Here is a 68,348-nt window from a genome sequence, read left to right as displayed (position 1 = left end):
GAAATCGATATTAAGAATCAAAACAATATCTTAAATCAATATAAAAAATCAACATAGAAATCAATATTAAGATTCAGAACAATATCTTAAATCAATTTGAAGATTTGTATTGATATCTTAAAAATTGATATTTAGAATCAAAACAATATCTTAAATCAATATAAAGAATCAAAACAATATCGTAAATCGATATTAAGAATCAACATAGAAATCGATACTATGATTCAGAATAATATCTTAAATCGATTTGAAAATTCATATTGATATCTTAAACATCGATATTTAGAATCAAAACAATATCTTAAATCGATATTAAGAATCAAAACATTATCTTAAATCGATATGACAATTCCTATTGATATCTTAAAAATCGTTGTAATGTTTAGTCAATTTGTCTTTGTTACGAAAATATTGTCATCGTATCACACAAATCGATGATCAAATATCATACAAATCAATATGAAAATTGTTGTTGGCAGCTTATAAATCGATATACAGAATCAACATATAAATCAAGGGTTTAGGGTTTAGGGTTTAGGTTTTAAGGTTTAGGGTTTAGTAATATATTAAGGGTTCAAGGTTTAGCGTTACAATTAGGGATGGCAGTGGGGCGGGGCGGGGCAGGGGACAAGGTTTCCACCCCCGCCCCGCCTCAAAATTTTATCCTCCACCCCCGCCTCCGCGGTGGGGATGGATTTTATCCTCCACCCCCGCCTCCATCCCCGTTTCATACCCTTCATCCCCGGTCCAAACGGGGATGAGGCGGGGCGGGGCGGGGATATTGCGGGGAAAAGTGGTCGGGGCAGGGTTGGGGCGGGGATGAGGCGGGGATCGTGGCTAGGACGGGGCGGGGTGGGGAAAAGTGCACGTCCACCCCCGCCTCGCCTCCGCGGCGGGGATAGATTTTATCCTCCACCCCGCCTCCATCCCCGTTTCATACCCTTCATCCCCGGTCCAAACGGGGCGAGGCGGGGCAGGGCCCCGCTTTCCCCCGGTCCACTGCCATCCCTAGTTACAATTTAGTAAGATATTAAGGGTTTAGGGTTTAGGTTTAGGTTTAGGGTTTAGGTTTTAGGGTTAGGGTTTAGGGTTAGGGTTTAGGGTTTAGGGTTTAAGGTTTAGGGTTCAGTAATATATTAAGGGTTTAAGGTTTAGGTTTAGGTTTAGGGTTTAGGTTTTAGGGTTAGGGTTTAGGGTTAGGGTTTAGGGTTTAGGGTTTAAGGTTTAGGGTTCAGTAATATATTAAGGGTTTAAGGTTTAGGGTTCAGTAATATATTAAGGGTTTAAGGTTTAGCGTTACAATTTAGTAAGATATTAAGGGTTTAGGGTTTAGGTTTAGGTTTAGGGTTTAGGTTTAGGGTTTAGGGTTTAGGGTTTAGGGTTTAGTAATATATTAAGGGTTTAGGTTTTAGGCTTTAGGTTTTAGGGCTTAGTAATATATTAAGGGTTTAGGGTTTAGGATTAGGGTTTACGGTTTAGGGTTTAGTAATATATTATGGGTTTAGGATTAGGGTTTAGTAAGATATTAAGGGTTTAGCGTTTAGGGTATAGAGTTAGGTATAGTAATATATTATGGGATATGCGTAACGATTTGTAAAATATTAAGTACTTTCTAGTGTCGATTTGTTACATATTGTAGTATGTAATTAAAAACTGTGCGTGAGGAATTAACATTCTAGCGACATGAGGTGGCCATTTGCGTATTCCAATCGTTGCTCATTTAGCGGTTTCTATGAAAATTGCTTTAAAGCTTTGTACCTGTAATGAAATAGCTGTTACGTGAACCGCTATTATCAACAAGTATAAATCGCTATTTCATCAAACATATAAATTGTTCATGCTTTAAATGTACAAATCACTGCTTCAAACATATAAATCGTTATTTCAAATCGATGTAGAAATCACACCCTTCATAAGTACATATCGTTGTAATGTTTGGGCTTCAACAGTAAACATCGTTCCACATCCCGCACATTGTCAAAAATCGATATGCATTATGAGACCTGGATTTCGGTTGACGATTTATACGATTTACACAATGACGTATATATTGGCCATAACAATTTGCCTTTATATAACACAAATTGTGGTTGTAGTATCATACTATCGATTTGAGAGATATTATTTTGTTTGTTAATTTCGATTTTAAGCTATTATGCTGAATTGTCGTATCAATTTGTAATATATTATGCGATATGTATATCTATTTGTAATATATTATGTGTTTGCTAGTGTTGATTTGTAAGATATTTGTATTATGATATTGAAATATGTGCACGTGGCATTTACATTATTGTGCGATTGCGGTGGCGATTTGTGTATTCAAATCACTTTTCATTTAGCGATTAAAATTGAAATCGCTTCACAGCGTCATAGCTGTCATCAAATCATTGTCACGTGAATCGCTAACGTAAATAACGATAAGTCATTTCTTTTATTAACAAAGTAAATAACAACTCAATGCATAGTATAGTGCGATGCAACTGACGATCATGACAGATAACATGAAGAATCATGTGCATGTAGATTTAATTTTGCATGGTCGGCAGGAAGAAATCATTTGCCTCATAAGTGCGCGTAGTTTTCATTCTCCTCCTTTTTCCTTTGCTTTTCCTTCTCTTCGGCATCCTTCTTCTTCTTCTTCATCATTAGTTCTTCCTTATCTTTCTTTGTTTGCTTTTTATCTTCAATATTTGATGGATCAGGCTCCACATAATAAATATCCAACAATTTGTTCATATCTTTTTCATTCTCAATGTTCATTATATTTTGGTACTTTACATAACCCTCATATATATCGGATTGGCGAATGATTTCTCTAAGAGTCATCCCCTCCAATGACAAAGGCTTTCTTGTCTTGCTAATTGTAGTAATTGCTAACCTGCACAACACATAAATTTAACTGCAAATCGTTATAGAAATTGAACCCTTCATAAGTATATATCATTGTAAATCATAAATCACTACTGCATTAAATGTATAAATCGTGGCTGCTTTAAATGTATATATCATGAATCATAAATCGGCTAAATCACTACTGCTTGAAACGTATAAATCGTTGCTGCATCAAATAAATCGCTATTGCATTAAATGTATAAGTCATTGTTAAATTAAAACTTACAAATCGTTGTAGAAATTTAGACCTAATAAGTACATATCATTGTAATGATTGGCCTTCATAAGAACAAATTATGCTAACTATTTTTCGATGCCCAGATGGTAGATAGGTACAAATCGATTTGTTTCAGTATGAAAATAGGTGTTATTTAGCATGAATAGTATAACCAGTTTTAAGATTTAGCATTCAGATTTACATAATGAAAATTGATTTGTTTACATAACGAAACCTTACACAAACTCACTGAAAGGACACAAGTTTTGCTAATCCGATAGTGGAGGAGAAACACCTAGAAGGTAGATGCAGCCGATGGTGGCAATGGTGCTCTTACTATGCTCCGACGACAGTAGACGATGAAAAGGAGTGCTCCGATGGCAGCAAACGATGTCAAAGGCTGCGTCATCAAAGAGAGCTCTTGTTACAAAAGATGGTGCATCGTCAAAGGATGAGCCAGAACGTTTAGGGTGACATATTACGAGCAGCTCCTGTTAAAGCAAAATCATTTACTTCTTAGGGGGGAAACGATGATGATTTTATCCCTTTCTCTCTTCTAGTGGGAGGACATTTTTGTCCTTTACTCGAAACATCATTTCATGGCGCTAATGGCGGGAAAGGGTAATTAAGTCTTTGTAAACAAAACACTCTGATGCTAAGTGATGACGACACACACAAGGAAACACACCCCACATGCTTATATACGTGGCACTCATTCAGACCCGAGAACACGCACCTACATGTTCTGGGGGGGAACATATAACCTGCTTCGGAGAAGCAGATTATATGTTCCCCCGAACACACAAGTGCATCTTCAGGGTCCGAACGAGCGTGACTTATGTAAGCACGTGGGGCTTGTATCCCCATGTGCTAGCATTAGTTAGCATTAAAGTTCAGTGTGGTTGCAAAGACTTAAATACTCTTTCTCGCCATTCTTGCCTTGAAACAATGATTCTAGAGAAAGACAAAAATGTTCAACATCAAGAAAAGAAAGGATGATCTTAACTCTTTAAAGTCCAAACGTTCTATTTTTGCCCTAAGCAGTAAACTCTTCTGCTGTAACAGGAGCTCCTCACAATATTTCACTCTAAACGTTCTGGATCACCCTTTGACAATGCACCATCTGCTTTAACATGAGCTCACTTTGAAGACACATCCTTTGCCATTGACTGTTACCGCCGAAGCACCCTTTGCCATCGTCTATCGCCACCGGAGCACCCTTTATCATCGTTTGCTTGTGAGAAATAGTTGAACTATCAAAAAAATCGACATTCTGTCTATTGATCATCATGATACTAGGGTGCAAGCGTAGAACTGAGTAGACAAAGAATAGAAATTTACAACAGAGATAATGGTGGCAGCGTCGAACTAAGTAGACAAAGAGCAACGATTTACAACATAGATCAGATCATAGAGTAACAATTTATAGTAGAAACCAGATCAGAGAGTAGTGATTTACAATAAGTTGCAATTTACATTAGAAATCAAATGAGGGAGTAGCGATTTACAGTAGAAATTGGATCAGAGTGTAACAATTTATAGTAAAAATCAGATTAGAGAGTTGCGATTTACAGTAGAAATAAGATCAGAGAGTAGCGATTTACAGTAGAAATCAAATAAGAGAGTAGAAATTTACAGTAGAAATCATATTAGAGAGTATCAATTTACAATAAGTAGCGATTTATAATTGAAATCAGATCAGAGAGTAGTGGTTTACAATAGAAATCAAATGAGAGAGTAGTGATTTACAATATAAATCAGATAGGAGAGTAGCGATTTACAGTACAAATCAGATCAGTGAGTAGTGATTTATAGTAAAAATCAAATTGATGTTGCCACCATTATCTCTGTTGTAAATCGTTATTCTCTATCTACTCAGTTCAACACTTACACCCTAGTATCATGATGAACAATAGACAGAATGTTGATTCTTCTAGTAGTTCAATTATTTCTCACGAGCAGACGATGATAAAGGGTGCTTCAGCGACAATAGACGACGACAAAGGGTGCTCTGACGACAATAGACGATGACAGAGTGTGCTCCGATGGCAAAGGGTGCATTGTCAAAAGGAGCTTCTGTTACAGCAGATGGTGTGTTGTCAAAGGGATCCATATTGTTCATCATCGAGTTCATTTCCTATTGCAAAGCGATTCTATGTGCAGTTGATGACATATCATCTCCAAGCAAATGAGCTCATTAGTAATGGCAGCCCACTGCACCATTTTCCTCGGACTGAGGCTGATTTTTAGAGACTCTAGCAATGATGCATTCTTGAGAATATGCTTCACAAACTTGAGCTCAGGAACTGTCCCCTTGAAGGAGTCAATGGGCTGCATGAGTCGCGGGAATGTGCAAAGCTATTTACGGGAGGACATTTCCATCAAACATATATCTTTTTTATAGGAGGACATTTTTGTCAAACACACATTTACCTTTTTTATATGTTATTTTATTATAAAATCATCATGGGTAACATTGGCATATGAATTATCATGAGTCCCAAGATATTTCTCTATACACACTGGAACATATGAATTGGTCTTGTTTTTAAAAAGTGAAAATACTCTTCACAAGAGATTTTCAAAATCTCATGAGACTTCAAATCTCATGAGAAATCTCCCATAAATGATATTCACTTTTTAAATCACTTTTGGGGTTTCATGAAGGTTTGTTTTTTGTCAAAAAAAAAACTTATGTTTGATTGTTTTTCAAGTATTATTCAAATGAGATCCACCTTCTAAATCTCATGTTATTTTAAATCACAAAATCACATGAGATGCAACCAAACATACCCTTGGTTTGTCAAGGTTTCGAGGGGTTTTTCTTATTTACAAACAATACCTTCATGCATATGGTTTCAATGTATTAGATCCTAAAGCCTAGAGAGAGATAGTTTCACCCTTCACAACATGGGTTGTATTAGTTTCAGTGTGAGGATCCAATTATCACATCCCAAATATCTCATGGAGATCAGGGTTTTGATGGTAGTCTTCTCATCAATATGCACCTATTTTGTACAACCCTTGTATACCTTTTGGTATAGTGAATTTTTTTTTTGCCCCATAAACGTATAAGTTGTTCAAAATGCCACATAAAAGATGTGACTTCTCTAATTTTTTTCTTTTGTGCTTTGCAATATCATGTACCTCAAAGAATCCCTAAATTCGTGTAACACCTTTCTTCTGTTAGCATATAAACCCTCTATCTCTCTCTTAAATACTTGAGCGGTCTTTTGGATGACGGGCCAAAATGTGGGTTTCACTAACATAGGTTTTTGGCAAACTTAGTCCTATTGGGCAGTTTGGGTGACAAAAAACCTAACTTTTAGGTTTTTAGTCACTAAAAAACAACAAGAAAAACAATAGGGGTCATTTTCCAACAAGCCACTACCCAGTGTTGCCATTATTGGGCGACACTGGACAAGCCATTTCTGAATCGGTGGCTGGCTAGAAAATGGTCATGCAACCATTAAAATGCGAAGAAAAAAAGAGAATGGTTGGCCAGCCATTTTCACCCAATCACCGATCAAAAAGTGGTCGGTTGGCCGACCACCACCAATGTTGAAAAAACAAAACAAATTTGTTTAAATAAAAAATTCTTACTTTTTTTCCTCACTAAAGGGCTGATAAAGTATGAGTCACGATACAACTCGCTGAGTTTGCCAAATATACTTTTTACCTATGTAACGCCACGAAAATTCAGAGACTAAAAATTTCACTATTTTTTTTGGCTTTTGAAACACAACGAAAAACATAAAATAGCTTTGAATCTTTAGACTTGTCACAGGTAAAAGAAATACCACAATAATTATTTCAAAAATATTTTATTTAATTGAACAAATATCATAGTACATACAAGCCAAAATCATGAAAACTCATACATTCTTCAAATTAACTTAATCTACAAGAAAATCATAGTTCAGTCCTAGTGTATTGTAGCTTGTTCATCTTTGTGAACCTGATTTTTTTTAATAAAAATAAGTGAAACAACTTAATGTCATCGTATATACTAGTAGACCTCTATCGAGTTTCTAATATGTATAAAATTATGTACATAAAATATATCACAGTACTCATATGTGATATTTCAAAATACATCCAAAAGATATATGTTTCAAGCATTTTTACACAATTACAATACATATTCATAGGGCAACTTCTTTAATTAAATAGAATCAATTTATAATTAAATAGTCATAAAGAATTGATTGCATCTCACAATCCTTTATGAATTACTTATATAAACAAAATAGTTTAATCTAAATAATCATAAAGAACTGTTTACATCTCACACTTATTTTATAAATATAAAAATTAATTTATAAAATTAATAAAAGAGATAATTATATATTTACACATATATCTTATATGCATGAACCATATTATTATCTTTCAAATTAGATTGCTTTTGTATTAAATGTCATGCCAGCAAACAAACAAAATTTAAGTGACTATCCTTATTCAACAACATCCCAAAGCACCACTCGCTCGGTCCATTGTGAGCATACATACTTCCAGGGGGTGTTCATTCATAAATTTTTAGTTCATATTTTACCCCTAGCAATAGAGAGGTCAGCACCAAAGTAATGGAACCTTCGTCAAGGCTTATCATGACTGTCTATGATCGCAGTCAACTACTACACATGTACATGGTTGGACTACCAACATCTTTCGGTTGAGTTTGTCCCTCTTTACACCAGTCATGGATCAAGGACATGATTACTCATCCTTTAAATTTCTTGATATTGAATTTCACCCTCACAACCCATCTCAGGAATAGATTATTTATCTGCTCTTGGGTTTTCACCCTCATAACTCTTCACAGGGATTCCACGGTGATAGGTGCAAAGCGTCAGTACTACTTGACTGACTCGCTAGTTGTTAAGTTTTCACCATCAAACTAGCTTCACAAATAATAGTGCAACTTCTCTTATCTTTTTAAGATAATCGTTTCAATGCATGCCATTAAAAATAAATGCAACATGATCAAAATTCACAATAGTTGCACTTTTGGTTCAATACTCATAAAATATTTCATGTTGTTAAAATGCATCATCATGTAGTTACGAAATTTATCATAATTATAATCAAACACAGATAGCATAAATCATAAACATGAAGCATGTATTCAATCATAAATGGATCTCTGGACAATTCCAGAATCCCTGATTAACACTCATTACTCAACCACAATCTTGTATACAATTTTTAGCATACATATCACATACAAGTCTCATAAATAATCCATTTAGATTTAGGGTTTTCAACCCATAATCTTTGTAAATAAATATGTCAAGTATTTTTTATTAATTTAGGAAAAATAGTGTCACATCAGAGCCTTATGATAATAATTTAAATTTCTTAAAATAATAGTAATTTTATTTGAGTATTTTAAATTCAAATCAAACAAAATTATTTATTCAACATTATTTACCCTATAACAGATTCCAATATAAACATTCAGACAATATCTGTATTATAAAAAACTAAAAAATTATTTTAAAAATTTTAGCAAAACCTGTTATAATTTAATATGAAAAGTCTCAAAATTTATTTAAGAACCTCCTATATATATGAAAGTAAATGGACTGAGATTTTGACATAATGACTGCATTTTAACTCGTAAAAGAATTTCTAAGGGTTTAGAAGAAAGCTTTAGAAAGTCTTATAATTTAATATAAGGGATCATAAGTATAACACCCCAAAATCTCGAACTTGTGAACTTTTTGGAAAAAAATTAAATAGCTTTAAAATAATAAGTCAACGGACCATAGGCGCATTACAGACAAACTTTCCTTTACACAATAGATTTGTATTTTCATATAAGCATTGAAACCACATAGATTCAAAACAAGGTTTTTATAATTAAAGTTTATACAAAAGAGGAATTTCAAACGAAACCCTTATGCAAAATTTCAAAACATGCTCAGGAACGAAACGTCAGATAAAGAGTAGGATCTTGATATCATCATGTCATCGCAACATCGCTTGTCGTACCGACCAAACCATCACCTGTACCCCATAAAATGGGCTAGACCTATAAAAATCTGGTAGGTGCATAGATATCAAAATTCAGAACAAAACTAACATATGTGTTGTTCTTTTCGTGATATAGAGAAAGAGTAGGATCTTGATATCATCACGTCATCACAACATCGCCTGTCGTACCGACCAAATCATCACATGTACCCCATAAAATGGGTCAGACTTATAAAAATTTGGTAGGTGCATAGATATCAAAATTCAGAACAAAACTAAGATATGCATTGTTCCTTTCGTGATACACAATTAATAATAAGTAAAATGATCATAATAATCTTGTTTCGATATTAACTGTCATGAGGGTACACACATGAAAAACATAGAAACAATTAAGACTGACCAGGGGTTTGTTATTTTATGTATTTTGATAACACGAACAACTAGCTGAGTTCGCTTATAAGGGGACTGTCAATGACCAAGAGAGAATTCTCTAGAGGCATACATGACAAGAAATGCATCCAAACTTCTATAGAAGCTAGTAGAATCTACCACCTAGGATAATTTTTGGTATCCCCATCCCCTAACTCTGATGATTGAGGACACTAAGTCATTGCTACTCGAGAAGCGTAATTGTTAACAACCTGTCCATTGACGTTTTTATATCATCCCATCCTCTCTCTTGATGAAACCAAAGTGACAAATGGCTATGTCAGGTTCCATTTTAACTGACGACCTATTTTACATGCTCTGATTTTTTAAACCAAGTCGAGCATCTTGCCTATGGAGGCGATCATCACAATTTATATAATTTTTTTTTAATTATCATGCATTTTCATGCTACTAGGTTACCCTAAACCTCTCGTCCAATTATCATAGTACTAACATGTCGTGCATGTCTAATAGTATAACTACGATGAGAGGAATATTGGTTCCTTAGAAAGAAACCCTAACCTTTATTTAGAAATTTCAATGTTTCAAGTTTTAGACTGAAGAATGTCTGAGTAATTTTGGATACCAAAAAGAAGGACTGGACGTACGTACCACCTAGAGCTACGTAGTCGATGCTCTTCTGTTATGCAAGTTTGAGAGAAAATCTCGGTTGTGAGTACGCAAATGCCAAATACTTTTTTTTTTAGACAACGAATAATGCAAGCTTGAAATCTCGCATGTGAAATCCTTTTAAAAATAGAGACTTGGCGTAGATACGCAAATCTGCATCTTTAAATACACGCATAATCTAAAGTAGATAGGAGTATGCAAAATTGTATACTTTATGCAGTTATATATGTATATAGAATACATATATATATTAAAGCATGTGCATATTATAGCATGACAGCAAAGCAAATGACTTAAAGCAAGGCTCGATGTGAGAAACCACACATCGAAATAAATAAATTACGTAAGCGATGCATAACGCACAAAACTGTATATTGGCTAAATAAATTGTGTAAGTAATGTCGATGTACGAAATTGTACATCGGTTAAATAAATTGCATAAGCAGAAGCCTCTGCACATTATAGTGCACTGGTAAAGTAAATGGCATAATTTAAATTGACAAGAATACACAAAACTTCATCCTTGAGTTAAAAGCACACACACACACACATACACATATATATTATGCATATTTTACTTGAATTATACATATTTTACTATCATTTATGCATATTTGGTTTTTCATATTTGTTTATGCATGATATTTGGTTAAATGCTTGAATGATAAGTTGATTGTGGTAAGTCAATTGCTCGTGATATTCCTCTGAAATTTATGCATGAATTTAGTTTATGCTATTTCCTTTATTGTTTGGATTTTTAGAGGAATTCGTATGAGGATTTCAGTTCTTACCCACTTTCTTAAAACTATTTTACAGGCATGGGTGATTAGTGATGTCTTAGACCGGCTAGCTGGAGACTGCGAGAGTTGTGACTGGTGTTCTGGGTTCTGTCTAGATGACTCAAATTGATATAGATGATTTTTGTGTCTTAGACTATTTGAAAGTTTGATTAAATTAATAAAGTTTGATTTAGTTGATTCAGTGCACCGTATGGTTTGTGGTTTGGTATATTAAATTTGTGATGCCCCGAATCCTTGGGTGAGTTTCCATAATTGTTTAAAAAAATGACTATTTTTACGAGAGTCAATTGGGGTTGTTACAGAATAGGTTTGACAATAATATCTCTTTTTTTTGTTCTAACTCAGGAGGAGAATTTTTATCAAACAAATTTAAAATTGGTGCTTGTAGCGGTTATTATGCGCATTTGATTGCTCTTGAAATTATTCTTAATTTGTATTACCTTTTTTGGTAAATTGGTGCTTGTGCACTCCTATTGTATTTGTGTGGATCCTCATTGGGATCCCTTTCTATATTTCCACCTATTTTTAAGCATGTACGCTTGAAAGATTATTGGTCCTTAAGTGACTCTTTTGTTGCATATCTAATGTTGCTTCAAAAAAATGTAATTGATCTTTGCCTATTTGACTTTTCTTAATTAAACAATGGAAATTATTTCTTTTACCTTCTGTTGTGTAAAAATGTATTGAGATTTGAAATCTTTTGTGCATTATTCCTTCATAGAATTAGTGATTGTTTGAAAAATTTATATTTCAGGATAAATATGATAAAATGATGCATGCTTTTTAGGAATATTTAAAGTCGTTAATGATTTATAAATCTATCTTTGAATTTTTTTTATATACTCTTGGGAATTAAGAACTTTTTAAAATCGAGCATCTTAATGACTATCATCTTTTACTTTAAATATTTTTGAAAAAGTTAAATTAACTTACATAATGTATGCTTGTGTGGTCAGCCATCCTCTCTCCATAGGTTATATAAGTATAATTGTTTCTTGTTAGACGACTTTTGTTTTATGTTCTTGCAAGTACTTTAAGCATTGATGTTATTAAGATCTTCTGGGATTATGGAGCATATGATTAGACACCCTTTAAAGAAGCACCAAGTGGAAGAACCTGATGAAGTCCATGAGTGACATTTTATGTAATGTGTTTCTTCTTTTGTAATTTTGAGCTTACGGTGAGACACCATTAAGTTTGGGGTGGGGGGTGTTAAATATGTATATATATATATATATATTATACCCAAGTCAACTATTGGTTGACTTAGGGATGGCTCGCTGTTGGACTGCTACTAGGTCCAACAACTAGTCAATCTAGCCATTGGACCTGGTCCAATGGCTAGATTGGTTCCCCTATCTGTCCTTTTAATTTTTCTCGTCTCCCTCTTATTTTCTATATAAAGAATGGGTGTGTGCCTTTGTATTGTGAGAAGGTGATGGGTAGATTTCTAGATTTTGAGTGTTGTAATGAGGCACTTTTGTAATTTTTTATTTTCTTTGCATTATTTGAATTTCATACTTAATGAAATTGTTTATGATTAAGTTTTGTGTTCTATGGGCATTCCCATTGTGAATGAGTGTTTAACTATATTATATTCTTGGCTCATGGAACGTATTCTGGAGTGCATTGGGATCTGTACCATTTTGTGACAAATAGATAGTGGAGAATCTCTTGAAGATCTGACTCCCTATAGACAACTTATAGGAGCACTCTATTATCTTTCCATTACTAGACCTAATATCGCACATGTTGTATACACAACTAGTCAATTTTAACATACTTTCACATTTGTTCATATGGAAGTTTTATGAATTATTAGATATATTAAAACTTTTATTTCTAGAGGCCTTTTCTTGTCTTCTTCATCAACATTAAATTTACTTACTATTAATGATGCTGCCTGAGAGGGTGATCCTAACAATTGGCACTCAACCATGAATTTTTCTATGTTTTTAGGTGACTCTGATCTCATGAAGATGTAAGCAACATGATTTTTGTCAACTACGGAAGCTAAGTACCAAGCCATAGCTACTACCACAATGAAAGTAGTTTGGCTAAGATAATGGATGTAAGATATGGGCATTTAAATAGCAGGAGCTTAAAAAATGTGTTGTGACAACAGAAGTGCGATTTACATTGCTAGCAATCATATGTTTCATGAGCGCACCAAACATATCGAGATGGATTGTCACTATATATGAGAGTTATACCTACAAGTCAATGTTGATTTGCCGTACGTTACATCAAATTATCAATTTAAGAACTTCACCAAGCCTCTCTCTGCTCTTAGATTTGAATTCCTTTTAGTCTAACTTTTGGTTGTTGTACCGTAAGTTTGAGGAAAAATGTTAAAATGTAATGTACATATAATGTATATATATATATATATATATATATATATATATATATATATATATATATATATACATGTCTCAACATGAATATATATGTTTATACATATATGTGTGTGTATATATTATATAATATTGTATATAGCTTTTATTTTTATTTTTATTTTTTATTTTATTTTTGCCTTTTTGAGCTTGGTCAACCAATGGTTGACCAAGCTCAAAAAGGAAAAAATAAAATAAGAAAAGAGAAATAAAAGTTATACAACGGCTACAACGGGCTCTCTTTTGATCCCATTCTGGCCCTCATGGTTATGTATATAAAGGGAATGAATCCCTTCATTCTTGTAATGCTTTTACAAGCATATTTGAGGTTGAATAAAATATTATTTTATATTTGAGAGTGTTGTTCTGTGTATCCCTATTGTGGGTATTGTGAGTGTGCTCTTTGTAGCTCACTTTGGTGTGTGTCCATTTGATATTTGTATTGGTGAACATTTATGACTCTGAAGAAGACTAATTTTGTGACAGATTCAACTAGTATTTTTTTAAGAGCGTTAATATTTTTGACATTTTTAAATATTTTTTAATGACAGTGTCATCCTATGTTTGAAAAGTACGATTCACAAACAATTTGAGTCGATTCAGAGGGTTTTTTGAGAAACCGATTCACCTACTGAACCAATTTTAACAACATTGACTACTACTACTACTAAATATTGGTACTTTAATCTTTAGCACATTGTGTCCTGGTCATGCCTAATTTAGGTATTTTGTCTCAGTTTGGATTTTTTCCTGATATTTGGTGATTAGTTAAATAAAGGTTGATACACATTTTTCTGTCAGTGTTTAACATGATGGTAATGGCAGTCGTATTACTGTGTAAAGGACAAGCAAAATGAAACTAACCAAGTTTTTTTTGTCAGCAAAATGAAACTAAAGTTTGATTTGTTTCATTCTATTTGTAGCAGCTTTCCATTCCTTTAATTTCTGTTGTTGTGTTTAATATGATGGTAATGGAACTCGTATTACTGTGTAAAGACAACAAAATTGTGCTTGTTTGCAAAACGAAATTAAACATTGATTTGTTTCCTTCTATTGTAGAGGCCTTCCTGTCCTTTAAACGTCACATACTCTATGTAGTTATGTACCTTATGTAAGCATTCTTCTGTAATGAACTTTATACGCTTTTAACATTGTTATTTTAAACAGTGTTGCATTTTACTCTTTTATTTGTTATATATCTATTTGTTCCATTTCTAAGATGATTGCAAGGTATGGTTTTTCAAAGTGGATCGTGTACTCTATCAAGTTTGGCCTACCTGGTGAAGCTCTATCACTTGTTATTTCATGGAAATATTCTTCAGGTCTTCTAAAAGGAAAGCATTTTTGTAATTTTGTTTTAACTGTTAAGAAACTCAGAACTAGACCGGCTAATAGAGTGTTTTGGTCAACAGGGAGTACCGCAATAAATTAGCTAGGAAGAAATATATTCCCTGGCCCAAAGAGGTAAGGTTTTGTGATCTTTCTGACTCTATAAAGCAGCATAAAACTCAACCAAGGTAATATTTTTTCCTTTTACATCAATTATATATAGAATATCCATATCTTCTGACTGAAGTATATTGAGAATAAACTTCGCTGCTGCATCCAATGCAATGTACTTCTTAGATGTTGCGCTGTTTTGTTGCAGTAACAAATACTGGTTCAGGGCAAGAGGAAAGGTCTCTGATGATCCTGCTTTGCACAGGTCTTTATAGAAAAAATATATATCTTTTTTCATCCTTCTCGTTCAGGAATGCACTTTTTCCTTATTTTTTGTACAAAATTTTCATGGTGCACATTTACCTCTTTTTATGGTATGGTCAATTGGGTACTTGTAGCAGATGCATTGTGGCATATGCATCAGACCTTATTTTCATCAGTACAAGCTTGATTCCACATCGAAAGCAGGATGTAAAAGAAACCTCTGTCAGTCTTGATCACTCGCAAGTTTGAAGTCCTCCGTGTGAGTGTATATCCACACGTTTGTGTGCGTGTTTTCCTTATTAACTTTCATATCCATGCTGTTTTTAACATTTCCATTTTCAATTATATAAGTGTAATGTTAGTTGAAACGATGATGTCATCTACACTTTGTTGAAAGATATTCTGATGATATAACAAAAACCATCACATTGTTTGGCTTCATTTAGAATGAAAATGTAACTCATGAAATTGTTCAAATTAAGCATGCAAGAATTTAGACACATTTATATAACAGATGCCACTAAGGCTCAGTTTGGATGACATTTTTGAAAAGAGAAAATCATATTCTTTGGTGACGGTAAATTTGGTGACAAAGATATTGTGCCTTTCACGTGCCCCACCTAGCTGAGAACCTAAATTGCCCTGACATGTTCTGAAGGAACACTGATCCTGCCTCCTATTATGCCATACAGTGGCAAATTTGCAATATTTTGCTGAAATGTGTTGCATATTTGTAATTTGTTAAATCAGGTTTAGATGCCTTCATTTAGTGACAGTTATATCATATATAATGTGAAGTGGTGGTGGCAATTATGTCATAACCCTAATTAGGATACTAATACAAATAGCATTACTATGTGATGCCCCAGAAAATTTTAGAGAAACCTTATATATGTAGCTGCATTAGATTTCTTTGTCCACCTTTCTTCTTCTCCTCCTTTCGAACTATTGTTTAAAGTGATTATGGTATCAAAGTCAAGGGGCTCAATGAAAGTGTGTCCTTTTAATCTAAACGTATAGTTTTTCTTCTAATCTTTTCTTGATTCCTCTTTAAATATATTTCTTCTTTTCTCCGTTGTTTGACTTCACCCTTTGCACTCTTTTCTTTCTTGAATTCGGTCATAGAATAGAAGCACCTATGATCGAATGCATCTTATCATAGTATTTGTCCTTGGATCTGATCATAGAGTGGAAATACCTTTGATCTAATTTATTTTCAGCCATAGAGTGGTTATAGTGCATAGGCATCTTTGATTCAATCACGTCTTTGTTCTTTTAACTTAAATTGAATTTGTTCTGCCTGAATGTAATGTGAGAATTGGCATCTTGAACTAACAAAAATTTGAATTTAATGTTCAATTCAAGTTAACGTCATCTTCATATTATTTTAATGTTATTTTCTACTACTATGACAAGTTCCTCTTAGTTGCCCTCTTTGTAACACCCCAAAATCTTGAACTTTTAAACTTGTAGGAAAAATTTGAAAATTGACAATCAATATTTTTTCAGAGTTTAAAATAATAGTTCAACGACAGTGTTTGAAAGAACAAGTCAACGAACCTTGGGTGCATTTCAGGCAAACTTTCCTTTACACAGTGGATTTATATCTCAATACAATCATTGAAACCATATAGATTCAAAAAACGTTTTTGATCATTAAAGTTTACACAAAAAAAAGAAATTTCAAAAGAAACTCTTATACAAAATTACAATACGTGCTCATGAACGAAACAACAGAGAAAGAATGTGATCTTGATATCATCACGTCATTGCCTGCCGCATCAACCTAATCATCACCTGTATCCCATAAAACGAGTCATACTTATGAAAGCCTAGTAGGTGCATAGATATAAAAAATCAGAACAAGACTAACATATGCGTTATTCTTTTCGCTATGTGCAGTTTCATAATAAGTAAAATGAGCATGATAATCTTGTTTCGATAATTAACTAACCTGAGTATGTACAGAATAAACGTAAAAACAACTGAGACTGTTCGGGGATTTGTTATTCTATGTATTTTGATACTCTAGACAATTAGCTGAGTCCGCTCGAGACGACCTATTGACTGAGAGAAAATTCCCCAAAGACATAAATGGCAATGGATGCATCCAAACTTCTGTTAAAACCAATGGGATCTACTACTTAGGATAATATTTGGTACCCTAGTCTCCTAACTCTGATGACTGGGGACGTCGAGTCATTGCTACTCAAGGAGCATAGTTGTTAACAACTTGTTCATCAGAGTTTTTGTATCATCTCATCCTCTCTCTTGACATAACCAAAGAGATGAATGAGTATGTCAGGTCTTATTTTAACTGACGACCCATTCTACATGCTTTGGTCTTTTAAACCAAATCGAGCATCTTGACTGTGAAGGCGATCATTTCTATTTATATGAATTTCTTTAAATCATGGTGCATTATCACACTATGAGGTTACCATAAACCTCCAGTCCACTCATCGTAGTACTAACATGCCATGCATGTCTGATAGTACCATTACAATGAGAAAGATATTGGTTTCTAAAAAAGAAACCCATACATTATTTGAAATTTTCAATATCTCGTGCTTTAGGCCAGAAAATATCTGAGTCATTTTCGATACAGAAAAGAAGGGCCTAACGTACGTACCACTGAAGGCTATGTAGTCGAGACCTTTGTATTATGTTGGTTCGAGGATAAACTCAGTTGCGGATATACAAACACAAAATACTTGTTTTGCTTTTCGAGATATCAGATAATGCGAGCTTGAAATTTTGCATGTGAAATCTTTTAAAAATTGAGTTTCGGCGAGGATGAGCAAATATACGTCTTTAAATATGTACGTAGCACAATCTAAAGTAGGCAGGAGTACGCAAAACTGTGTACTTAGCAATATTATATATATATATATATATATATATATTAAAGCTTAAGCATGTGCATATTACAACGTGACGACAAAGTAAATGACATAAAGCAAGACCCGATGTGTGAAACTACACATTGAGCTAAATAAATTGTATAAGCGATGCTCGGTGCCTGAAACCATACATCGGGCTAAGTAAATTGCGTAAGCCGAAGCTTGTGCACATTATAACACGACGACAAAGTAAATGACATCAAGCAGAGCTCGATGTGTGAAACCACAATATGCAAAACTGTGTCCTTGAGTTAAAAGCATATATATATATAACATAAATATAATACATATAAGTTAAATGTATTCTGACATTATTCTCGTATGCAACTTTCCCCTACCTCGGAGATAGCATGAATCTCTGACGATTTCGAGCGTAGGTTCTTAAAGGCTAATGCCTCGATAATTGTGTCTCATCCATTATGCTGGTGTGGAGCGCTAAAAAGGATTCTATTTTACTACATAAAGAATGATGTTAAAATCTTATTTTACCGCAGGCGACGATTGCATCACAGGGGTCAAACCCAAACCCAATTCAAGTCGACTTCGCTAACAAGCCGAGCCGAGCGGAACGAGGCATAAGTGGTTGCTTTGGCAGGGAACCAAGTTGACTAGGTAGCAAAAAAGTTGGCTGAGCCAAGTAAGAGGCATCACTAAGCTACCTCTTGACCGATCCAGGCCATGAGAGGGGTAAAGCATGATCGAGCCAGGCTCAATTTACTAACTAAGCCGGCTCGATCTGAAAGCATGGATCGAACTGAGCTTAGCTCGACAGGCTAAGCAAACCGAGGGAGGATGGTAGACTCAGTGGACAGGCCGAGCCCGACCTAGTCCCAACCCTGTGATATGACCCAGTCTTTGCTCGGTTCTTTAACAAGGGGGGGGGGGGGGTGACAATCCCGCTAACCTAGTAGGAGCAGTTAGTTTATGCCACCCTTTATTGAGATGTTTCAGGTTCAAACCCAGATGTTAAGGGTAACTGGTAGGGGTCTGCCTAACCCAGTTGTCTTTCAAAGAAAGAAAAGAAAAGAGGAGGCAGGCGCAGGTAGTGCCTGCCCTCTATTCAACTAGAGGGGCATGAGGGAGGGGCATCAATCCCTCCCTCTAGTTTCCCCTTCTGAAAAGATGGCAATAACCTCTAGTTGTTGCCGATCTTGGCAGAAAAGGGAAAAAAGGGGAGGGTGCTTGGCACCCTCTCTCTTGGCGAGCTAGTGCCATCGATGTTGGTGGCTCTGGGTTTGCCAGTGAGAAAAAGAGAAAAGGAAGAGGGAGGACTTACCAATGAGCGAGGCTTTGACGAGGTAGTGCGTGGGTTTAGCAGAGAAGAACGAGAGAGATGGGGTTGTCGGGGTTCCAACAAGGGGGAGAGAGTCAGAGGGCGGGGCTCCAACATGAGAGAGAGAGAGAGAGAGAGAGAGAGAGAGAGAGAGAGAGAGAGAGAGAGAGAGAGAGAGAGAGAGAGAGAGGGTTCTTGGTTTTTTGTTAAAAAGAAACCCCCTTCTTGAGGGTTTATATGAAAAAAAATTCTAAGAAATCTTGATTCAATCATGTTTTTGTTCTTTTAACTTAAATTAAATTTATTATGCTTTCATATCTGAATGTAATGTGAGAATTGGCATCTTGAACTAACAAAAATTTGAATTCAATTCAAGTTAAATCTTCATAATATTTTAATGTTGTTTCCTACTACTACGACGTCTTTAATTCTATGCAACCATTTTGTCTAGTCCTTCAAACTCTCATCACTATGCCTACAGTATATTCCAAGCCTTCATGTTGCACTTCCTTCTTTTGTCTCTTCACTAATATTCTCAAAAGTGAATATCAAGCCCAATTACTAAAATTGTTTCACATGGAAAGGTTTTTTTTGATCATACATCAGGCATTTACAATTGATCATTGATTCTTCTAAGGTCGCAAAAAAAGATCCATCAAGAGGAAGATGGACATGATGGTGTTAAAGAGACCACATTAGGCACATTAAGTCCAAACCTAATGTTTTAATGAATGGATACTTTGTCCTAAGGTCTAATCTAATAGATAAACTGTAACGACCCCAACTTATCCTCATAAAAAATGAAATATTTTTTTATAACAATTGCGGAAACAAAACCTAAGGATTCGGGGGCTCATAGATTTAATAATACCAAACCTTAATAGATAGTGCATTGAATAAACGAAGAAAAAATCAACTTTATTAATCAATAAATAATACGAATGCCAAGTAAGCTGAAATAGAAAATCGTCCATGTTAAGGAGCCACTCTGTCAAGAACCTAGAACATGTCATGCAAATCTTACAGTCTCCATCCAGCAAGTCAACCCATCACTGAGCTCCCAGTCTTGTAAAACAAGTTTTAAAACGGGTAAGAACCAAAGTCCTTTGCACGAATTCTTTTAAAAATTCAAACAATATTGAAATAGTATAAACCAAATTCATGCATAATTTCAGAGGAATAACAATTATCATGTGAAACAGAATAAGCATGAATGCATGAACTAATAAAGAACAATAAACATGCATGAATAACTTATTAAGTTACTTATCAGAGTTTCTTTTGTATGCATGTCCCTATTAAATGCACACAAGTTTTAGTTTTTACTTTTCTTTAAACCCACGAATACTCAAAACAGACACAATATTCTCGAAGTCCAAGTTAGGTTCTTAGTTATAGTTTAACATACTATTTGTATTTTATTACTAGGTCCCACACTTGTTCCTCGACCGATATCAAGAATCCTCACTTTTTATCGAAACATTAAGAATCCTCACACAATGTCAGAACATTAATAGAAATCCTTAACCATTGATGTCACTTTTTTATTATACCAATAACTGCAGTTGAGTCAACAACACCATCCTCAGGCAAAGCAACTGAAATTTGTCTAAAACTGTGGCCGAAAAGTGAACTACCATATCGGGTTCAAGAGCACAATAGTATACAAAGTTTTAGTATCCTGATAGTCCCCCATGACCGCTATCTATGATTCTCACACTGTAAAAGGGACATCAAGGAATAAATTAATTGCATTGATTGGTCTCTTTTACATTTTTAAATAATTTAAAGTTCTTACGCAAGAACTATTTTGCAAATCCTCATATAAAACCAACTTTGGGTCCTGGCCCACATAATTTAACAATATAATTAATTTTGGAAAACCAATAATTTTCATAAATAAATTTTGCAATGCATAAATTAAAAAATTAAAATCAACATTGGAGCAACACCTGCTCCTGTCCCACACGACTGTAGTGGTTCACATCTGACTACAAAAATATCTCAAAGTGAATTATGCATCTTTTTGCAAAATTTTAGTGAACATGCGACATGCTTGTTTCACAACATATCTATAATGCACAGTCAATCACACAACATAAATGCACATAAAGCCAATTGCAACACACATTATTATGATCAATCTCATGCATAACATCTAAACATGTATATATAATCATATTTATGCAAACATTAAAATAACTTCAAAATTTTTCATGTGTATGATATGCACATTTGCAACATAATATTTGAATGCATAAACATGCACAATCAAATCCAAAACATATATAGCATCCTGCAGTTTACATGAATGCAGGTATGAACATAACAACATTATTCATAACACTATAAGAAAATACGTTGTTAGCGACGAAAGTATTTCGTCGCTAATTAGCGACGGATTAACGAGCGAAAACCATCCGTCGCTATAATGAATGAAATTTACGAAAATAGCAACGGAAGATATCCCATCGCAAAATCCATCACTAATTAGCGACGGATTTTGTGACATAGTGTTTTGTCGTAACGGCCACAACATTTGGCGATGTTGTTTGCGATTAAATATTTTCCGTCGCTAATTAGCGACAGAATATATTCCGTCGCTATGTTCGTAAATTTGATTTATGTCGGCTTAGCGACAGAATTAATCCGTCGCTAAGCTGTCACAAATTTTCGCATAACCCTAATCCCAAACAACTTTTCCTTTTCTTCTTTCGCTGCTCCCGCTCCCGCCGTTCGCCGTTCACCATTCGCTGGTCTTACCGTCCGCAAACCCCGCCGTTCGCCGCCGCCTGAAGATAGGTAAACGAGGGGGTCCCCCCCCCCACACACACATTTTTCGATAGGGGGTCGGCCGACCCCCTGCCTTTCTGGCAGGGGCTTAACCCCTTGCCGGAAAGGTAGGGGGTTAACCCCCTACCGGAACAGGCAAGGGGTCGACCCCCTGCCGGAATAGGCAGAGGGTTTCGGCAGAGGGTCGACCCTCTGCTGTTTCGGCAGGGGGTCGACTCACTGCCAGAAAGGCAGGGGGTCGATCCCCTACCGGAACAGGGGGTCGGTTAACCCCCTATGTTCCGTAAGGGGGTCGACCCCTGCCGGAACAGCAGGGGAGTCGACCCCCTGCCGGAACAACCTCATTTTTTTTGTGGTGACTTCATTTTAAAACAGTGTTTTTTGTGCAGATTTTTTAACAAAACCAGCTCGTGCTCAACCACCTGTGGTAAGTAAGTGAAAAAAATAATGCAAATCGGGTAAATACCCGTGGTGAGTAAGTGATGCAAGTGTATCACATGTTATTTAATTTATTAGATGTAACACTTTATTGTTCACACACTCACTTAGTTGTTGATATTTAGGGTTGCTTTGTTGGAGTTCGGAGATCATGCTGAGCATGATTTTAATGTATGAATATGAAAGTGTTCTTATTTTTGGAGTACGGAGTCCATGCTAGGCATGATAGTAGTTAGTGAAATATTGAAGTGTGTTTGCTGCAGGTACATGTTTGCCATTTGTTTGATATGAATGATTAGAATGTATTGCAATGTTTGATGTAATTGTATATATGCTTGCATATAGTTACTTTCAATTTGATTATGGCTTCCATGTGAAATTGTATAATGAAAGCATGCTTCAAATGATTGTATCATGTCATTAATAGTTTGCACATGAAAATATTAAGTTATCAATGCATGCATCAAAATTCTTGTTATTGTATGACATCATATATTGCATGATAAATTTGATATTTTCTTCATCATAGCATTCTGATGGTTCTCTTTTAATTCGTTAGGTTATTATTCGTAATATCATAAGAAAATGACTGTAAACCGTAAATGGATGTACCGTAGGATAGTGGACAATGAGTTATTGCATGAATATATGGATGGTGTTGAAAGTTTTATTGAATTTGCAACGGCAAGTGTCAGTACAGCGAATCCCACAGGTCGGATTAGGTGTTCTTACAAGATTTGTAAGAATAATCAATTTGTAGAACCTCATGACATTAGACATCACCTATACATGAAGGGTTTTGTCAGTGATTATCAGAATTGGACGTTTCATGGAGAAGAATTTAGAAACAATTTTGAAGCACGGATGAATGTGGTGCACGATAATCCATATATGGATTTGATATTTGATGTTGCAGGAACAAAATTGGGTTCTGCTATGAGTCCTAGTGATGTAAGAACTGTCGTAGATGAAGAATCACCAAACGATGCAGCTAGTAGATTTTATTGTTTACTTAGAGATGCTGATGAGCCACTTTGGAACGGTTGCGAGAGTCACACTATCTTGTCTGCAGTTCTTCAACTAATGAATTTGAAGTCCGAGTATAATTTGAGTCAATCATGTTTTGACCATTTGTGCATGATTGTGAAGAGTATGTTGTCCAAAGATGAGAAATTGCCACAAAATTTCTATCGTGCGAAAGTTATGATCAACACTTTAGGTATGGGGTACAAAAAGATTTATGCTTGTCCAACTCATTGCATGTTGTATTTCAATGAGCAGGAAAACAACATATCATGCCCGTCATGTAGGCATCCTCGGTTCAAGCCAAAGACCAGAGGCAATGGTAGCACGAGATCAAAGAAAGTTTCATACAAGTCGCTCCGCTACTTTCCTATTACTCATAGATTGCAACGATTGTATATGTCTTCATGGACAGCTAAACACATGAGATGACATGCAAATAAAGTTCGACACGATGAAAACAAGATCACGTATCCTGTTGACGCTGAAGCTTGGAAGCACTTTGATCGTACTCATCATAATTTTGCAATGGAAGTACGAAATGTTAGACTCGATCTATGTACAAATGGATTTAATCCATTTGGGGGTAGATCAACTCCATACTCATGCTGGCCAATATTTGTAACTGCATACAACCTTCCACCAAGCTTGTGTATGAAACGTTTAAATCTTTTTCTTGTCTCTGTTGATCCCTGGTCCGACCTCACCTGGCTAAAATCTTGATGTATATTTAAGGCCATTGATTGATGAACTAAAAGTAGTGTGGGATGATGGTGTTGCCACGTACGATGCCCACAAAAAACAAAATTTCAACATGAAGGCCGCTGTTCTATGGACAATCAGTGACTTTCCTGCATATGGTATGCTATCTGGTTGGAGCACACATGAGAGGTTGGCATTTCCGTACTCCATGGAGGATTTCAAAGCTTTTAGATTGACGTATGGAAGGAAGCCTTGCTAGTTTGAGTGCCATCGTCGATTTCTACCCAGCGACCATCCGTTCCGACGACAAAAGAATGTGTTTAAAGTCGACACAACTAAAATGGAAGGTCCATCCACAAGATTGTCTGGCATATAGATTCTAAGAAGATTGCGATACTTTCTAGATGTATTAACAGATGCCCGCAGTCCTACACCCTTCCGTGGAATTGGGAAGGATCACAATTGGATGAAAAAATCTATTTTTTGGAAACTACCGTATTGGCCGACCCTATTGATACAATATAATTTGGATGTGATGCATGTGGAGAAAAATGTGTTTGAAAATGTGTTCAACACAATAATGAATGTTAAAGGGAAAATGAAGGATAATTCGAAGGCCCGTATGGATTTGAAAGTAATATGTAAAAGACAAGAATTGGAACTCAAAGATTATAATGGCAAAGTACAGAAACCAAAGGCAAAGTATGTGCTTGGACCTGATCAAATAAAACATGTATGTCAATAGTTGAGACAATTGAGATTTCCAGATGGATATGTCTTTAACATTGCTTGGGCTGTTAAGATTGACGATGAACAGTTATATGGGTTGAAGAGCGATGATTGTCATATCTTTATGCAACGATTGATACCCCTAGCATTCCATGATATGTTAAACAAACCTATATGGGGGGTATTGTCTGAGTTGAGTGGATTTTTTAGAACATTGTATGCATTGGAAGTCATAGTATTTGATGTGAAGAATCTCGAGGACTCTGTCATCACCACTATTTGTATGCTAGAAAAGATATTTCCGCCAGCATTTTTCGATGTTATGGAACATTTGATCATACATTTTCCATATGAACTATGGGTTGGTGGCCCTGTGCAATATCAATGGATGTACCCATTTGAAAGGTATGTGTTTTTTTATATTTGTCTCATTAATGACAGTTATTTAAAATTTGATTTTTTCCAGATACATGTTTGACCTAAAAAAAAAGGTTCGTAATAAAGCAAGAGTAGAAGGCTCTATTTGTGAGGCGTACACTTTAGAAGAGATTTCAAATTTCCCATCTATGTACTTTGAACCTCACATTCCAACATGTTACACATGCCCGCCCCGTAACAATGATGGAGAACAAATAACTGTAGCTGACAAGCTGTCGATATTTCAACCACTTGGGCATGCATTTGGTAGTTGCCGATCAAGGCTCTTGGCAGATCGAGAGCAAGACACAACACACATCTATATTCTTTTTAATTGCTCAGCGATCGACCCATACATCAAGTAAGTATATGTTGATGCAACACAATTATAAATCCTTTTATGTTCTATACATGCATACATGGTTCAGTAATATAAGTATTTGTGGTTTGCAGACGATTTGATCTGGAGTTGCGAAGAGAAGTTTCATATCTCACGGATGCAGAAGTACAAAAAGAACGTCAAACTAAGTTTGTAGAGTGGTTGAAACAGTTGGTAAAGATGCTAACATAAATTTTGTACTTGTAAACAACACTAAGTTACTTAATTGGTCGTGATCACAATCATTGTTTTTGTTTGTGCGTATGTCCGTCATGGTGATGTTAAAGATCAAGGAATATGTGATTTAGAAAATGATTCGACCAAAGTTGTGTAATGCTACAATGGGTACATCGTAAATGATTATCGATTCCATACAAAAGATTATGGTATAAACAAATCAACGATGAATAGTGACATGTGTGTCAAGGGGCAGCTACGGTGAAAATGAACATGATTACTATGGTGTTATAGAGGAAATAATGGAGTTGACTTACTTAGGCATAAATAACAGGGTAACTTTATTCAAGTGTCATTGATTTGATCCAACTGCAACAAGACTCGACAAAGCATCAAGCATTGTGGAAGTGAATCATAAATCTAGGTTTGAAGCATATGAACCATTCATATTAGCCTTGCAAGCTTAACAAGTTTATTATACTTCATATCCGAGTATAAAAAAGTCAGATAGAAATGAATGGTGGGCAGTTTGCAAGGTGAAGTCCAAACTATACCCTGAGTATGATCAGTTACAGGAAGACAAGTTAGCTAAAGACAGTGATTACTATTAATCAAATGATATCTATGACTTTGCTTATGGTCACGATGTTGCGCATGATATGCATGTCATATCTCCATTGGCCGATGAAACATTCATAAAAGAATGTGATCCAAATGATATACCAAGTGGATGGGTAAACAATGAAGAAGAAGAAGAAGAAGAAGAAGAAGAAGAAGAAGAATATGAAAGTCAAACAAGTGACGAGGAAGAATTCTCAAGCTAGTGAGCAAAATCTTGTAATACAAACATCTATTTGAATGCATTGCAATACTTAATGTGAATGATTTGAATTATTTGAATGTATTGTAATACTTGATGCGAATGAATGAGTTCTATTGCAATACTTGATGTGAATGATTTGAATTATTTGAATATATTGTAATACTTGATACAAATGATTTGAATGCATTGCAATGAATGATGTGAATGATTTGAATTATTTAAATGTATTGTAATACTTGATGCGAATGAATGAGTTTTATTGCAATACTTGATGTGAATGATTTGAATTATTTGAATGTATTGTAATACTTGATACAAATGTTTTGAATGCATTGCAATGAATGATATGAATGATATGAATGATGTGAATGATTTGAATTATTTAAATATATTATAATACTTGATGTGAATGATTTGAATGCATTATAATACTTGATGCGAATGATTTGAATGCCTTGCAATGCTTGATGTGAATGATTTGAATGCATTGCAGTACCTGATATGAATGATTTGAATGCATTGCAATACTTGATGTGAATGAATGACTTTATTTGAATGTATTTTAATACTTGATGTGAATGATTTGAATGTATTGTAATGTATTATAATACTTGATGTGAATGATTTGAATGCATTGCAATGCTTGATGTGAATGATTTGAATGCATTGCAGTACCTGATATGAATGATTTGAATGCATTGCAATACTTGATGTGAATGACTTGAATGTATTGTAATACTTGATGTGAATGACTTGAATTATTGTAATACTTGATGTGAATGACTTAAATTATTGTAATACTTGATGTGAATGACTTGAATGTATTGTAATACTTGATGCGAATGAATGAGTTGTATTGTACTTGATGTGAATGATTTGAATTATTTGAATGTATTGTAATACTTGTTGCGAATCATTTGAATGTATTGCAATACTTGATGCGAATGATTTGAATGTATTGTAATACTTGATGCGAATTATTTGAATGTATTGTATGACATATGTTATTTGTTAGAATATGGTTCGTGGAGGTTACAGTGGTCGCTCATCCAGTAGTAGCCAGGCCCAACCTTCATCTTCACAGGCTCCTGTGATAGGTATATCATTTTACTAATTGGATGCTTGATTAGTTGAAATGCGCATTTTGAGAATTTCTAACATATTTTTTTACAGATAATGTTGCGCCTGTACACGACCCACCTACACCAGTTGATCACACAAGTCAGGAGCCAACACAAAAAGCAGGGTCTTCTCAGTCTGGCACAAGAAGACTCATTCAAATAATGTATATCGATAATCGACCATAAGTATTTTGTTTTCAATTATTGCATATCTTATAAATATTTTATATTGATATTTACTATGTACCAATTCATGTGCAGCAAGAGGTTTGAGCCACAAGAAGTAGTACGCGAGATTAGGAATTCACTTCTTCAACATCTACCAGGACCAGCCGCTCAATGAAAAGAGTATCCAAAAGAGGTGATAGATAGATTGTAGTACTCATTCACGGTATACAGTTGTTTCTCATAGTTAATGTGTTTCCTATTTAATTTTTTTTTAGTCATGTCTACTAACTTTCTGAAAATATTTGTAGGCTTCGAATCGCTTCGCAACTATGGTGGAGGAAAATGATGCAAGGAAGGTGTGGCAGAAGGTGTCTGCCAATCGATTTGCAGACATGCTGCATAATATGAAGACTGCAGCAAAAAAAACATCTTGCGGAATAGATGATCCACTACAGTTGAAGGGTCATGGCCCTATTACTATCAGGAGAGATTATTGGGATGGAATGTGCGATAAGTGGGCGGGGGCTGCATTTCAAAATCGCTCTGCGAAGGCTGCACAAAATTGAGCGAAAATGCCCGAAGCCCATCTACACACAGGTGGATCTAAGACAATTGGGAGCCACCTGAAGAAAATGGTAACTCATCAATATATAATATTAATTTTATAAGTATTTTTGCAAACTTGTTAACTAAATCTTTTATCATTTAACTTCGCCGGAAGCAGAAAAAGGAGGCATTGTACCATATAAGGATGTGTTTGTTGAAACACATAAACGGAAGACCACGGGAGACTTCATATCTAGAAAGGCGAGAACGACAACGATATGTATTTATTCTATTAATAATCATTGCAATATGCAATTTATCATAATGTTATCATTAATTATTAATGCATACTTTAAACATTATTTTATAGAAGGCATATAAGCAACAAATGGTAGAACGATATAACGATGACGCTACTCAGCATCCATCATTTGATCCTGCAGCATGGGTGACTGCAGCAGGTGAACCCAAAAAGGGTCCTGTGTTCGAGTTTGGGAGTAATATGAACACTTCACCTGCTATTGCTTCTTCCAGTTACGACTCATAGACTTCTTTCGCCACCATAATTTCCAAGCAGCAACTTATTCTTTTCGGTGATGATGTACGCCAAATTGTTAAGGACACAATGCGTGACTGCTTCCATGAAACTGTCGCCAACGTTCTCCTAGCTGAGTTCAACAGTTTTTTGCTGAACATGGGAACTTCGATTGCAGGTCCCTCTCAGGTATAAAAGTTTCATGCAATATATTGCATGTCGTTAAATTTCATGTAACTTTGATTGTCTTAACATATTCAGTTTTTGTTGACTGCCTTAGAACACATATGAGCATGCTATAATCACATATTCAGTTTTTTGACTGCCGTAAAACACATATGAGCATGATCGAATCACATATATAACTTTTTGCTTGTCTTAGATCCCATATGAGCATGGTAGAATCACATATAGAGTTTTTTTTACAGCCTTAGAACACATATGAGCATGCTATAATCACATATTCAGTTTTTTGACTGCCTTAGAACACATATGAGCATGATTGAATCACATATATAACTTTTTGCTTGCCTTAGAGCACATATGAGCATAGTAGAATCACATATAGAGTTTTTCTGACTGCCTTAGAACACATATGAGCATGCTATAATCACATATTCAGTTTTTTGACTGGCTTAGAACACATATGAGCATGATCGAATTGCATATAAAGTTTTTTGACTGCCTTAGAACACATATGAGCATGCTATAATCATGTATTCAGTATTTTAACTGCCTTAGAACACATATGAGCATGCTATAATCACACATTCAGTTTTTTGACTGTCTTAAAACACATATGAGCATGCTAGAATCACATATATAGTTTTTTGCTTTGCTTGCCTTAGAGCACATATGAGCATGATAAAATCACATATAGAGTTTTTCTGACTGGCTTAGAACACATATGAGTATGCTATAATTACATATTCAATTTTTTGACTGCCTTAGAACACATATGAGCATGATTGAATCACATATATAACTTTTTGCTTGCCTTAGAGCACATATGAGCATGATAGAATCACATATAGAGTTTTTCTAGTTGCCTTAGAACACATATGAGCATGATATAATCACATATAGAGTTTTTTTACTGCCTTAGAACACATATCATTCATGATAGAATCACATATAAAGTTTTTTGCCTGTCTTAGAGCACATATGAGCATGATAGAATCACATATAAAGTTTTTTTACTGCCTTAGAACACATATGAGCACATGATAGAATCACATATAGTGTATAATTTATTTCAATATATTTTGTTTATCAATACTGACTGTTCTTTTCTTGTGTAGGCTGCTAACGATAATCAGCGTAGCGGAGCTGAAGGGACAGATCAAGGCAATGAACAAGAAGACGCACAAAATCTTGACGATGATTAGATTAATGTGTTGAAGAAGTTCTATTTTTTTTGTTTCGAAATTGTAATTGTTGAATTGTAAATAATTAAACTTGTTAATTTTAAAGTGGAACGATTAATTGTTGTAGATTCCTTTTATATGAAATTTTATGTGTACTTTGTTTTTTATTTACAGGAAATATAAATTATACAGGAAATATAAATTGTAGCATTCTCGATATTTAATTTTCAAATAATTTTTTAATATTTTTTTTTCAAGTTTGCGACGGATTAGCGACAGATATATCCATCGCTATACATATAATTTAGCGACGACTTAGCGACGAATTTACATATGTCGCCAAACCGAGGTCGTCGTTTAGTACCGACGGAATCCGTCGTTCGTTATTCCGTCGCAATTAGCGACGAAACTGGTGACAGAATTTTTCGGCCGCCAGTTAGCGTCGAAAAATTCGCGACGTCATCTGTCCGTCGCCTCTTCGTCGCTAAGCCGGTTAGCGACAGAATGAGGTCATCGCTAATCCACTGCTTTGTTGTGGTGGAAATAACTTATTGCCAATCTGATTGAGATGCACAAACACACTGTCTAACAAAACCGACCAGGTTGCATATAACTCACCATTCAATAATCTGACTAGATTACACATGTTCAATCAATGTCAATTCCGATCAGGTTTCATGTGCACAAAAAATACATAAAGCTGGTCATATTGTACACCTGCAAAGAGTAGCAAATTTGATCTTTATTTTACTGCATAACCGTGTTCAACGACATGTTGTTAACATGTCGTGGCTGCGCTAATGTGAGCAACAATCATGCTGTCAGCAACATGTTGTTGTTGCAAATTCATGCATAGCAGCATGTTATTGACAACATACTATTGTTGCATAAATGTGCAACAATGTGTTGCCCTGAACAACCACTAAACACATATCTATATGCAATAAAAAACAATCAACGCTTCCAACAAAATAATAAGATTTACTGAAAGCCAACAAAACATAAATATACACTTCTGATAATAGTCAACATATCTGCATAGGTTCATGTTTGATGATCGTCAACATAACAACATCAAAACACAACTCAAAATCTGATTTGATTGTAGCTAATATAACAACTCAAAATCATAAACTTTGATATGACAGACCTTCATTTTCTTTGATATTTTCTTGGAATAGAAGTTGCTTATTCACCTTGGGTATTTTTTGTTTCAAATTAAGTATGCAGGCGAGATAGTTGAAAGGTTAGGTCTTATTGATGAAAAAAGAGTTGACACGCTAGTGGTCATCAATGCAAAAATAAAGAAAGATAATGGAGAACCTTTTAAAAACCAAACTTCATATTGCCAAATGATTGACACCTTAACTTATCTTTGTATTACTCGTCCTGCTATTCATAGTAGTCAATTTTAACATTCTCCCATTACAGTACATATGAGTATTGTAATGTGAATAGTTAGATATGTTAAAAATACCATTAATCATCTTCATATCTGTTAGATGTTATTGCATACTATGCAGTCAAAAGTGCTACGTGGTGCCTAGTTGGTAGACCCCTAAAAAGACTAGTCAAGGACTAAGTAGGACTAGTGGGTACCCTAATTAAAATATACAAAATATACATAAAATATGTTTACTGCTTTTACTAATAAGACGTTTGACAAGTATAAAAACAGGATAAGCAGGGAGGTAAAGGGGACTATGAATGGTGATGCTGGGTGCTGATTACGTGGAGACAGATTTGGGTGCATCAGAACAAGATAATATTCGAGAATGCCACCCCAAATATACAGCTGGTTCAAAACAGGATAAGCAGGGAACTAAAAGAAACGACTGAGCTGAAATCAGGTGTATATTGCAGCATTGTTCAGGCTGCGGCCTTGTAATCTAGACGGGATCGGGTTAAGTTTATCGGCTTAGGATGACAATGTCATTTCTATTGCCCTGTAACAAACCATGTAACGATATATCAAGCAGTGAAGTAAGAAAACACATAAATAAAATTGCCTTTCCTCTAAAAAAAATGAATAAAAACCAGTGATTTCTGCAATAGTTGTTATCTAGGTATAATTTTATCTTGTAATGATTTTAATAATCTTTATAGTCACAAATGCATTAAAAATTTTTCTTGACAGATCATGTTTTTGTTTCACTAAGAAAACCAGGAAAATGTATATAATTTTTCTGACAGTCTCTCTCTCTCTCTCTCATAGTCACAAATATTGGCTATATTTTGAAAATATTGCCTATATCCTTTTGATGGGTACACGATATTAGAGGTAAAATAACATGAGATTTTCAGTCACTTTTATATATCTTTTGTACATTTTAAATATGATTTTTCTTCTTTCTTTTATATTTTCAAAATTTGTACAACTTTTATTTACATTTTTATAACAACTCTATTATCTAAACATATTCTTTTCTTGTTTACTTGTTTGTGTGTAAGCACTACTTTATTGTAGTAAGACATTGCGTACTGTTAAGAAATGGTTGTCACTTGTCATCGTGCATTTTTTATCGTGGATCCTTAACTCTTCTTTCTTTTTATAATGCCTTACACGTTTGGTTTTATAATGTATTCTATAGCTGTATTTTAATCTGTTTGTTTCTTCTAATATTATGCCTGGGTTCAGGAGCTTACCTATATGTATGAAAATGAATCTGGCAAACAGGCTAATTCTTATGCCTTGAACTTTCCACTAAGATTGAAGTCAGGCCATTTTTCTAGTTTTTGTTATAAAAAAAAAAGAAAAAAAACTTGATTTCTTGGCTTTAGAAGTTTATTTGCTTAATTGGGTTTAAGATTCCCCTCTGAACAGTGTATGATTTTAAGACACCTTCATTTCAAGTTCCTTCCAAATAGTTTATTATGGAAGTCATTTGATCAATTGCCAGTCATGGATGATTGCAGCGCTTCACCTTAATCGTTCTTGTGAATAGGATATTTGTTGGAGTTGTCTTGCTGAATCAGAATGAAAATGGACACCTTTTTCCTTTATGCAGTGACTGTGTCGCTGATGTTTTCTCTTATTCTGTTCCCATAAATGCTCACATGTTATAACTTCATGCTTCATTTAATGGATGTAAGCAAAGGAAATGACCATGTTTGTGGAACATGTGCTTCCCCCAACTCTTATGAATTCTTTTTTGTTGTGTAGGATATGGTTTCACAAGCCTGTAAGGGCTGACGATTGGCTGCTATATGTGGTAAATATTGAATATGTTTCTTTTTGTTATTACTCGTTCTTCAAACTTCATTTATCTGATGCACACCCAGGCAGCAAGTTCTCATTGTTTGGTCTTCTTTGGTTCAACAGATGGAAAGTCCAGTTGCATGTAATGCCCGAGTTTTTTGTACATTAATTGATTGTTGAGGTGGGTGATGATTTTTTGTAATATATTGTTGAGCATTATTTTGAATACAGTACCCGTCTAATTCTGTTCAAATTTATTTCAGCTTGTGGTTTCATTGACGCAAGAAGGTCTCATTAGAAAGTCTAAATTGCCAAATGCAGTACCTAGATCATGCCTCTAAATGCAAAATAGAATAATTGATAAGTTTGCTTGCTCAGTCGGTATTTATGGAATTGGTAAGCTACTTGAATAAGAGTTTGATTACGGACAAGCTTAATATTATTGGATCAGGCAACTTGACATACAGTTTGCAACTCGACATTGATTAATTCGGCTAGGCTCTTGAACATCTGGCTTTGGGAGGCTTGTCACTTGGGGCATCATGTGCAGTGTAAATTCAAGTCTGCTCTCTGATCACATTTCACCTACTAGAAAGCCATGACAAGCCATTCTGTCACTGGTATTCAAACACGTGCATCATTTCTTGGGAGCTCTGGAGAGTTGGTGCTCAAATGGCAGTTGAGGAGGATTATTTTCTGTTATGGCTGGTTCATGGGTTTAGTTGATGAAAGTGAGTTGTATATCCCTGTTTTGGCAACATTTAAAACTTGATTAGCTAGGTTGAGTTGCCTGAGTTGTAAGTTCACATATTACATAGACTGCTATATGCATCTGATAATCTTCTTGATGTTGTTGGCATTGTGAAACTTGCTTCTATGTTAATCCAAATTATCAATAATGATGATTCTATCTTGTTTGTTAAGGCTCTATTTTGATGACGAGAGGCAAAACCAGGTTTCTCAGAATTCCAAAAATCAGGTTCTGTTGGTGTTTGGATGACCCAAAACTTTAAAAACCAAGTTTTGGGTTTTCAGCATTCAAAAAATTGATATGCCACTCAACTCTTGCATGATCTGACCCGATTAGCAAATCAGACCTACCTTAGTAGGTATAGGTTCGGACCCTGATATTGCCGTGTCAGCAGGCTTATGTCCTGCTCAAGTCCCTAGGGGCGCACAATGGGATTTGACAAAACCAATTGGGAAATTTACTGGGTTGCATGAATCAAGCCCGGCTGTCAATTTGACAGGCCAGCCTAGGCCTGATTCGGGCTGTCCTTGGTACAAAAAGCTGGCCAGTGACCCACTTGTTAAGTCCACGAGTCTGGTTGAGCTGGGCTGGGCCATATCCTCAGAGGCAGGGCATGCTAGCGCTCTAATTTTCACATCTTGATCACACATTCACCTTGTTTGAGAAATGGGCCATTCTTGTAGCATAATCACACTGTAGAGGGTATAGTTTAGTGGCAAACGTGTGTTCCTTTCTGTTACCAACTGAAGTAGGCAAGGGTCATATACTTTTGATACGTTCATATTCCAATCAAAAGCTTTATTTCTTTTAAGGGTTTAATCCTTTTATATCATGGCTATATTTTGATGAATACACATTTTCATAATTTGATTATGAAATGGCTATGACGGCACATGTCTGGCCCGTTAGGTAATGGACCGGCTGGCCCAAGATCCAAAAGTCCGGCACAAATCTGGTCCTTAGTTATGTCTAAAAATTTATTTTAAGAATGAAATGACCTGTTAAGATACCCACCCGACTACAGTTGTGCTAACCAAATAAATTACAAGGAGTCATCATAACGTGTTTTTTTTTTCCTTTTTTGAGTATCACAACATTCAGAATTCAAATATTCAGGAGGGTTCCAAGAAAGCACGGCAGGAGTGAATCATCATCAACACCACCCTGCTCCTTGTCCTATCTCTGAATGCTGCCTATGAAGATATAAAACTAATAGACCCTTCCGAAGAGCCACTGATTGAAGTTCTACTGATAGAGATAGCACCAACCAAACCACTTTTTAAAAGACCACTTTAGACCCTTTCAAGGCTGAGTGGGAGCACCAAAAGCCATCATCGTTCATCTCCCCTCGTGAGCATGGCAGCCATCACAAAAAAAATTCATAGTTAGATGCAGTGAACACTGAACCTGTCAACTTCAACAACACAAATCATACATCTAATGGCGTTTGGATTTCTTATCCTTGTGCTTCTTTTCTTTCTTTGTCTTTGATTTCCTGGAATGCCGATGTTGCTTGCTGGCTTTTCTTCTTGGCTCACAAGGAACTTCATCGTCTTCATGAAGTTGCGATTTCAGCCAAGTAGGCTTCTCCGGCCCGACAATACGGCGCTCCCACTCTTCCTTAAGCCTTGCATCTGGAGGTACTGATGACTTCGGTGCTTCATCAGTTGCTGAAGATGGGAGGTAAGGGCCAGGTTCGTCCATCCTTGAACCAACAGATCCCCTCCCGCGCTTTACCCTGTTAATGACAAAGCCCACATAGTTGAAGACAAACAATTCCAAGAAACATACACAATAACCATAATCACATGGATCAGGGACTTGTCATATCTTGACGAGAGCATTATAAGGTTTTCTATAAATCTCAGAAAAATCTCAGCAATTAAAAAATTATATAAAATAATCGAAAAATAAGAATAGGATTTAGAATTTTTTTCAAGTGTGAAGAAAAGCAAAGCAACTTTTTAAGTAAAAAAAAATAAAGATTGAGAAAATTCATATTTAAAATATATCAAATATAAGATAAAAACAAAAGATATAGTGAACTATATCATAATGTAATCGCGATAACATCATGGTATTTCTAGCCAATATTTTGAATATATTGCAGTTTTTACCTTTTAAACAAGGTTTTGATTGTATAGTGATCATATTGTCAAAGATTCAAAATATCAGCAATATCTGCAACAATGCATGTGTGTGCACGCTCACGTGCACACACACGTACACACACATGAATGCACTGGAACAATTATAACCTTGATTTCAGGAAGTTTTCCACTTCTTCATCTCTCAAAGCACCATCATTACCAGGTGGGCAGCTGTTGTCATCGCTTTCTTGCGAATTTGAGGTGCAGGGATCAGCGTCAACATTGTCAAGTCTCCTTTTGTCACTTATCTCTGTAAAGAGGCTCGAACAATCTCTCGAGGGCCATTTGCCGTAGTTGTGGCCAGAGGATCTAAGGCAGCTGCTCTTACCTTCTGATCTCCTCAACCGTCCACTTAACTCGAGCTCTTTCTCCCTGATATTCCACATCTCATTTACTTCAGCAACTCTATTTGCTGGAAAAAAGCCAAAACGAATGGTCATTCAAATAAAACACAACATTGAAAGGAAGACGGGAAAAAGAGCACCAAAGCAGAGCGCCCATTGTATGTACACACACACACCCGAGTCACTAGAATATGAGAACTGGAAATATGAGAACTACCGTGATTTTCATGGATTTTTGTTCTTTTCTTTTAAGACTAACTGCATGGATGTGACCTACATGCTTGGTTTTATAAGGACCAGCTCTTGAATCATCGGATTATGATGCATAAACAAAATATTTTAAGGCTTTAAAATTAACAGCTCATAATCTTCATAAATATTCAAGCATCAAAAAATTGCATTTTTTCATCGAAAGTACACTATCCAACAGTTGATTCCTAGCAAATTCACCATGCCGAGCACATCTACATGGCTGGATTTGCAAAAATAGTGTTGGAAATACCCAGTTCACACGGCAGCTCTCTTATTCTAGCGACTCTCTCTCTCTCTCTCTATATATATATATATATTAGAGAAGATAAAGTTCTTAATCACATGTCACAATAGTTTGCTTCATCTCCTTCAACATGTCTACATCTTACATGTAAGCTGAGCTGGATCCGGAACTTATCCACAGTGAGAGATATGGAGGGGAAAAAATTGGACATGTTTCCACCTTGTTTTGGAACTCAAATTTGGGTGTCGTAAGATGTCTTGAATCCAAATCTGATGGCCAAAAGTAAATGCAACAAATCAAGAAGGGAGCAACCTATTACCACCCATTTAGCAGGGGAACAAATGAGTGAAGCACTGTAGATTCCCTTCTTACCAAACCCCCAGTTGTCCTTGATGCAATCTTATTTGAACATTTGTTCTTTGTCAAATTGGGTTCAGAATCCCGCTGACACTTCCCAATCTATGTCACATAGGTGCAGATGCGGATGCAGATGCGGCGGTGCAGCACTTTAAAAAAACTTGGGTGCAGGGGAGCGGGAAGGATATATATATATATAGTTTTAAGTTAACACTATGTGTATTTGTGTACATTTATGTATTTATATATATAATATAGATAAAAATGGATTTGATTAGGGTTAACTAAATCTACTTTTGGATAAAAATGGACCTCAATGTGGTTGACTTCACCTAACAAAAAGGAAGATGTGTCCAAGTGTCGCACCCACCTGAGTGCGGGTGCGAAGTGGGTGCGGTGCCCTGTTAGAAGAGTTTGTGTGACATAGTTCCCAATCCAATTATGACTTGAATAAATGACTTACCAGAGCACACATCATGCATTTTGACATTTAGGGCAGGTGTGCTAGGCCTTTCCACCTAAGAGGACTCATATGAGAATCTGATTCATAAGAGAATGATTTACTCTTCTCAAATTGTAAATCATCCTCTCATGGTTTAAAATCTCTCTCAAAAGATATCACTCTCAGATGGGTCATGACAATGATTTTCTCAGGTTTGCAAAAGGTGAGTCTGTTAGGTAGTTGTATATGTTCATAATGATAGAAATCGTAGATTTCTTCTTTCATACACAAGACCAAGCACAAAATGGAGAGAGAGAATGAGAGAGAGAGAGAGTTGCAGAATCCCCAATTAGGGTATTCAGTTTTTGCTTTTCTAATTAAGTATACACAGATACAATAATTAGGGTACGAAAATATCCATTACATGATATGTTAAAATTACAACATGCTATTAATGAGCATGTGTTTAAATAAAATGAATTGGGTCTGGATTCAGACCCAGATGTGAATGACAGTGTCTTTTCACCCTCCCTCAAGTTGTACATGGTTTTGAACCATAAACAACTTACCTTTTAACATCCAAAATTTGTCCTTGATAAGTCCTTTTGTAAACAGGTCAGCAACTTGATCAACAACCCGTACGTATTCTGGTTCAATTTCCTTCTCTTCGACATTCTGTCTTACAAAATGTTGATCAATTTGAATATGCTTGGCACGACTGTGGTAGATAGGATTGAATGACATGTTAATAGCACTTTGATTGTTACACAAGAGAATGCTTTTAGAAATTGATTCTCCTACTTCTATCAACAGGTGTCTGATTCATGTTACTTCGGCTGTAGCAGTTGCCATTGATCTATATTCAGCTTCTGTGCTCGACCTGACTATGGCCTTTTGTTTTCTACTGCTCTAGGAGACAAGATTTAGGCCAATGAAAACACAGTATCCTGAGACTAACCTACGCTCATCTGGATCTCCTGCCCAATCTGCATACGTGTAAGTAAGAAGTTCATGCATGTGATGGCCATGCATACTCTTTCTGTATAGAAGACCACCTCCAATAGTTCCCTTCAAATATCGAAGAATGTGTTTAACAACTTCCATATGCCCAATATGTGGTTCATGCATGAACAGAGATAATTGATTGAGAGAATAGACAATGTCAGGCCGAGTGAAGGTAAGATACTGAAGCATTCCTACTATCCTGCGATATCCCGTAGGATCCTCATACAAATCTCCATCTTGAAAACTGAGTTTTTGATGAAGTACACTAGGTGTGCTTAAAGGCTTGCAATCTGTCATACCCGCCTTGCTAAGAACATCAACGGTATACTTATGTTGAGTAAGTGTCATGCCTTCAGGAGTCCTGTCAACTTCTACTCCAAGAAAGTATCGCAGTTTACCAAGATTCTTCATCTTGAATCTATAGTTCAAAAGATCTTTAACCTGTTCAATATGTTCATTAGAGTTACCTGTAATGATAATGTCATCAACATATATCAATAACAAGGTAACTATATCTTTGTATTTGAATATGAAAAGAGAATGGTAAAGAAGAGACCGACTAAAGCCATATTTTTCTACTTCAAGAGAGAAACTGTCAAACCAAGATGCCTGCTTCAGACTATATATAGCTCTCTTTAACCTGCACACGTATTCTTTAGAGTTCCCTTCTGCATACCCAGTGGGCTGCTCCATATATATTTCTTCCTTCAGAGTTCCATGTAGAAACGTATTTTTCACATCCAGTTGGCTGAGAGTCTACTAGTGCTCAACAACCAATGATAGTACGATGCGGATAGTGTCCATTTTCACGACCGGACTAAAGGTCTCATCATAATCTTGTCATTGCTCCTGTGTGAAGCCTTTAGCAACCAGCCTAGCCTTGTATCGCTCAGTAGTACCATCTGGCTTATACTTTATCTTATACACCCACTTTGACCCAACCACATTTCGATTGTGTGGTCTGGAAACAATATCCCAAGTGCCACACTCATGAAGAGCCTCCATTTCTTCGTTCATAGCTTCCATCCATCTCTTAGAATTTATTGCTTGATAAAATGTTGTGGGTTGATCTTCCTTACCCAAAGAGGTTAAAGAAGAGTTAAAAATCCATCGTGAAGTTCTCATAACTAACCCACCTATCAATAGGATGTCGAGGTCGGGTAGACCTTTTGTGGGCAGGTGATTGAATGAAAACAGAAGGAGAATTCTGCTCCTGATTAAAGCTGAGAGGTATCTCTTTCTCACGTCGAGAGTAACCAATACCTTTATACTTTTCGGGGGCCAATAGTGGTTTAGAAATCACACATTCCTGAGTCCTTTGCGCTGTAGTAGATACGTTTCCTTCATCTCTTTTATTACATTCAGAAGAACAAACATCATCAATACATTCAGAAGAACAAACATCATCAATAATAAAAAAGAGATCTGAGTTCAACCAAGGGTGATAAACTTAAATTTAAGGAGTGTTAGCATTATGACCAAAATTTGATTCATCAAACACAACATTTCTAGATATTTTGATGCGCTTGCTCACGGGATCATAGCATATGTAGCCTTTGTAATCATCAGATACCCCACAAATCAGCACTTTTAGGCCTTATCCTCAAACTTGTGCCGCATTGAACTGTCAACATGAACATAATTTGGATGCCCATCATGCAAAGAGAAATAGAGTGATTTGTTTTTCAAGATGTTATCGATTTATGACATAGACTGCTGTATGAAAAGCCTCTGCCCAGAAGGTAACTGGAAGATTACTAGCATGCATCATGCTCATTGCACTCTCGACAATATGACGATGCTTTCGTTCAACAATCCCATTTTGTTGAAGTGTATGAGGGCAAGACACTTGTTTACTTATTCCATTTGTCTGGAGGAAATTAATAAAGAATTCACCCCCTCCATCACATTGGAAGCAAATAATATTCTCAGAGAATTGATTTTGATCAAAGGAATGAAAATTCCGAAATAACTTGAAGGTTTCAGATTTACTTTTTATAAAGAAGATCCATATATATCGAGAATAGCTATCAACAAAGATGAGATAATATCTAGTGCCAGACATGGAAGGAACTGGAGCCGGACCCCAAACATCACAACATATAATTTCAAATGGTCTTGAAGCTCTTTTATTAATGGAATGAAAAGGAAGAACATGACTCTTACACTGAAGACAACTAGAACATTTTTTATTATCGACACTTAAATTTAGACTTGACTTGGAAATAAGACTACTTGAAACAAACTTATCAATAAAGCGACTACTACAATGACCCAGACGACCATGCCAAAGATTCGTCTCAATACATTTAGAAAGATTAAAAACACTCTCAGGGGGAACTGAAGATGATGATGTGAGCTTCAAGATGGAATCAACAGGTTGAACACGAGAGGAAGGATTCTCTTGAAACACGTACATATTCCCTTGACATTTTCCTTCAGCGAACGTTTCCCTCATGTGAAGGTCCTTAACACAAACAGAAAAATGAGTAAACTCAACTGAAACATTAATGTTATCTACAAGCTTAGAGACAAAAACAATATTTTTCTTAATATTAGAAGCATGAATGACATTTGAAAGAGCAAGGGAAGAGTTGGACATAAGAATTACAGAATTTCCAATATGCGAAATATGGTGGTGAGACCCATCTCCAATAACTATACTATTTCTACCAACATAAGGAACAAGATTTAGGAGCTTACCAGCATCACCAGTGACATGAGTGGTTGCACCAGAATCAACATACTAAGTGCCTTGATTATTCTGTTTGATATTCAATTCAGCTAAGGCAGATAATAACAACTCTTTGACTTCTCCACTATTCTTCAATGTATCTGTTCCCTTTCTTGTCTCCAATTGCTTTCCTCTATTTTGCGCATGCCCCCTTTTGTTGCAGAGAAAGCAGGTAGGTATTATCCTTTGCCTTTGCCCATTGAGAGGAATATTGGGTGTAGGTAATATTCCACGACTTCCTTGTCCATTTCTTTCTTGACCCCTTCTTTCTCAAAAATCATACCTACCACGTCCTTACCCATAGGCAACTCCTGTGGCAAGAACATCATGTGCTCCAACATGAGCATGAGTATCTTCAGAAAATTCCTTCAAGGTCATCTCATACTGTAAAAGCTTGGCATGAAGATCTTCAAATATAGGTAAATCTGACAAACACAATAAGGAAATAACCATCATATGATAATCTGATCCCAACCCACTCAAAGTTTGTTGCACCATATCTTTATCACTAACTGCGCATCCCACAATGGCCAATTGATCTGTAATAGTCTTCATTTTGTTCAAGTACTCCATAATAGTCATGGAGTCCTTCCTCAGCATTTGAAACTTTCTTTAAAAATAATACTCTGGCCTGAAAAACTTGAGAATATGTATGAACCAGTCGATGCCATAATTGCATTACTGAGCAGTCATCTGGAATTGCCACAAGCACTTCTTGTGACAAAGTAGAAGTGATATAGGTAACCAACGCATGATCTCGCTTCATCCAGGATACGTACTCAGGATTTCTAACATAGGTAATAGAAAGATCTCCCTCACCATTCTTTTGTGGTATGAATTCTGGAGGAACAGGAACAAAACCATCCAAATATACAGAAAGGTCCTGACTTCTTATGAATGGCATGATTTGTCGCTTTCAAGTTAGGAAATTGAAATTGTTCAGTTTCTCAAACACAAGTTGACTAAGAAAGTTTGAGGAAAGGTCAGACTGAGAATGAGGAAATGAGTCCATATTCTATTGAAACCGAAAACAAGGAATAAGAAATAAGAAATAAGAAAATAGCTTTACGACAAAGACCCAACTACTATTGAATTCTAATATAATTCAGAACAAAAATTTAATATCAGAGAATTCTGCTGCCACCTTTTTTTTTAATGATTGGTAAACCCGAGGCAGAAATAAGAATCTGTTCTGAATAAAATTCAATCAGTAAGAGGTATGCTATTTTGAAAATAACGTGTTTTCTTTCGGAATATGAGAGAATATAGAGAAGCGATACGAAACAGAGAAGAGAATGGATTCAAAAATGATATTAGTTAATCAAGACATATCTGGGATCACTTTCGGATCTGAGTCCGATGTGACGTCAATGTGCAAAAAGGTTTTTATGTGATCCTCTTCAACCTTTGAAAACACGCATAGATCAAATCTGATCTTGCATGATTATTTAAGCTTGCAACAATATGACAATATGACAATATGAAAAGAAGAATATTAGGCAAACAGAGAATCAGAAATATGACAGCATGAACAAATCCAAGTTTTGGAAGAAAAATACGTTGGATTTTGTAAGAAGGAGAAACACGTTATTTTGAATGGTTTGATTTGAAGAAAAGAAGAATAAAGGAGGAAATCAATTAGAGCAATAAGAAAGGGGATAAGGAGAAAGAAGAAGATCTTGGATTTAGAAGAAAATGGAGAAGGAGGACGCTTTACTGGATGTTCATAAGAAAATCACGATCCTCAAGGTTGGATCTGGAGCTCTAATACCATGATAGAAATCGTAGATTTCTTCTTTCATACACTAGACCAAGCACATAATGGAGAGAGAGAACGAGAGAGAGCTGCAGAATCCCCAATTAGGGTATTCGGTTTTTGCTTTTCTCATTAAGTATACACAGATACAATAATTAGGGTATGAAAATACCCATTACATGATATGTTAAAATTATAACATGCCATTAATAAGCATGTGTTTAAATAAAACGAATTGGGTCTAGATACTGAGATCCAGATCCAGTCGTGAATGACAGCGTCTTTTCACACACACACAGACACACACACACACACACACATATATATATATATATATATATATATATATACACACACACACATTCGTATGTACATACCCACAGTTCAGGGGTATTTTGGTCTTTTGACCATTGTATAGGTGTCACCCTTAGGGAGTCTTGTTTTTATTTTTCTCTTTTTTATACTTTGTTGTAGTGTCAAGGGCATTCTTGTCCTTGACAATTGCAACACCCAACAACTAGATTTCTAGCCATTGGGGAGACTCCTAATGGCTATATCTTGGAGCTCCCCACTCCCCCTTGCGTATAAATATGGGTCTTTGACGCCCTTGTATTCTAATGCATTTTGTATGCATTTTCAAGTGAATAAACATATTTTTTATATTATCGCGCGTGTTTTTTTAGGCCCCTAAGTGGCTTTTGTGTTTTGCCCTCTTTGGGGGATTTGTATTGGCCTCTTGTTTGAGGTGTGTGAAGAACACTTGATTTCATTACATGGTACAAGAGCCATTGCTTTTTTTATCGTGGTAGAAGCAAGCTCATGTGGATGTGAGATTGTGGATTGTACGATCGTGGTGCTCAAAAGAATTTTGCCCTTATTATCTTCTTCTTCCTCCTTATTTTTCTATCTTTCTCTTCTTGTACCTATAGAGGATGAATGAGAAGTGATCACCACCATGCCCGTGAGGCTCAATGACTCAAACTATGTGAGGTGGACATCCATAGTGAAACACAAGATTTGGGAAATGGCCTATGGGGTTTGGTGGATGGATCTAAGAAGGAACCAAAACTCGTGATCACCAAGAATGAAAACAACAAAAAAACTGCATTTTAAGGAGATGAGATGAATAAAGTCATTATCGACTATGAAAAGAGATGGAAGGAATGGAAGACGGGTCATTCCAAAATCATGGGATGACTCATTAATAGTATTGAAATAAAGAAATGTTCTAGCTTAGCAAAGTTTGAATTTGCTAGTGATGTTTGAAAATATTTCTAAGATATATATTCTTTAAGAGATGTAGCCCATATATGTAATCTCCAAAAGAAAAAAAAATCATAACCCAAAGAAGTATGAGCATAAGAGAATATTACAATGCTCTTTTTGTCCTTTGCCAACTTGACATTGAAATCCGAGAAAAACAAATTAACTTAGAGCATTTTTACCAATTCATAAATGGGATTAGGCCCGAACATAAACGGGATTAGGCCCGAATTTGAAGGAACTAAATTGACCCTTCTTCATAGAGGAGGTGTTCCTTACATAGTAGAAACTTTAGAAGAACTAAATATGAAAGAAAATAGATTTAAAAAAAAAACTCTATAAATTTTTTTTTGATGCGTGCTATGTCAAGACCCGAGAATCATAAAAAAGCATATAGGCCTTCTCATTTTGGAAAAGGCCAAAATGACTATGGAAGGAGTTCAAGTGAGTATGTGAAGATCTCAAATGACTATGAAAGAAATTTTAGTGACTCTGAATACAAGAGAAGTGGTAACGTAATATGTCACTTTTGTAAAGAACCGGGCCACATCAAGCCATTTTGCCCAAAAAGGAGAAATGAAAAGGTGGTATCTATGGGAGCATCAAGCGAAAAAAGTTACGTAGATGAAGGTTCCAAAAAAGTCTCCTTTGCTCAAATCAAGAAAATCCTTCAACCACTAATCAAAGGTCAATGTTCCTCTCTCTCCGGTGCGGTTGTATCAACATGCGTGGACCCTGGTAAGAACTCTTGAATTTTTTTATTCTGGTGCCTCTTTCCATATGACTCCAAATGAGTCCATACTATCAAAATGTTTAATTAACTCAAATGATTCTTATGTTTCAACCACCGATGGAACATCTTTAAAAATCAAAAGTTTGGGTATTTTTAAAAATTCTTCTAAAAACAACAAATTTTTTTATGTTCCAAACATTAGAGTATTACCCAAACTTAACTTAAATCTCTTATCGGTTTCTCAAATTACCGACCATGGCTGTGAGGTCACCTTTTCATCTAATGATTGCTTGGTACATGATCTTCAATCCAAGAAGTTGATTTGGCGAAGCCATAGAAGAGACCTCTACTACATGGACAACTTGGAACTATTAAATCAAAATTTGTGTAGTTTTATTGAATAGAAAAGTATTGAACATTGGCATAAGAGATTAGGACATCAAAGTATGTGAAAAATATAATTTTTTCTTTTTCTTGAAAATTGTAATGAAAAGGATTTGTCTGGTAAAGATTGCAAATTTGGAAAAATGAAATCTCTACCTTTTGGAAATAGCCAATTTGGATTTAAAGAACCTTTTGAGTTAATACATTCGGACGACACCAGTTATATCCAAAGGAGGAGTTTCCTATTATGTAATTTTTGCAGATGATTATAGTAGGCACACATGAATTTACTTTCTTATTATGTAAACAATATCCTAAGCATTTCAATCACGCATAAAAGAGAAAAAATGAGGTCTCAAAAAAGAGTTAATTAACTTCATACATACAATAATGGGAACAAGATAATCAATATGAAACACACATACAATAACTATTATATATTGTATTCCAAAAATACCCTTTATTAGTCTTCTTGTATTTTGTGTTACTAAGGGTGTTTTAGTAAAGATGTATTTTAGTGTAAAGTGAATATAAATAGTTACAATGAGGCACAATTTTCCCATATTAGGAATCGTGAGAGTTCCGTCCAAACCTCTCTCTTGTCTTCTTTCTCGCTGCAAGAACCTCAGAAAACCTAAATCTGACATTTGTATGCATTTTCAAGTGAATAAACATAGTTTTTATATTGTTGTGTGCGTTCTTCTAAGCCCCTAAGTGGCTTTTGTGCTTTGCTCACTTTGTGGGATTTGCATTGGCCTCTTGTTTGAGTTGTGTGAAGAACACTTGATTTCATTACAGAGGGGGGCCAAGCAAATGTGTCCTAAATCCTTTGGACATGAAATTGTGCAATCCTGTTTTAAATAAAAGTTCACCTATGTACCACTTCAATGTATTTACTGTGATATCAAACAACCTAGATCAAAGATTTGGTTTAAAAGTCAAACCTTGGCAAGTCTATCCAAGGAGTAAAGACGTGGCTATAGATATTTAAAGCTCAACCAACTCCTAGTACTTCTCCAAGCATGTGAGAACTCATCTATCATATAATGAACCTTATTATCAACTCCAGACAAGCTTACACAATAGGGGCATGGATGAGCAGTCTCAGTGTTTGTAAGACACATCAGTTTTGTGAAAACTCATGCACAAAACACCCAACTGTATCAACCCTTTGGAATGACTTCTCAATTGGGCAAAATCCCAGATCGAGAATTATTAATCTAAGCTCAAGATTGACAAAGCAAGTAACTAGATCAGCTTAGTCTCGATTGGCCATCTGTGGTGCTTAACTGAGCTAATAATTTGAGTCATGATGATTCCCTTGGTCCTCCATGTAAAATTCATAGCAGTCCTGATCTACATGCCAAGTCAATCAAAACTTTAGAGTACAGTTAAACTCTCTATACTGAGTCTATCCCATGTTACAAGATACCCCAGATACTCCCATGCCGTGTCCCCTCATATGCTTTTCTTAATTTTAAATTACAAAAAATAGCATGTCAATGACCTTTTACCTGTGTCTATGTGACAAAGGTCTTTCTAGTATGGTAGCTTGGTAAGTGAGCATCACTTAAAAGTAATTGTTTTGCATTGATTATGAGTTAAAAGAAAGAAAAATATGAAACAATATCTACATGCAAGAATTATTTATAGAGATAATATTGACTAAAGTTTTGAGGAGATAGAACACAAGCAATTGGTTATTTGCAAATATTATTTATTAAGACAGAAACTAGTACGTACTCCAGACCTTCCAACCTCCCCTCCACCCAAAAGAAAGGTTTTGACGGACATGATCATATAAAAGAATCATCCTAACCTTGCTGCACCCCAAGAAGAGTTGAAGTAAGAAAGCGTGAATTTGGCCTACTCCTCTGCCGAGGCTGACGTAGGTAAATGTGAACTCCTTCTTTGTCAGCTTGTTGACGCAATGCTGTTGCTTCTTGTAACAGGGCTGATGCAAGGCACTTCTCTGTCTCTGGATCCATTGAGCTGACTGTTATTAGCTTTATCACACTGCACCGGCAAAGGGAAAACCTGAATATGTTTTAGTCACCATATAAAATGTAACAGAGGACAGGACATGAACAGAAAAATATAAATTTAACACAATTAAAAGTAAATAAAAGTTATGCCAGAACAAAAGATTGATACCAATAACACAAGACAAAACTTCATCATAATCCAATAAGTTGACATCAAGATAAGTACAAACATGGTGTAGCCAAAGGTGCAAACACATGAACAAGGGAACTAATAAGAACAGAATGCATACAGACAAACAGCTACCTTCTTATATTCAGTGAAGAACCAGGAATACAAGAATGGAAAACAATCTCAAACTTGGTAACCTTCTTTTGCTCAGCGAAGCTGTTAAATTATGTAATCTAATCATGCAATGTAATATATATATATATATATATATTATATATATATAAGGTAATACATATACATATATTAATATATATGTATATGTATCTACTTATTATATATATAAAATATATATTTCTAACTGTTTAGCCATAGGGGTAGTTTAGTCTTTTTACAATATATCCTTTTTAGAATATGTTTTTGTAATTTCCTTTTATTCTTTTTCTTTTTTCTTTTTGCTGATTTTTGTAAAAGGTGGAAAGCACCTTGGAGGGGCCCACCATCTAGTCGTTGGGCCCCTTCCAACGGTCACATTTGTGACCGTTGGAAGGGGCTCCAACGGCTAGAGGTGGAGCCTCTCCAAGGACTCCACCTCCTCTATTTAAAGGGGCTCTCCCCTTGTGTATTTCTTAAGGCTTTGGGATTATAGCCCAGGCTTGTGTTAGTGGAACTTATGACTTTTGGGTTCGTATTTGTGCATTTGTGAAATTGTGCTGTGCATTGTGTGCGCAAGTGTTTCAAGTGTTCTTGTTGGGCGTTTGTATACCCATTTATTTCCAAGAATATTGTAATATTGTTCGTAGTATCTTGTTGGAGATACTTTCACATGGTATCAAAGCCTCGTTTGAAGAAGGAGGATCGTCCGTTTCTTCTCTTTTGAAGTGCCTCGAAAAACGTGCCTTCAAGCTATTGAAGTTTGGAGTGGATCATCTCCTTCGAGCAATATTTTAGAAGCCTCTTTTGTCAAGAAAGAATTGAAAAGCCTTTGATGTACGTATTGTTTTTCATTATCTCTCATCTCTAAAGGGTGAAAAAGACTCTCATTTCTCTCTTGGGTTCAAACTCAATGGGTCCAACTATCATGTTTGGGCCGGTAACATGGAAGCTCACATCAAAGGAAAAGGGCTTTGGGGCTATGTCCAAGGCTCGATTCCTGAACCGAAACCCAAGATAACTTTAATAGAAGGAGGAGAGATAAAAATTCTTGAAGGAAATGAAAGAACAAAGGCCCTTGAAGAATATACGAAAAAGCATGAAAAATGGGAAATGAGGAATTTTAAAATCCTCTCTTGGATATTTTCATCCGTAGAAACGAGAATCAATGCAAATATCATAAAGTTCAAGAAGGCTTCTCAAGCATGGGGATATCTTGAGAAGATGTATACCTCTAGGGATTTATCCCACAAATACTATCTCCAAAAGAGGGCGCTAGTGCTTCAACAAGGAGAAATGTCTATTAGAGAGTACTTTGCCGAACTCTCTTGTATTTGGGATGAGCTTGCTATGTTCGAACCCAAATGGAGTGGTGAAGCCATAGAGCTTCGTCACAAACAATTGGAAGAAGATAGATTTTTTAATTTTTTAAATGGGCTTAGGCCCAAATTCGAACAAATCCGATCTTCTCTTTTATCCGCTTTTTCTTCTCCCCCTCTTGAAGATGTATTAACTAAGTTAAGTGGGGAAGAAACTCGGATGTGTATAAGCAAGAATACCCCAAGTGTATTAGCCACACCTTCAAATAACGAAGATAATGAAGGTGTAAATGTCGTTTCAAGATCGGGAAACAACTTAAAGACATACAAGCCTCCTCATTTCAAAAACCAAAATCCAAGTGGGCAAGGAGGAAGGAGGGACTATAGCAAGCTTACTTGCTACTTTTTTAAGGAACCGGGGCACATCAAACCCATGTGTCCAAAGTTAAAAAAGCTTTTTGCCATGGCCACTACATCTTCAAATGAAGCCCTCTCTCTTCAACAAATCGTAGATGCTCTTCAACCCCTTCTAAAAGGGGCCACTTCCGGTGCGGCCATGTCAACCTCCTCTCCCCCCAATAAGATTTCTTGGCTTTTGGATTCGGGTGCTTCCTTTCATATGACTCCAAATTTTAATTCTTTTTCCGAGTATACAAAAAAAAATCCCCTTCCATCCTTTGTTTCAACCGCGGATGGAACGTCTCTTGAAGTAAAAAAAATGAGTAACTTTGAAAAACAAGGATTTTTTATTCCAAAAATTAGATTTATACCCAAATTAAACTTAAATTTACTTTCCCTTTCTCAACTCTCGGATCATGAGTGTGATATAAAATTCTCATCTAACAAATGTTGGATACAGGATCGCCAGTCCGGGAGATTGATCGAGGAAGGCTCTAGAAAGGGTGATCTTTACTATGTTGATTCCCTTCAAGTTCCAAAGAATCCTTTTTGTAATGTTGTCCAAAAAGATATTAATGTATGCCACAAAAGACTTGGACATCTAAATATTGTAAAAACTTTTCATTTGCCTTTTGTCAAAAGTTTATGCAAAAGTGATTTCACTTGTAATGATTATATACTTGGGAAAATGAAAAAATTACCTTTCTTTCAAAGATCTATGTTTACAACTAGACCATTTGAAATTGTCCATTCTGATGTATGGGGTTCGGCACCAGTTTTATCAAAAGGTGGATTTGCTTATTATGTTATTTTTTTTACGATTATACGAGATACTGTTGGATTTGTTTTCTTAAACACAAATATGAAGTTTTTTCAACTTTTAAAACCTATCATATGAAGATTAAGAATCAGTTTAATGGGAATCTCAAAATTTTTAGAACTGACTCAGATGGAGAATACCTTTCAAATGATTTCAAAACTACCTTGAAAATTATGGTATTCTTCACCAAAGATCTTATCCAAAAACTCATCAACAAAACGGGTTAGCCGAAAGAAAGCATAGACATATAATAGAGACAACCCGAACTTTGTTGGTCTCTCAAAACATCCCAAAAGGTTTTTGGGCTGAAGCTGCTCTTGCATCTGTTTATCTGATAAATCAACTACCTTCTAAAAACTTGAACAATATCTCGCCTTTTGAAAAACTGTATACTAAAGAACCTAACTATAGTCGATTAAGAATATTTGGTTGTAAATGCTTTGTTCTTACTGATAAGAACGATAAGCTCTCACCTAAAGTGATTCCTTGTGCTTTTCTTGGATATTCCGAAACCCATAAGGGGTTTCGTTGTTATGATATCAAGAATGATAAGTTGTGTGTCTCTAGAAATGTGAGTTTTCTGGAAAATGTTAATGGTTTTGAAAAAGGTGAATCCTGTGAAGATAACATGGATTATTCTTTCCTATTTGAAATGTTAGCTCATGATGATGACAATGAGGATAGTGATGATGGTTTTACTCCTAATGACATCAATGAAAATGAAGATAGTTCCCCTCCTCTTCCCTTGGTACCTCAACATAGTAATGAAGAAGATTTAAGAGAACCTATAACATATATCCATAGAGATAGAAGTAATTTCAGGAGTGCTATTGAAAAATACAGTGAACCTAGTAGTTCTAGTTCAACAAATGATGATCCACGAAGAACTGAGAGAAGTACAAGAGTACCATCTAGGTTTGTCTCATTTGATTATTTTTCACCCAGATATAGGGCTTGTCTTAGCGCTATTCACTCTTACTTTGAACCAAGGAATTTTGAGGAAGCTAAAAAATGTATAAAATGGCAAGAAGCTGTGCAAAATGAACTCATTGCTCTTAGGAAAACAGAGACATGGGAATTCCAAACTCTATCTATTGGAAAAAAAACCATAGGTTGTCATTGGGTATTTAAGATTAAGACTAAGAGCGATGGATCTCTGGAGAGATATAAAGCTTGATTAGTTGTTAAAGGGTACAGTCAAGAGTATGGATTTGACTATGAAGAAACTTTTGCGCCCGTTGCTCGAATGGTAACTGCCCAATGTCTCATCTCTGCTGCTTCTATCAACAAATGGAACATCTATCAAATGGATGTCAAGAATGCTTTTCTTAATGGTGATTTGAATGAAGAGGTTTACATGGATGCTCCACCTGGAATGAAGACTCCCAAAGGGAAGGTGCTTCGCCTTAGGAAAACCCTTTATGGCTTAAAACAAGCCCCTAAGGCTTAATATGATAGGTTCAACTCTGTAATGATAGAAAATGGTTTTTCATCTTGCTTTACTGATATTGCTTTATTTGTTAAGAAATTTAATGCAGGGATTGTTATTTTACTTCTATATGTGGATGATATGCTTATAACCGGAAGTGATTCTAAAGGGTTTAAAAGCATAAAATCAATTTTAAAGGATAAGTTTGAAATGTCTGACTTGGGTTTTCTAACTTATTTTTTGGGTATTGAAGTAACTTACTCTCATAGAGGGTGTTTTTTATCTCAAACTAAGCTTGTGTCTGAGATTATTGACAGGTCAGGTATTACTAATGATAAGGTTTGTGAAACTCCTGCTATAGTAGGAGCTAAAATGAAAACTGATGATGGTGTTCTTCTCTCCGATCCTACTCCCTACAGACAACTTGTAGGATCGTTGATGTATCTGAGTATTACAAGACCAGATATCTCACATGCAGTTCATAGGGCAAGCCAGTTTCAACATGCACCAACCTCCGTTCACATGAGTGCTATCTTACGAGTCATAAGATACATAAAGGGCACTCTAAATAAGGGAGTATTTTTGTCCTCTTCCTCTGATTTAAAATTAATTGCATATACTGACTCTGATTGGGGAGGTGACCCAAATAACTGTCACTCCACCACTGGTTTTTGTGTGTTCTTAAGAGATTCGCTGATTTCATGGAGATGTAAGAAGCAGCAAAAGGTGTCTCTATCATCAACTGAAACCGAATACCGTGCCATGGTGACTACTACCATGGAAATTGTATGAATTCATCAATTGCTGGAAGATATGAGGATCACAATCGAATGACCTACCAAGCTATTTTGTGACAACAAAAGTGCAATTTATATTGCTAAGAATCACACTTTTCATGAGCGGACCAAACACATAGAGATGGATTGTCACTATGTTCGTGAGGCGTACCTCAAAAGAGTCATTGACCTTCCATATGTCACGTCAGTCAGAATATCAGTTGGCGGATTTCTTTACCAAAGCTTTGTGTGCTCCGCGCTTCAACTTTCTTCTTAGCAAACTCTCGGTCATACTGCCCTAAGTTTGAGGGGGGTGTTAAATTATATAATCTAATAATGCAATGTAATATATATATATATATATATTATATATATATTATATATATAAGGTAATACATATACATATATTAATATATGTATATGTATCTACTTATTATATGTATAAAATATATATTTCTAATTGTTTAGCTGTAGGGGTAGTTTAGTCTTTTTACAACATATTCTTTTTAGAATATGTTTTTGTAATTTCCTTTTATTCTTTTTCTTTTTTGCTGATTTTTGTAAAAGGTGGAAAGCACCTTGGAGGGGCCCACCATCTAGTCGTTGGGCCCCTTCCAACTGTCACATTTGTGACCGTTGGAAGGGGCTCCAACGGCTAGAGGTGGAGCCTCTCCAAGGACTCCACCTCCTCTATTTAAAGGGGCTCTCCCCTTGTGTATTTCTTAAGGCTTTGGGATTATAGCCCAAGCTTGTGTTAGTGGAACTTATGACTTTTGGGTTCGTATTTGTGCATTTGTGAGATTGTGTTGTGTATTGTGTGCACAAGTGTTTCAAGTGTTCTTGTTGGGTGTTTGTATACGCATTTATTTCCAAGAATATTGTAATATTGTTCGTAGTATCTTGTTGGAGATACTTTCACAGAAGCATCACAAGTATAATGGAGAACAAGATTAAACTGAATATTTCTCCTCACCAAAAACAAAAAAGATTAAACTAAAGATTATATGAGTCGACAGATCAATAGGCATTGTTTTTACTTCAGTTTGTAATATGTTATATTGTCAAGGACATTTCTATCCTTGACAATATAACAACAATATAGATGTTGGAGCTCCCAAAAGCTAGATTTCTAGCCGTTGGGGAGCCCCAACAGCTATAGTGGAGAGCCACTCATTCCCCTTTAGTCTATAAATATGGGGATTAGTCCCCTTGTAAAGGTTATGCATTTTTTTTGCATTTGACACCTAATAAAGACTTTTTTTTATTGTGTGTTCAGGGTTGGTGTGCTTGTGCTTTTTGCCCCTTTGTGTGGGTGTGTATGTGCCTCTTGTTTGAGGTGAGTGAAAAGTTCGTGATTTCATTACATAGTATCAGAACCATTGCAATCGTTATCGTGGTAAAACGTGTTCATGTGGGTGTGATATCGTGGACTAGTGGTGCCCAAAAGTCTTCCACTTCCATATCTTTCTTCTTTCTTTCAATCTCTTTATCTTTCTCTCTCTTTCGTTTCTTGTATCTACGGATGATGAACGAGAAAATGGTTGTCACCATACCCGTAAGACTCAACGACACAATATATGTGATGTGGGCATCCAAAGTGAAGCACAAGATTTGGGAAAAGGGTCTATGGGGTTTGGTAGATGGATCCGAGAAAGAACCAAAGCTTATGCCTTCAAAGAGTGAAAACGGCAAAGAAAATACACTTCAAGGAGATTAGATAAACAAAGTCATTGCCGACTATGAAAAGAGATAGAAGGAGTGGAGGACGAGTCATTCCAAAATCATGGGATGACTTATTAATAGTGTTGAAATAAAAAAATGTTCTAGCTTAGCAAAGTTTGAATTTGCTAGTGATGCTGGAAAATATCTCCAAGATATGTATTCTCTAAAAGATGTAGCTCATATATCTAATCTCTAAAAGAAAGAAAGATCTATGACCCAAGGAGATATGAAAATAAAAGAATACTATAATGCTCCATCTCTCCTTTGGGATAAATCGACTCTTTTAGAGCCTAAGTGGCATTGTCCACTTGACATAGAGCCCCGAGAAAAACAAATCAACTCGGAACATTTCAACCATTTTATAAATGGGCTTAGGCCCAAATTTGAATGGACCAAATCAGCCCTTCTTCGTAAAGATGGTGTTCCTTTCATAGTAGAAACCTTAGAAGAATTAACTATGGAAAAGAATAGATTAAAAAAGTCCTCTCCTAGCAAAGATGAGGAATCGGTGCTTGCTATATTAAGACCCGAAAATCATACCGAAGCATATAGGCCTCGAGTGATTATGAATACAAAAAATATGGTAATATAATATGCCACTTTTGCAAAGAGTTGAGTCACATCAAACATTTTTGCCCAAAAAGGAGAAATGAAAAAAGCAGCCTCTACGTGATCACCAAGTGAAAGCGGTTTTGTAGATGAAGGCTCCAAGAATGTTTTATTTGCTCAACTCATGAAAATCCTTTAACCATTAATCAAAGGCCAAGCTTCCTCACTCTTCGGTGCGGCCGTATCAACATGCGCGGACCCTGGTAAGAACCCTTGGATTCTTGATTCTGATGTCTCTTTCCATATGACTCCTAATGAGTCCATACTATCCAAATGTCTTATTAACTCTAATGATTCTTATGTTTCAACCGCCGATGGAACGTCTTTAAATATTAAAAGCTTGGGTACTTTACAAAATTCTTCTAAAATTAATCAATTTTTTTTATCCCAAATATTAGAGTCGTACCTAAACATAACCTAAACTTTTTATCTGTTTCTCAAATTACTGGCCATGGATGTAAGGTCACTTTTTCATCTAATGATTGTTTGGTACAAGATCTCTAGATCCAGAAGCCGATTGGGCAAGGCCATAGAAGAGGTGACCTCTACTTCATGGACAATTTGAAACTATCAAGTCAAAATTTTTGTAATTTTGTTAAGAAGAAAAGTATTGAACATTAGCATAGGAGATTAGGACATCAAAAATGTATTTATTCCCTTTTCTTGAAAGTTGTAATGAAAAGGATTTTGTTTGTGAAGATTGCATACTTGGAAAAAAGACTTTACCTTCTGAAAATAGCCAATTTATATCTAAAGAACCTTTTGAGTTAATACATTCGGATGTATGGGCACCGGCACCGGTTATCTCAAAAGGAGGAATTTCTTAATATGTGATTTATGTGGATGATTATAGTAGACACACATGCATTTATTTTCTTAGACATAAATCCAAAGTATTTGAATACTTTCAAAATTTTCATAATTATGTCAAAAATCAATTCAAAATCTCCATCGAAATCTTTAGATCTGATTCCGAGAGAGAATTTTTGTCAAAAGATTTTAAAAGTTTTCTTGATCAATAAGGGATTACTCATCAAAAGTCTTGTCCTTACACCCCACAACAAAATGAATTGGCCGAAAGAAAGCATCATCACATTATTGAAACCACTAGGACTCTTCTAATATCCAAAAATATTTCAAAAAGTTTTAGGTCAAAGTCGTTCTTACGACGGTTTATTTAATTAATAGAATGCCTTCCACCATTCTGGAAAATACTTCTCTCATTAAAAATTATTTAAAATCTCTCCTGATTATTCAAGATTAAGAACTTTTGGTTGTAAATGTTTTGTTCTTTCCAATAAAAACAATAAACTTTTCGCTAAGTCCATTTCTTGTGTTTTCTTAGGATATGATATTGAGAAAGACAAACGTTATGTTTCAAGGAATGTAAATTTTCTTAAAAAAGAAAATAGTTTTGGAAAAATTAAGTCTAGGAAATCATGTGAGTATTCATTTTTGTTTGATCTAATGCATGAGCATAATGATGACACTATTGATAACATGAATGAAAGTAATGATATCCATGATATGCATGAGAGTGTCAATGGTAACACTCATGATGCACATGAAGGCGATATGGCTATTGCTGAACCTCACAATGAACTTCAAATATACTCTGGTCGTATAGAAGGCCAACCACCATGTGCATTAGAAAGGTATATCAAAAGACATAGATCAATCTAGTGTTAGAAGATCTACGAGAATATCCCAAGAACCTATTAGGTTTGTATCCTACGAGTCGTTTGAGCCTCACTATAGAGTCTGCCTTATGGCCATACACTCTTATGTAGAACCCTCCTCCTATAATAAGGCAAAAAATCATCATGAATGGATTGCGGCCATAAATAATGAATTAGAAGCCTTAGAAAAGACCAAGACTTGGGAGATTCAATTATTATCTATAGGAAAGAAAACCATAGGATGTAGATGGGTCTTTAAAATTAAAACTAAAAAGTGACGGAACATTAGAAAGATACAAAGTTAGGCTAGTCGCTAAAAGGTATAGTCAAGAATATGGGATAGATTATGAGAAAACATTTGCCCCAGTAGCTAGGATGACCACAGTTCGAACTCTCATCACCATCACATCTATTAAAAAATGACATATCTTTCAAATGGATGTTAAAAACATGATTGCGGGAGCGAGAAACGACACAGGAAGCGGGATCGGGAAGCAAGGCACTTTCAAAATTTTAGAAAGCGAGAAACGTGGGACGACTTAAAAGCAAATCACGAACCGTCTCGAAAGCGACCTAAGAAGCGAACCAGAAGTGAACCTAGGAAGCGAGGGAGAAGCAAAAAAAGGGAAGCATGGGGGAAGCACGCTTCCCATAAATGGGAAGCGTGTTTCCCATAAAAGGGAAGCGCGCTTCCCAAAAAAAGGGACGCTTCCGAAACGCATATCAAGGAAGCGCACTTCCCCTGCTGTATAGGCGCTTCTGATAACTCTGGTTAAAAATGTCTTTTTAAATGAAACCCTTAATGAAAAAGTCTATATGGAACCTCTACTCGGGTTAGGTTTGGCATATGAAAAAGTTTTTTGTTTACGAAAGGCTCTGTATGGTTTGAAATAAGCTCCTAAGGGTTGGTATGATCGTTTTAGTAATGTAATGGTTCAACTAGGATTTAGATCTTATTATACTGATATTACTTTGTTTGTTAAGTCCTTTGATGAAGGTATAATTATTTTGCTCCTCTATGTGGATGATATGATTATCACAGGATGCGATAAAGAGGGAGCTAGTTATATCAATGATGTTATCAAAAAACACTTTTATATGACAGATCTTGGCTTTCTTTGATATTTTCTTGGGATAAAAGTTGCTAAATCACCCTGAGGGTATTTTTTGTCTCAAACTAAGTATGCAGTCAAAATAATCGAAAGGTCAAGTCGTACGAATGAAAAGAGAGTGAACACGCTAGAGATCATCAATTCAAAGATGAAGAAAGATGATGGATAACCTCTAAAAGATCCAACTCCATATCGCCAAATGATTGGCGCCTTAACATATCTTTCTATTACTCCTCCTGATATTGTTCATGTTATTCATACTGTTAGTTAATTTCAGCATTCTCCTACTACAGTACATATGAGTGTTGTAATGCAAATAGTTAGATATGTTAAAAATACTATCAATCATGGTTTACTTTTATCATCTTCATCCTCATTAGATGTTATTGCATATATTGACTCTGAGTGGGGAGGAGCTGTAAATGATCATCGCTCAACCACTTGTTTTTGTATTTTTGTAGGTGATACTTTAATATCTTGGAGATGCAAGAAACAACAGAAGGTGTCCCTGTCTTTCACAGAAGCCGAGTATCGTGTAATGGCTACTACGGCTTCCGAATTAGTGTGGTTGTGTTGGTCCGCTGTGTCGGGCCCGGATCCGAACCGGACTCGAGCCTGACCCGACCCTGGTTTCTCGAACATTCGAGCGACTGCATCTTTAAAAAGATGCAGGCTCAGTCGGGCGAGGGGTAAAACCCCCTCGCCACTCTCTCTCATCTCTACCTCTCCCGTCTTCGTCCCTCTCTACGGCCACCGATGCCGGCGACTCACCGCCGACCACCGCCTTCATCCCGGGTGTTGCAGACGTCGGCGATCGGAGCCGCCACCGACCTTCGAGCTCAGGCGACCTCTGACACTGACGGCAGCCTCCAAGCTCCGGTGACCCCCCACCTTTGTCGACCCCTTTCGTTCCCTGTGTCGCGGGACGCCGACGATCGTAGCCGACCCTCCGAGCTCCAGCAACGCATCACTTCTTCCCCTTCTTCTGTGGCCATCATCGACCAGAGCAGCCGGCGATCGTACCGCCGACCTCCTGTCCGACCGTCGGTTGCGCCAGAGCCCTCGACGTCAGTCTCCTTCGCGTCGGTTTTCCCCCTTTCGTCTCTCTCGTGCTGTCGTCGACAATCGGAGTTGTCGACGACCTCGTTCCCCGACGGCCACCAACAACGTCGCGACCATCTCCCACTTTCTTTGGTTCCTCCTGTTTCCCTTGGTCGATGACCTGCTGATGCCACCTCTTCACCACCCTTGCCGAGGCAGCTCAGTCGACGCCCACTGCTGCTCTGCCTCGGCAACCTCTGTCGGTGTGAGGCCCCGTCGCTCCCTCTTTGTGTCCGCCAGCACCCACCTCGGCAAACACCCCCCTTCGTTGGAGGCTGACGTTGTTGACCCCGACGGCCCCTGTTACCCCGACCTTTCGATCGACGGTCTCTCGTTCCTTCCAGCCACCGACGACTCCCCCGTTGTTGTGGTCTTCTGAGGTATAAACCCTCTTCTCTTCTTCTTTTCCTTTGTGAGGGGTTGGTCGACAGGGGGCTGAGCCCCATGTCGTCACTTCTTGTCGGCAGGGGGTTACCCCCCTACCTTTTTGCAATCGGTCGACAGGGGGGCTGAGCCCCCTGTCGCCGCCTCTCGTCGACAGGGGGCTCTACCCCCTGTCGCTTTGTGGTTTTTCGGCAGGGGATTTTGCCCCCGTGCCTCCTATGGTCCTCTGTTAGGGGGCTCTGCCCCCTACCCCCATCCTGTGTTCGGCTGCCTCGTGTTTCTTGGTGGGGGGCGAGGTCCCTCTGCCTTTGTCAGCAGGGGGCTTCGCACCCCTGCCTTCTCTTGTTTCCCGGCAGGGGGCTTCGCCCCCCTGCCTTCTTTTGTTTGCCAGCAGGGGGCAAGGCCCCCTGCCTTCAGTCGTTTTCCCTGCAGGGGGCGGAGCCCCCCTGCACTCTTGTTGCTTCTCGGTAGGGGGTTCTGCCCCCTGCCTCCTTTGGTTTCCCAGCAGGGGGCGAAGCCCCCCTGCTTTCCTGTTTTCGAGCAGGGGACAAGCCCCCTGCACCTCGTTTGTTCTTTGGCAAGGGGCTTTGCCCCCCCCCCCCCGCCTTGTTCTTGCTGTCGGCAAGGGCAAGGCCCCTGCCTGTTTCGTTCCCAGCAGGGGGGGCTGCACCCCCTGTCTTGATTCATGTTCTAACAGGGGGTGTTCCCCCCTGTCTTGTTATGGCAGGTGTGGCAGGGGGCCTCTGCTCCCTCCCCTACCTTTCTCTGTTCTAGCAGACACGGAGCTCCTGCTCCCTGCCTCTGCTGTTGTTGCCATGCAGGGCTGAGGCCCCTGCCTCTGGCACCCTTGTCTGCAGGATGCAGAGTTCCTACATCTGCCTCCTGCAGGCAGGAGACCTTGCTGCCTCTGTCCCTCTTTTGCAGGGAGCTGAGCTCCCTGCCTGCTCTCGTGTTTGGGGTCCGGTACCACTGCAGATCTTACCGGACCCGCTTCTCGTTTATATTACGACATATACTAACGTTCTAAGCATCACTGGTTGAACGGTGGATTCAGCTCACCTTCGTGGCTCGAGCTTGCACTTATCTACGCCGCAGGCGTATAAGGACCCGCAACCCCTCAAGGTAGAGAATTTTTGCGTAAAAGGACAATGAACGGATAAATGCTAAAATAAGGAAAGATAACTAAAAGAGGATGATATATGTATACGTATAATATATATACGTAAGTCTTTACTCTCAAGGACGCGGTTTCGCGATCCTTGTCCTCTTTACTTTCTCGCACTTTCCTTTTCTGTTGCCGCTGCGCTATATGTGCCTAGGCTTTTAATTCATGTCTTTACATTTCATGTCTTTACATTCAAGGACGCGGTTTCGCGATCCTTATCCTCTTTACTTTCTGTACTTTACTTTCTTGCTGCCCCGCGCTTTATGCGCCTTGGCATTTACTTTCTGTCTCGTCTTTCCTGCTGCCCCGCGCTTTGCGCCATGGCATTTACTTGTATGTCTTTTTACTCTAGGATGTAATCCTGGTCCTCCTTTACGTTCTCGCACTTTACTTCCTGCATTTACCTTTATTGCCCCGTGCTTTATGCGCCATGGCCTTACTACTTGCTTTTGCTCTTCGTACCTTACTTTCTTGTTGTTGTCGTACTCCCTTGCACTTACTTCTTGTATGTATTGTTCATCCTTACTTTGTTGCTGCACTTCATGCATATGCTTTGCTCATGCATGTATTCTTATCTTTGTCGTATTGCTCCTTTACTTGCTTACGCTTATCGTTTAATCGAAGTGCAACCCCATGCCTCGTGAGTCGTCTTTTACACTTGCTTAGTCAGTATAGGATCTCATATCTCATGAGTTTCTTACGTAGTTGCCTGCTTGTGTGTTTCGATGATCGATGTATGATTTCATACCTCGTGTGTAGCTCTCACGTTTTACCCTCACGGTGCAGCTTCGCCCATCGAGTTTTGCCCCTCGATTTACCATTGTATTAGTATGTGCACGGGTTTGCCCCTTGTCAGCTTGCACTCATTGAGTGCAGTTCGAGTGTATAGTGTATATCGTTTCACTTGCCTTAAGAGCCACGACACACACTTGTGCACTTCAGTTCTTCAAAGATGATGGTCTTAGGTGCAAACCTATTTTCAGAGATGTATAGCTTTGTAAAGCAGAGATAGCGACTGGATCTCCCAAATCGATGTATTTGGGAGAAGTGTGTTGCAACTTCGGTTTGCGTATCCGATACGACTCAGACCACCTTGTTTAGGAGCCTATGCACGAGTAGGGCGAGAGTCCTATCGAGGTGCTTGCGCCATCGCTAGATCGGCGTTACATCACTTCTGATGCGAGACCTAGTTTCTAGGCTTTCTGGTCCAACCCAGATAGCTGGCGCCTTCCTTTCTTCATGAAGGTATTGTTGTTGGATTTCTTATGAGGAATCCATGCTCCTCCTCTTGTAGTTGTACTCTTAGTCACGTACGATATGTTTGGACTACGAAGAGCAGGACGAGAGGTCTGTAGTAACCTCTAAACGTGTATTGACACATTGAGCTAATCATGTTATGTTGATATTTGCCTAATAGGCAGAATGCTTGCGATTGTCTAAATGACCCGAGCATGATAAGTTGGAACTTGAATGAGTTCACTGTGGACTTCTGTAAAGCAGATGTGTTGGGATTTTCTGCGAGAGATCCTTACCCCTCTCATCGTAGTTGTACTTTTGAACAGGTACGTTGCGTACTACGATGAGTACGATGAGAGGTCTATGTCTACCTCGAACGTGCAATGACACGTGTTTGAGATCACAAGAGATGTTTCTACCTTCACGATGAGTTGACCCCTCTCCTCATGGTTGTACTTTTAAACCTGTACGTTGCATACTGCAGTGAGTAGGATGAGAGGTGTGTGGTTGCCTTGAACGTGCAATGGCGCGTATAATTCACATAAATGATAATCATGCGCCTTCACAGGCAAGATGCTCGATTGGGTTGAAAGACCAGAACATGTAGAATGGGACGGCGGTTAAGAAACCCCCCGTCGTGCTCATTCGAGACAGTTCATCAAGAGAGAGGATGGATCGTACAAAACTCCGATGGACAGTCATTAATGGCAATCTTGGGCAAAGATCTAACTTCCCCAGTCATCGGAGGTTAGGGGAAATCCTTCAGGCCACTTTTGCAGAAGTTCGGATGCGCATCCATTGGGCCTTTGTTTGCCTTTGGAGATTTACTCTCTTGGTCATTGGCCATTCCCTTAGGAAGCGGACTCAGTCAGTCATTCGGGGTATAATAAAATACATAGCATAATGAACCCCTGAATCGATTCTGACTGTTTCTACGTTTTGCCTTGTGCGTACTGACAACGGCAGACTCATAATGAGACAAGATATAACTTATACACATGATCATGAGATATGCGTGTTGTGACGTGAATTGATTGCTTGCTTGTTAATTTGGTACGCTACTCGTTGAACTATGTACGTCTGTCGAGGCGTTACTTTAGTTGGTTAAACTGCTTGCGCAGTTCTCTGTTAGGTAATAACTAGCTTCTCATACTAGTCAATTGCTTATAATACTAGCATTATGCTAATTGTTACATATTGTGTTATAACTGCTACCGTATGATTTCTTATCATGAGTAGCTTATGAATTGCTTATGATGCAATGACTTATACTTTATGATTAGTATAATCACTTGTCGATGTAGTGTACGCATTATTATGAATGCTTGTCTTATGCTATTGCTTTGCTTGACTGTTGGATAGAGTTAGTTACTCTTCACCTTTAGAATCTGTGGGATCGCTATAGTTGCTTGTGTAACACTATGATTCTTCTTGCTCTTGTATGTAGCTGTTTGCTTTACTAGAGCTTTGCTTACTCCACAGCTCGTTCGGTCAGTCTGCTAGTCTTGTTTTTTCCTGCTTGAGCTAGCGATTATCTTGCTTATTGCAACCTTTGTTCTTTCTTATCTTTTGCACCCCTACTGGTCTGTTGTGAGACTGACCCATTTCATGGGCAGGTGGTGAACAGGTTGAGACAGCTTGCGATGGCACGATGATGTGATGTGTTCAAGGCAAAGCCCCTTTCCTGACGTTGCGCTCCTGGGGACACGTTTGGTGAATGTGGTATAAAGTTTCTTTGAAAACATCTCTTCTGATTAAAACTCTGGATTACTAAAATTGTGTTACCAAAACGTTGTTCTTCTTTTCATTTCAATAAAATGTATATTCGAATTGCAAATCGGTTTATAAGGGGAAGATTGCATTTGTGTTGTAATGCGCCCAAAGTCTAGGGATTTGATCTTTTAAACCTGATCTTCCGCTGAACTTCTGTTTCAAACTCTGATAAATGATTGATTTCAAAGCTTTCAACCTTTCTCATAAAAGGTTTCAAGTCCACGATTTTAGGGTGTTACAATAAATATGGGGATTACTCCCCTTGTAAAGGTATGCATTTTTTGTGCATTTGACACTCAATAAAGACTTTATTTTTTATTGTGTGTTCAGTTTCTCTAAGCCCATAAGTGGCTGGTATGCTTGAGCTTTTTGCCCCTTTGTGTGGGTGTGTATGTGCCTCTTGTTTGAGGTGTGTGAAAAGTTCGTGATTTCATTACAATTTTCTCCTCATATAATTTCATAATATCTCTTTTAATGGTACTATGAGATATATGTTTATGCTTTGGATTGTAGAAATTTAATATTCAAATGAACCCACAATGCTCCACCATTCGAAAGGGATATATATTCCAGGACCATCGCTGCTATGAATTTCTTTGCTACTTCCATCTCAAACTTTACACTTGCAACAACCAAATCACAAGAATTTTTTAATCTGTGTACACCAAAAGATAATACTGATTGTTTTTCCTTGCCAATATGTCCTTTACATGTATTCTTAAAATGCCTCAATATAATCGTCGTACACTCATCTTTATTAAACAATAAAACAATAGGGCAATGTCTACACTTCACCTTCTGCACACCCTTACTATTTGTAAACTCCGTGAAGTGATCTCATACAAATAAAGTTTTTGTTCTCTTTTTTTTTTTGCATAAGCTTCTACTTATGCATCAACTTCAATCTCCAAATGCTCGTCTTGCTCAGCTTGTGCTTGGGCTCTTTCATTATTCCATCTTTTGAAGCACTAGGTTGTTGGACCCTAGGATCAACTGCAGACATTTGAGTTAAAAGAATATGCAGAAGAATTCTGCCTTCGAGATGGGCCAAAATTATTTTATTGCCCCATTGGTTGCTTTCTTTTGGCAGCATATCATTCTTCTTGTGATGACATTTTCAAAATTTCTGCAAAACATTTGACACAAAAAAACAAACACCATCATGAACAAACACTAAAGACTTCATTACAACACTACCATGCAACAAAACATCAAATTATTCATTAAAAAGAAAAAAACCAAAAACCAATTTACAAGCATCAATGCACCACTAAACATGCACAGAAATCACATGAGATGCACCAATGGATTATTTCCATTTTTATTTTTTTTAGTATATATATAAAGCAAAATGTTCTAGATATTAAGTCATAGACTGCCAACTAGTTTGAGAGATCCCTGACACCCTATCGAAGGTAGACAGCAATGACATGAAAATTGGTGTCAGCCATACGTCAAATTTGTATGATCATAGGAACAAAAAGGAACAGTTTGACTGCATAACAAACTTATCACTGATTCAACTGAAACAATTAGGCTAATACAAAATCAATTTTAACTGAAGCAGCCTAAGCTGGCTTTGAAACCAACTTTTTACAACATTACAAGATGGTTCAAAACCAATATCAAGATACCTCTATTACTCCTAGTTCTTCTTTACAGAAACACAAGCAAAGCTTCTTGATATATTCTCAAACATGGACCAAATATGATTGGACCACAGATCATCTAATTTTCATGATATGGCATCATTTCTAGTCTGTTCTCTGTTTTGGAACCCCTGTTATCTCCTGAAACAGTTTAGTATATAGCACCCCTCAAAAAATGGTTTAATTCCTGATCTAAAACCATGCAGTGAGCTATTAGTTATTATTTTAATGAAGTGTGTGGATATCATACACATATATGCAATGATATCTGTTTTTCTCGCCTCATTCTCCCATGACTCCCTTCCACTCCCACTCCTAGCTACTGGAAAATATAATGGTACAGTTTAAATGTTATAAACTTATATGTCCAGTCCAATGGCTAAGACTTAAATAATTTTGTATCAAAGCACTCTGACTGATCACAAATCACAAATGCTTGCTTTTTCAGAGAACATCAAACTTTGTGAGATTAACAAAACATCAAATAACAATCACGCAGACAAATGTGCATGCAACACAATAAGAAAAAGAATTAGACGATTTCAGAGAGCAAGAGCAGAACTACGGAGAACAGGTTTCATTTTTTACATAAGAGAGAGAGAGAGAGAGAACCTTACAGGGCAGGAGAAGCTCTGTGGTTGTGGCCGGAGGGAGACCGCCGGGAGGCAAAGGTGGTGGTGGTGGGACTGCAGGGAGACACAGCCGCACAGGGGACCGCCGGGAGACACAGGGAGATGGCGCCGAGAGTGTGGTTGTGGCCTGGTGGGCGAAGGCGTCGGAAGATCGGAGCCTCGGCCGTCGGGGCGAGAGGCGAGGGGGAGGTACGCCCGAAGGGAGATGAAGCAAGCGGTCCTGCGGTCTGGGCGGGAGAAACAGGGAGATGGCGCCGCCGGGGCCCGGGAGTGTGGTGGTGGCCTGGTAAGCGACGGCGTCGGAAGATCGCAGCAGCGAGGAGGCGTCAGCCGTCGGGGCGAGGCGAAGGGGATCCGAGGGGAGATTGATCCCGAGGGGAGATCGATCGAACTGGAAAACCCTAAATCGATCGAAGGGGTAAAGGGGCGGGGCGGGGCGGATCGGGTCAGACCGGGAAGGGGCTCGAACTCCACTCGAGCCAATCACAATTTGTTGCTGTTCAAACTCAGCTCAAGCTCATTCAACAGCTTGGACCATAGTGAAAAAGTTAAAAACGGCAAAATCTCGAGAGTCAAAAATTCGGGAGATTTTGATATTTTTCATAAATCTCGCATTTTTTGGCAATAAAAACTAAATTAAAAATATAAAAATAAATAAATTTTATAAAAAATACAAATAAAATATATTTAAAAATGAAAATCTCGCAATAAATATCTGTTAAAATGTTTAATATCGCGATATTTGTCACGGTTTGAAAATCTCGCGAGAAATTGCCTTTTTAAACTTTCAAGCAGTTTCTCGCGATAATATCGCAAGATTTTTACAAATCTAGCGATATTTGTTACAGAGGCTTGGACAGCCTGTTTTGTCTAATGAGGCTAGCCGAGCCAGCCCAAGCTCAGATTGAACTCAGCTCCTGTGCAGCCCTAGAGTCTTGCAAGAGGGTGCCATCTTATTAATTGTTATTTGCTGCTGTTGAATGAGATCTTCCGTTTGAACAGTTTCATCTTAGGGATGGCAGTCGACCCGGGGAAAGTGGGGCCCCACCCCGTTTGGACCGGGGATGAAGGGTATGAAACGGAGATAGAGGCCGGGACAAAGGTTAAAATCCATCCCCGTTCGGGAATGGACGTACACTTTTCCCCGCCACGATCCCCGCCCCGTCCCCGCCACGATCCCCGCCCCAACTCGTCCCCATCACTTTTCCCCGCCTCATCCCCGTTTGAACCGGGGATGAAGGCGGGGGTGGAGGTTAAAATCTATCCCCGGCTGGGATGGAGGTTCTAATCTTGAGGCGGGGCGGCAGTGGAGACCTTGTCCCCCGCCCCGCTGCCATCCCTATTTCATCTTGCTACCTTCTTTCTAAATTTTTCAGAAAACTTTCATCGTACCTAAGAATGCAAACTATTGGCGTTCGGGTCAGTTATAGCCAATACTATAAGTCTATATCCTACTAATCGGATATTGGTTAAACTAATCACACACGCGGGCACACTTTTGTCTGGTCACGACCAAGGCATAACGATGCATCTTATGAACTTTAATGACACTTTCAGACCTGAAAAAAGATCAGGTGCAATATTTGTGCATTAAGCACCTGATCACCCTCTATCTCGGGGATGGAGTGAGTGCTTAATGCACAAAATTTTGTGCAATCATATTGCACTAGATCTATCCGGCACCTTTCAGGCTGCTGAGTTTCCTTAATCATTGCTGCATCCAATGTAATTGCACAACCTGTGGGTAAAATTGGTAAATGAGCCAAATGAACTGAATAGAAGGTATTCAAGCTTGACTAGTGCTTGTAGCGAGTCAAGACGAACTCGAGCTCATGGTGAGCCTGAGCGAATCAGCCAACTTCAAGATGGTCTGTTCACAAAACTGAATACATTTTTTAAAATTATAAAATTTGAAGACTATACTTAAAGCTGGAACTGGTTCATGTACAAAATTCCAAAGTCGTAAGCTACCAGAGTCAATTTCTATACTTATTGCTTGCAAACCAAACATTTCAACCAACTATGCTTCACCATATACAATATACGGAAAATAACCATACTGTATGGCTAACTTGACACATTTTCTTATAAACTTTATAATTTTCGATATTGTTCTCATGTTCAAAATCACAAACATCTTGATTTAAAATGACCTTTTTATCCTTAGCACATGCGAAC

General features: G+C 37.1%; 1 protein-coding gene across 3 annotated transcripts; it reads right to left on the bottom strand.

Annotated features, from left to right (window-relative positions):
- Positions 1-35,361: 35,361 nt before the first annotated feature.
- LOC149813317 (G patch domain protein) lies at positions 35,362-66,548 on the bottom strand. 3 transcript variants are annotated; one of them, XM_089991518.1, is made up of 5 exons: positions 66,151-66,543; positions 64,685-65,015; positions 47,881-48,077; positions 36,656-36,959; positions 35,362-36,135 (listed from the first exon to the last, which is right to left on the bottom strand). In XM_089991518.1, the coding sequence occupies exons 3-5, from the start codon at positions 48,047-48,049 to the stop codon at positions 35,835-35,837; spliced, it is 774 nt and encodes a 257-aa protein (XP_089847644.1). In that variant the 5' UTR covers positions 48,050-48,077; positions 64,685-65,015; positions 66,151-66,543; the 3' UTR covers positions 35,362-35,834. The 3 variants fall into 3 exon arrangements, with proteins under 3 accessions (XP_089847644.1, XP_089847642.1, XP_089847643.1); XM_089991516.1 differs by lacking the exon at positions 64,685-65,015 and having other exon boundaries at positions 66,151-66,548; XM_089991517.1 differs by lacking the exon at positions 64,685-65,015 and having other exon boundaries at positions 66,156-66,544.
- Positions 66,549-68,348: the final 1,800 nt, after the last annotated feature.

Source organism: Nuphar pumila, chromosome 16 (genome assembly GCF_984573655.1).
Source record: "Nuphar pumila chromosome 16, dmNupPumi1.hap1.1, whole genome shotgun sequence".
NCBI lineage: Eukaryota > Viridiplantae > Streptophyta > Magnoliopsida > Nymphaeales > Nymphaeaceae > Nuphar > Nuphar pumila.
This window is presented reverse-complemented; position numbering and strand designations above follow the sequence as displayed.

Excerpts from the sequence above, each read along its gene's own strand:
- LOC149813317 (XM_089991516.1), bottom strand. The coding sequence starts at position 48,049 with ATGGATCCAGAGACAGAGAAGTGCCTTGCATCAGCCCTGTTACAAGAA. Across the intron at positions 36,960-47,880 it reads TCTTCTTGGGGTGCAGCAAG|CAAATAGAGTTGCTGAAGTA; the intron begins GTTAGGATGATT and ends GCTTTTTTCCAG. Across the intron at positions 36,136-36,655 it reads GAAAACTTCCTGAAATCAAG|GGTAAAGCGCGGGAGGGGAT; the intron begins GTTATAATTGTT and ends TGTCATTAACAG.